At 45.9% G+C, this 72,089-nt stretch overlaps 1 protein-coding gene across 1 annotated transcript; it reads right to left on the reverse strand.

Moving 5' to 3' along the window:
- Positions 1-9,656: 9,656 nt before the first annotated feature.
- Positions 9,657-56,768, reverse strand: lrrn1 (leucine rich repeat neuronal 1). Its single transcript, XM_070895146.1, has 3 exons — positions 56,377-56,768; positions 19,985-20,046; positions 9,657-12,849 (listed from the first exon to the last, which is right to left on the reverse strand). The coding sequence occupies exon 3, from the start codon at positions 12,602-12,604 to the stop codon at positions 10,454-10,456; it is 2,151 nt and encodes a 716-aa protein (XP_070751247.1). The 5' UTR covers positions 12,605-12,849; positions 19,985-20,046; positions 56,377-56,768; the 3' UTR covers positions 9,657-10,453.
- Positions 56,769-72,089: the final 15,321 nt, after the last annotated feature.

Consider the following 72,089-nt stretch of genomic DNA (forward strand, 5'->3'; position numbering starts at 1 on the left):
TCTGGTGGGACTACAGGTTTTAAAATTGCCGTGTGTTTGGTAAACTCGAAATTAATCTGCTTGCTTGCTCCAGCACTAGACACAGATGACAAAATGTTTAAAGGTCTAATAGCGGGCGACTGAAGGTGACCAGATACTGAAAACATTCTGTTCTCCTACACAGGTACGCTGATGTTTGAAAATGGTCCAAATTAGCTGACATTTGTCTTTTCCCAAATAGATGTAAAATTACCCAACCTGACATTTTACGATACATAGGGCTCTATTTTCGCCACCATTGGGGATGCTTATTTGGCGTCCGCTGATTTCTTTTGAGCAATCGTGATTTTGCAATTTTCCTCAAAGTTTGTACTCTGGCAACGACTGTCAGCACCGGTTTTTTGTATGGCAGATTTTTTGGCGCAGGTCTGGTTGAAAACCGATTTCCGCTCCGTTTTTGGCCCTTTAACCGATTTTCAAACAACCATTTTTTTCAGGGCCTTAAATATCGATCAGGAAAACCCTACGTTAGGAAATGGGCGCTGAGTATATGAGTTTTCGGAGCTAGGGAAAAAGGCAATTTAAAACACAAATTCATGATTTTTGCAGCGGGAACTCGGAAAATAACTTGGAAAGTTAATTTTTCCCACAGAATGTTTGAGAATGGGCAAATCGCGACCCCACCCCAGCCCCGAATCTCTGCTCACGGGGCTCCAGGCATGGATCGGAGGAGTGCCGACCAGCCGACCGAAGGATTGCTCCCTCAGTCGGACACAAGCACAGGAGCTCGGCGCTTGGATTCCAACCCCTGCCCCCTGCCTGGTGGGGGGAGGGATGTGGGTGGAATCCAAGCACCGAGTTCCTGTGTTTGGGTCCGGCCGAGGGCGTCATCCTGCCGGCACGCCCTCCGAACTGTGCATCAGAGATGGCACAACACAGCAGCAAACATAGGCATTTCGGCACAAGCTGTAATTAAAGTGCCATAAATCTGTGCGTCACATCTCCATGGAGAAAGAGCTTAGTGTTGTGCATGCATGCAGACCAGGGTGTGGTCCGTTCTGCTAGCGCGTCACCCAGCAAAGGTATGTGTGCTGTGCTTCAGTAAGTCTCACAACAACAACAAAGTTAAGAATCATAATTATGGGTGCACATTGAACTATGCCTCATGTGGCATGTCATGTGGCAGTGAAGGAATATACCACCATCGCAGAAACCCGATCGCTCGGGCATTAATTGGGAGGAGGCCATACCCAGATCGAATCTACAGGGACAGGCGCTCATACCTACATCTGAGTGAGCCAGACTGCATTCGCAGGCTGCGATTTAGAATGGAGGTCATCGCCGAGATCTACCAGCTAGTCAGGGCAGACATACAGCCAAGAAGTAGCAAGAGGACTGCCCTACCTGTGGAAGTGAAGGTCACTGCAGCACTAGCCTTCTATGCTTCTGGCTCATTTCAAGCAGCAACTGGGGAAATGTGCTGCATCTCGCAGCATGCCACACATTGCTGCATTCAACAGGTGACTGCTGCACTGTATCCCAAAAGGGACTAGGTCATCACTTTCCCTCTGACCACGCAGGCAAAGCGAGACAGGGCTGTGGGGTTCTCCAGAATTGCTGACTTCCCCAAGGTACAGGGTGCGATCGACTGTACCCAAATCGCCTTGAGAGCACCTTTGGACGACTCCGAGGTTTATCGCAACAAGAAAGGGTTCCACTCCCTAAATGTGTGTGGCAGGATGCCAAATATCCAGGTAGCATCCATAATGCTTTCATCCTACACGAGAGCATTATATCTACTATGTTTCAGGAGCTGTCAGAAGGGCAGAGTTGGTTGTTCGGGGACAAAGGATATGGACTTGCTCCCTTACTTATGACCCCCCTACACAATGCCCACACTGAGCCAAAGCGTCGGTACAACATGTCGCACATGACACAGAGCAACATAGAGCAGACAACTGGCATACTGAAGCAGCATTTCTGATACCTGGACCACTCTGGAGGCTACCTGCAATATGCCCCTCACCACTCGGTCAGTTCACTGTCGTGTGCTGCATGCTGCACAACTTTGCCATCACGAGGGGCCGAGGATGAGGATGGGGAACCCGTGCCACCTCCTCAACCTGCAGGACGATAGCGGAGGAGAGGCCTCGTGCACCTATAGCTATAGCTAGAGACCTGCGTCAGCGGCGAATTCGTGATTGCTTTGCTGCCCGAAGGCTCAACGGCCCAACAGTGTTGACTGCACCTGTTTAATGTACATATGTACGTAACGTTGTGTTGCTTTATGTTGCTTTAATTCAAAAAAATAACGTGCAGGATTCTGTTTAAATTTTAAAAATTAGGTTTATTTGTACAGTTTTACTTAACTTTAATAAAAAAAGTATATCAAACTTTAAACTTGTCAATGAAGAAAACAAGTAGCAACAAACAAACAATCTCTAGCTGCAGCCATCTCTCCTCCCCCTTATTCAAAGGCCTTAGTGCTGTGTGCCCCTCTTGCTGCCTCTATCCCTACCCATTGTCTCAGATTTCTGCTTCCTCCCCTCGACCCCAGGGTTTTTTCTGCTTTCTGTGTGAAGGCGCATTAGTTGTTGTTGGAGTTGGACAAGGACAGACGTGGCAGACAGCATTGTGGAAGGCCGGGGTTCATCATCAGACTCTTCTTCAGCCTATGGATTAACCCGCGGCACACTGCCCGAGGTTGGTCTGGCGATTGGAAAGTGACTGTCAGCAGTTGATGCTACCAATTGCTGTTGGGCAATGACAGCCTGTGTGTGTCCACTTACTGCATCAGCTATCTCCGACATCCCCTCCCTATCTGCATCAGCTGCTATCTCCGACATCCCCTCCCTATCTGCATCAGCTGCCTCCGACATCCCCTCCCTAATCTGCATCAGCTATCTCCGACATCCCCTCCCTATCTGCATCAGCTGCTATCTCCGACATCCCCTCCCTATCTGCATCAGCAGCCTCCGACATCCCCTCCCTATCTGCATCAGCTGCCTCCGACATCCCCTCCCTATCTGCATCAGCTGCCTCCGACATCCCCTCCCTATCTGCATCAGCTGCCTCCGACATCCCCTCCCTATCTGCATCAGCTATCTCCGACATCCCCTCCCTATCTGCATCAGCTATCTCCGACATCCCCTCCCTATCTGCATCAGCTATCTCCGACATCCCCTCCCTATCTGCATCAGCTGCCTCCGACATCCCCTCCCTATCTGCATCAGCTATCTCCGACATCCCCTCCCTATCTGCATCAGCTGCCTCCGACATCCCCTCCCTAATCTGTCCCGACACTGCTCCCATTCCTCCAGATATTGTTGCTACTTTGACTGAAAGTCCCCCTAATTCTACCCTCACCCCACATGGTACCCTCAGCCTGACCTCAGTAGTGGGTAAAATGATGGAATCAATTATTAAGGATGTCATAGCAGCGCATTTGGAAAGAGGTGACGTGATAGGTCCAAGTCAGCATGGATTTGTGAAAGGGAAATCATGCTTGACAAATCTTCTGGAATTTTTTGAGGATGTTTCCAGTAAAGTGGACAAAGGAGAACCAGTTGATGTGGTATATTTGGACTTTCAGAAGGCTTTCGACAAGGTCCCACACAAGAGATTAATATGCAAAGTTAAAGCACATGGGATTGGGGGTAGTGTGCTGACGTGGATTGAGAACTGGTTGTCAGACAGGAAGCAAAGAGTAGGAGTAAATGGGTACTTTTCAGAATGGCAGGCAGTGACTAGTGGGGTACCGCAAGGTTCTGTGCTGAGGTCCCAGCTGTTTACATTGTACAATAATGATTTAGACGAGGGGATTAAATGTAGTATCTCCAAATTTGCGGATGACACTAAGTTGGGTGGCAGTGTGAGCTGCGAGGAGGATGCTATGAGGTTGCAGAGTGACTTGGATAGGTTAGGTGACTGGGCAAATGAATGGCAGATGAAGTATAATGTGGATAAATGTGAGGTTATCCACTTTGGTGGTAAAAACAGAGAGACAGACTATTATCTGAATGGTGACAGATTAGGAAAAGGGAAGGTGCAACGAGACCTGGGTGTCATGGTACATCAGTCATTGAAGGTTGGCATGCAGGTACAGCAGGCAGTTAAGAAAGCAAATGGCATGTTGGCCTTCATAGCGAGGGGATTTGAGTACAGGGGCAGGGAGGTGTTGCTACAGTTGTACAGGGCCTTGGTGAGGCCACACCTGGAGTATTGTGTACAGTTTTGGCCTCCTAACTTGAGGAAGGACATTCTTGCTATTGAGGGAGTGCAGCGAAGATTCACCAGACTGATTCCCGGGATGGTGGGACTGACCTATCAAGAAAGACTGGATCAACTGGGCTTGTATTCACTGGAGTTCAGAAGAATGAGAGGGGACCTCATAGAAACGTTAAAAATTCTGACAGGTTTAGACAGGTTAGATGCAGGAAGAATGTTCCCAATGTTGGGGAAGTCCAGAACCAGGGGTCACAGTCTAAGGATAAGGGGTAAGCCATTTAGGACCGAGATGAGGAGAAACTTCTTCACCCAGAGAGTGGTGAACCTGTGGAATTCTCTACCACAGAAAGTTGTTGAGGCCAATTCACTAAATATATTCAAAAGGGAGTTAGATGAAGTCCTTACTACTCGGGGGATCAAGGGGTATGGTGAGTAAGCGGGAATGGGGTACTGAAGTTTCATGTTCAGCCATGAACTCATTGAATGGCGGTGCAGGCTAGAAGGGCCGAATGGCCTGCTCCTGCACCTATTTTCTATGTTTCTATGGTAGCCAGGAGCGATCTGGTCAGTTCAATGCTCTCCCTACTCAGTCCCATGATCTGTCCTATGTCTCCTGCATTCTGCATTTCAGGTTGAGCTCTCGTTCCCACCCCCCTCGGCAGTCTCCCAGGTGTGGCTTGCTGCAACCCACTGGGACCCCAGCCTCAGACTGTACCCCATGAAATGTTGCATCGGGTGTATCGCTCAGCAAAGGGCTTGGCATCCTCCGAGGTTTCCTGGCTCCAGTTACAATGCAACCATCTCATTTTATTGGGTCTTCCTGCTGCCCTTCATTGTCCAGCTTATCCTCGTCCTGAAGTTGAAGAATATCTGGACTGACGGCTTACTGATCTTTTGCTTCTGTCTCTTTCTGATGTACAACATCTGCAAGACGTAACAGAGCAGATGTTTGGTTAGCAGCAGGGGAGGGGGCAGAGTGACATGAGTGCACAGCAGGGCTTACCCTCTCAGTAACCTGGGCCCAGCGTCCACATCAGTGGTTGATCTTCTCGCGAGATTTAACCACATCAGCGCTCCTCTGTTCCACGGCTGTTAGTTGCAACCTTCTTGGCGCACCGCTCCAGTTTTTGACCTCTCTCAGTTCATCAGTGACACTTTCCTCTGCAAAGATGAAAATAGAACTTTAAAAAGGAGAGGGTCCTTCTGCTGTGGTGACCACACACACATATTGCTCACATTTACAAATGTAGTTGCAGTGCTTAATAAAAATATTACTTCCAGTAACTGCTTGGCCAAGGTCCTGCCACTTTTTGATCTGTCATGGGTCATGGCCATTGCCTTGAACTCTTCTGCAACTTGGTTCCAAAGTTTTTCCAGTACAGAGGGTTTCAGTTTAATTTGTCCCATTCTCCCTTTGTTTTCAAGCAAATTCCAACTCCCCTCAGTTATGTCTACCAGGGGCTCAATTTCTTCTGCTAGAAATCTCTTGGCCCTTCCCGTTTCCCTCGGATCCATCTTTTGCAGCTAAAATGTAAATGTCCAGACCAGGAAGTTCCCTGTGGATGCGCGGACACACCAGTCATGTGGAAATAGGTATGTTTTATTTCCTCCCGGTGCATGCTCAAATGGCACACACTGAAGCTCCAGCCCCAGATTTAACTTCGGGTACCACAGTGCCAAAATTACATTTTACTTTGTGCCAAAAAAAGTGTACAATTTTTACCAAACAGGCAGAAAAAAATTAGTCGGTCGTACATCCTCCTGGGTGGCAAAAATCGGCAAAGAGGAATATAGAGCCCATGGTTTATTCAGTATGTGTCCATACTGGTCAGAGGAAAAATGCATGCAAATAAATCAAATCTAAATCCCAAAGGTATTCTGCAACATTGAGGAAATAGTCCAATGCCATTTTCATTAAAATATGAATTAATGTTGAGAGAGTACCTGGGGCAGTGTAGGACTGTGTCTGTCAGGGTTAAGTACCTGGAGAAAGGCAATACTGCCTAAAGTGCCAGAATTTCACAATCATGAAATGTAGGACCAAAGAAGACATAAAACACTTTTCCTTATTAATTTCCAACATTCATGTTTCTGTTTTGTCCAAATGATTTAATGGTACAATGAAGCCAGAAGGGGTTTATAAGTACCTTACCCTCATGGTACAGAAATCTGTAGATAAAAGGATAGGATGGGATGTATTTAATGTAAGTCAGCAAAAGAAGCTTTTATAAGGGTTCATCTTCAACCTAATTTTTTTAGAGAAAGGTACAATACAGGAGGAAGTCATTCAATGGAACGGGTACTGAAAGTTTCAATTATCAGAGGCAATGCTGCACATGAAAAAAACACCATATTCAGGAAAAAGCTTTTGGTACACTGGTTTGTTTTTAAAACAGAAATGCGAAGATGGAGAAGAGCTTGAAAAAACACGCACCATCTTTCTTCTGAGAATTTATATGCAAACAACATAAAGCATTTCAGTACGAATTGTGTCATGGTGTTGTGTTTGTGAACAAGAGAATTGTTAGATTTAAGTATCGATTATTCCATGGTAGCCACCCAATCATCCCTCAAAAATCGAGGAAGACCTGCTTCCACTCTAAAAAGAAGAGTTCAGGTGTCTGACACAGTAATTCCCATATTGGACTGTACACAGGTGGGACAGAGTGGTTGAGGGAAGGGGTGGGTGGGACTGGTTTGCTGCATGCTCCTTCCGCTGCCTGTGCTTGATTTCTGCATGCTCTAGGTGATGAGACTCGAGGTGCTCAGCGCCCTCCCGGATGCACTTCCTCCACTTAGGGTGGTCTTTGGCCAGGGACTCCCAGGTGTCGGTGGGGATGTGCACTTTATCAGGGAGGCTTTGAGGGTGTCCTTGTAACGTTTCCTCTGCCCACCTGGGACTCGCTTGCTGTGTAGGAGTGCTGAGTACAGCGCTTGCTTTGGGAGTCTCGTGTCGGGCATGTGGACAATGTGGCCTGCCCAGCAGAGCTGGTCGAGTGTGGTCAGTGCTTCAATGCTGGGGATGTTGGCCTGAGCAAGGACACTGATGTTGCAATGCTGTCGTCAACAAAGCTCAAATGCCAGCATACATCTGAAAAGCATGGGTTATAATTGGCAACAGGTTATTTTAAGGCTGCAGAACAAGTCATTCCTCAACGATAATACAATTTGAGGAGTTACAAAACTGAGCAGAATAACCAGGGGACATAGAAGTAGAAATGGCCAACGATGCTGTTATTGACATTAAATGTATGTACTTACATCAAGTTACTCTCTATTTTAACAAAGGCATCAACTACGGGGTTAAAATAACAGGATTGTCAGGAGTGTGGTAAGCAGTCGTGTGAACTTCTACTCATAATATCTTGCAATCATTGATCGGTTTATAGATTTATCAAATGACAATTTCATTCAAATGGCAAATATTATCCATCCAAACCAGGTAATGAAGCCACTTTACAAATACCGAATGTGAAACATAACGAATAGCTGACATTAATATTACAAAGTGTGAAAGAAACACATTAATATACACAATAGGCTAATTACCCTTAGTAAATAAATTAACCTTAGCTTCAGTGTCTCTTTTCCATTTGACGAGCGGATTTTCAATACTGTGCTGCACGTTCTGGCTGTTTCCACTCCAGCATGGAGTGTGGAAGATTCATTTCGGATCCCTTCTGGCCAGTGGGTTTGAAACTTTGACTGGTACAACAAATCAAACAACACTCCATGCATAAATCCAGTTAAATGGAGGAGAGAAATTTCCCAAAGTACAAGTTTTAATTTAAAGGTTGACAGTCAAATATGAAATACTTCACATGTCTGCCTCAAACATGAGTTTTCACAATGGAACAAATTATTTAGCGCCGTCAGGCCATCGACAATTTAAAACAAACCAATCTGCTCCAAGAAAAAGTTAAGTCACGGATAGAGTATGTGTCATTCCTAGCAAAATCATTTTGCAAGAAAGACTGAAAAAAAAAGTCAAAATATTAAAACTTTCACATTTAATAAAAATGTTTTTTTTTCCTACCAATTGATGTAAAGCGTTTCAGGACAGATAGGTTTCCTGTCTCGAGTCAAGTTGCCATTTCAAAATGTCTGTTGGCCCCCTCCCTTGAATGAAGTGAATGTCTCCAGAGAGAATCCAAATAAAACATTTTAATTCTCAAGACACAAGTCCTTCAGAACAAAGAAGTGACGATCACCTGGTAATATTGTAAATACCAAACATTTATTAAATCAAAGAATTTTAAAAACAGCACACTGACAATGATGCTGTACCAACATCAATACCTGGGATTTAAATCACAAAGATCTGGGAATGCTCTCATTGTTCTGTAAATACGAACACCAGTAACAGGAGTACCCGCTGGGTGCTGTCCAGTGCTGAAAAAGGAGGCAAAATATTTGGGGTCCTCGCAATCAGCGGTAAGATGGCCCATTGTTCTACTGAAGCTGAATGGTGGCATTTGTAAATGTATCCACCAACTCTAGAACTATTGAGAATAGCCTTTGGGCTGCACCATTTATTTGTAGGGAGGGGTTTAATAGTTGTGTATACGCACTTGTGAATATAGCTTACTGTGGCTAATGGCCCATTCAACTGCTTGTTGACTCATGAGAACAAACAAGCTCATTCATCAGTTCCAATTTTCTGCACGTTTAGCTGGGTCATTGGTTGCGTAGAGAGGGTTAGCTTAGGTAGGAGCCTGTTGATTGCCAAAACTGGGAAAACAAGAGTCAATGGCAGCAAACCGACAAAACTATTTTTTGCAGTCCTGAACATTGAAAAATGTATTAGTATTAATGTAAGATTAAATAAAGGTTAAACGCAGGCTGGCATTGCTACAGGCATCAAATAATTACACTTTCATTGGTTTCTATTTCATCCAGCGAGGACCAGGTTACAAACCCAAATGCCAGCAGGAAATGCGCCTCTAGAAAAGCAAGTTACAAAATTCCAGTCCTAGCCTTTGGGTGAAGAGGATGGCTAACTTTGCTATTGGGAAGACATCCCACTTAATTATCTTTTTGGCAACCGAGGTATCCCAAAACCTATTGGGTTCAAGCAGTGGCCAACCCTTGGACCTGTCACTCAAGAAGACAGTGCTATAAATATTAAAACCTACCCTCACCATTTTTATGCGCATTAAGAGATCGAAGATTACTTAACCTCAGTTCCAACTATTATGAAAATGATGCTTCATCAGAACAACAAGAGAGTCCTATTCCACAGTAACCTTTTTATCCACAATGATCTATTAAAGTTGCTAGGTGCCATACTCTACCAGTGATGCACTTCAATTTTCCTGCAATCAGGACGGAATTAGGGTCAAGCACCTCAATGTGTCAAATGTCACAATGAGATGTAGGAAATCTGCAGAGACAATAGGCATAGCTTCAAAGAAGAACACTTTAATCAGAGACTCCAAGCTCTATAAAAATCAAGATCAAAACTGTAATTTAATATAGTTTTGTCCTCGTTTTACACTATACTTTCACGATAAAATTCATAATTTTAAACTGTAGATACTAAATGCGGTTAAAGAGACATTCAGAAAATTCTGGCAGCTAAAGTCCCTCAATAAATCACCTAAAATATATAGTTATGTTGCAGATTTTAAAGCACGTTACTCTATTATTGTTTTTAATATTAACCACACATTTGTCTAAGGTAAATTGTAAAACTAGTTCAAGCAAAGAAGGCAAATAAAATTTACAAGTGTTTGGGCTTTCAAATTCCAAAAAGAGCAAATGATAGTTGATACAACAATACAGTTTAGTTAGCTAACAGCATTCAATAGAAGAATGAAAGGGTTCTAGTCCCATATGTCAGCTTCAAGATTCTAAAAAAAACTATAACATGGAAGTGGATCAGTGGCCAATAGTGAAGATAAAGAGCTTTTACTGAATGAGCACATCTCTGAAGGCTCATCATTGCTGTAACCACAGGAGGATTTACATGGTCATCGGTTTATATTGGGAGCTCTGCAGTGGAGAGAATGAAGTAATCAGCACAGCCACGGAGGCATTTTGCAAGATAAATGGAGCTGCCCTTTTTCTTTAATGTCCAACAAAGGCGATACGCTATACTAAAAGTCTTTGAAATATCCACCTGTCCTCACAGCTCTGCCACAAGTTAGCAAAGTCAAGATACAAAAAAGTTCCGAACTTTCACTTTTGCAGAAAAAAGCAAAAATAGTCTGTGCTCCCTTTAACTAGAAGCAAAATTCCTCCCGAGTTACCACACATAGTAGCTTCTCGATGTATCAACAGGTGTAGGCTTCACGTCAGAAGAGCCATCTTTTTCCTTCTCACTATCCCCTTCCCATAGATTTATAAGTGGTGGATAAAGCTCATTCAAGGGAATGGAGGAGGTTTTCTGCATGTATTTCTTCAGTGAATGGTGGTAGTTCTTCCGCTTGAGGCGTTTGGCAATGTAAACAGCTATTGAGGCAATGCTAATGATGGCAAACATTGACCCCATTACCGCTGCTAGAGCGGTGCTGGTTCCCTGGTCGGAAATGTCCAGTGAGAATGCCACACCCTTTGTAGTAACATTGACACATGATTTCTGAGTCTGCTGGTGGATGTTCGATACAGTAAGACAGACCTCATACTCTGTCGCAGGTTGAAGATGTGTCAGGTTATATTCATGGACATCAACGGGAACCCTTGCCGTGTATGTAATGTGAGGGTTATCAATCTTCATGGTGGCTGAAGACCACTTCAAATTGGAAGTCATGACATTGGAGTTCACTCTCCATGAAACCAAGATAGAGTGGGATTCGGATTGCTTGACGTATATTTTCAGTACCTGAGTTCCATCTAGGAGGGTTCCGTTAACTCGAATGGTTGCAACTCTTGTATCAGCTCCTTCCGAGTTCTGAGCAACACAAGTATATCGGCCAGAGTCCTCAATGCGAATGTGAGAAACTTCGAGAGTTCCCTCATTGCTCAGCTTATATTTGTCTGATAGGGTGTCTACTGTGATTTTACTGCCGAGTGGGGTCACCCAGTAGATTTCCGGTTCAGGCTCAGCCATAGCTCGACAATCTAAGGAAATCGTCATATCAACATCTACATTTAGGTGATTTGGAAAGGTGTCATGTGCAATCATTGGGAGACACTGTTCAGCCGTCTCCTGCAGGAGAACTTCTTTGACTTGTTGCCCTCGGTATTCTGGTGGCATAGCACAAAACATCGACTGCGGCTCCATAAACCGAATAGTTGTTCTGTTCGAGTTCATCCATTGAATAACACAGTCACACCTGATCGGGTTACTGTGAATGCTTACTTCACGTAGATTGGGGAGGTTATCCACAGTCTTTTGATATAGGGCATTTAATGCATTATTATTAAGCATCAAGCTTTCAAGGGAAGGAACTTCCCGAAATGCATAGCGATGGATGTATGACAATTTAGGGTTATTTGTAGCTTCCAATTTTGTAAGTTCAGGTAGATTATCCAGCGCATATCTATCAATAGAAACTAGCTCAACCATATTGTTAATACCTAGTTCTTTCAAGCGAAGCATGTTTCTGAAGTCACCTTCTTGAATTTTATGAACAGGGTTCTTGTTCAAATCAAGGAACTTCAAGGCTGGCACCTTCTGAAGTGCAAGCTGAGGCACTCGTCCCAGTTTATTATCATAGAATGAGAGACTTTCGAGACTATCCAATCCCACTAAAGCATTTCCAGGGATTTCCGTCAGTTCCATTCCTGCTAACACCAGGCTCCTCAGATTGTTGAGAGGTTTGAAGTTCATATCTAGGATGCCAATTACAGGGTTTTCTCCAATCATGAGAATCTCCAAGTTAGGTGTAGACTGAAACCAACGGCTGTCAATCACTCGTAGTTTGTTGGAATTTAGGTGAAGTCTCAACAAATTCCTTAAGCCAGAAAAGGCATTTGCAGATATGCTATTAATCTGGTTGTGATTTATGTACAGTTCTTGGAGATTGACGAGGTCCTGTAAGCAATAATCAGGCATGTCTGCTATCTGGTTCTCCTCTAGGTGCAGAGTGGTGAGCTGAGTAAGGTTGATGAGGCCTACATCTTGAATATTGGTAAAATTATTTTGAGAGAGGTCAAGCTCTGTGAGATTAAACATTTGCTCAAATTCATCAGTTGTCTTGCCAATATTGTTGCTCTGAAGCAAGAGCACCTGGGTGTCAGCAGAAAGATTGCTAGGAATTCTGGTCAACCGCAGATCATTGCAGTCCACAGTGACAGCTTCTCTGTATGTTGACTGTGGTGTGAACCATGGCCGGATTTCACAAACACACAACTGAGGGCATTCATTATGCTGCAGAGAGGCTTCAATTAGACCTATAGTCAGAAAACCTATCACTACATGACAAATGGATGAACAGATCCACTTTTTAGCCATATTCTTTTTTAATTTCCTAGAAACTAGTGACAAATGATCATCAAGGGATTTAATGCTTGAAGGAAGTGAACGGTTTTGTAGATGGCAATTCAGCAGCAAATCGTGCCCCGGGTTGGGTAGATATCTGGTGCTTTTGATGCTGGGTTTCCAATGTGCTGGAAATTATCCCAATCCTCAGTTCTTTAATTCCAGGTGCATGAGAAAAGCTTCAAGTTCTACCAAAAGTGTCTCAACACCAACAGCATCTGCAGGAAGACATGAAAGAAAATCAGACTTTAGCATCTTTTAGGAGTGTAGAATATAGATTTTGAGATTCTACAGCTTTACAAATATATACATACATTGTGGACAGGTATCAGGAACTTGGAAAAATAAAATCAACATATTAGAAATGGCAATAGTTTTTGCTGATTTCTGTATATTGATTCAATCCACTTGTAGCCTTAAATAGAAAGATTAAAAGTAGAATGACATTGTTAATTCTAGGTGATGATAGCTATGGAAATTGTAATATATAGATTTCATATTAATTTACAAAATATATAGGAAGTAAAATTTTCCATTTGTGTTTTTCTTCATTTATATGGCTATTTTTCTTGCAAACACAAGCTCGGCTTAATTTTTTCCGTGACATTTAGCTACTTCCTTTTTTCTTCTATCTTGCTTTTCAGAACCCTCCCCACCTCCGTAGTATTCACCGCCCAAGTGAGTAAACATGCAATCGGTTCCCATGTTTAAAACTGCACAGTTTGCTTGGCAGTGTGCAGGAGTAGCCCGAGGTGAATTGACCTAAATTTCAACACTTTGCCTTGTTGCCGCAAGCTTTAGCTCAGGGCAGCATTCTTCCATGTCTATGAAACAAACATTTTAAATAAATAAAGGAAAGCACTTCACATTTAAAATTAATTGAAATGAAATTTAATTAAATGTTTGACAAAAATTGTTTTTGTTGAAATGTTTTTCATATGTTTTAATAGGGGTAAAAATAAACTTACCTTAATGGACAGGGTTATAAAAATTATTGATAACGTTTTATTTTATTTTAAAAACTCTTATGTTGGTAAAAACTGGTCTTATACTTGCTTTTACCAAGTGTAAGAGTTTGAAGGACATTCGCTAGACAGGAGTTGGGCAAATAGCCCAAATCTTTGCCCGTGAAGACCATTCTCCCGGGGATGCGTTGGAACTGTCGAAAGACATTGACAGTTCTCAGCACATGCGCATTGCGCGCCAAGAACCAACACTATACGCACCCGTAGAGACCACGATTTTTGGCCCATAATCTAGGCTTGCCCTTCAATCCCATATTGAGGGAGCGCTCTGCTGCTAAGGTGCCATCTTTTGGATGAGGCAAGGCTGTGTCTTGGGTGGACATAAAAGATTCCATTGCAGTATTCAAAGATGATCAGGAGAGTTCTCCCAGTGTCTTGGCCAACATTCATCCCTCAAACATCACTAAAACAGATTATCTGATCATTATCACATTGCTGTTTGTGGGAGTTTACAGTGCGCAAGTTGGCTGCTGAGTTTCCTACATTACAACAATGACTACACTCCAAAAAGTACTTAATTGGCTGTAAAGCACGTTGAGATGTCCGGTGGTCATGAAAGGCTCTATATAAATGCAAGTCTCGCTTTCTTTTTATATTTAGTGGAATCAATACTTTTTCTGTTGGGCTGACTTGCCCTCCATTGCAAGGGCACATTTGAGGAATATACTTTCTTTCGATATTTAATTATTCTCACTCTTTCAACTTGAAATAAATTTAATCCCTAAATTTATTTATAAAACATTGCGCTTCAGAGAATGTAATGACCTTACAAGAGATTTACAACTGACAACTTGAAGTGAAGATCAATGGATTTTTGTCAGGCAAAGTATGCAATTAAAATGTACAACAAACCCAGAGTACAAAAAGGAAAACTAAGTAGTATCCATTCACACATCACGTGTAATGGGCCAGATTTTGCTGTCAGCCAACCAAAAAGTGCAGGGCCCTCTACAGGGCATCTGGGACCTAAGTGAACAGGGCAAGGAACCAAGGCTCTCCTTAACCAATTAGACTGAAGATAAAGCAAAATATTGCAGATGCTGGAATCTGAAATAAGAACAGAAAATGCTGGAAATACTCAGCGGGTCAGGCAGCGTCTGTGGAGAGAGAAACAGTTAATGTTTCAGGTCGCTGACCCTATCAGAAGAATTGTTAAGGTGCAGGGCAGTGTCTGAACCAGGAAGTGTCAGTCAGAATATTGAATTCAATGTCAAATCAGGTACAGAAAGTTGAAAAGAAATAGGGACAGAAAGATTGGATTGAGAGGGGAGATAAGGAAATATTAAATTAAAGTTTTTTTAAAAATCACCAATAATTAAAATCTGAAAGAATGCGACACCACACTTGTAAATGTTAATTCAGTGCTAGAGAGGTTGTTTGACAGTAATTAAGACTTCACATTATTAAAAGGATACTTGCACTGAAATGGACAAGCTAACGTTTTCTGGCGAGTTTAGTTTGTATTTATGAGGTACCATTCCATGTATTTCAATGCAGAGTCAGATGACGACACTCCGGTATACCACAGCTTCTGGAGGAGCAGGAATTTAGGATAGCACCTTCCTGATTTACGCTTTTAACTGCGCATGTGTGGTTGCTGGAAGTCGCTATCTGATTTCCACAAACAGTGAGCACGGTTAGCCTCACCATTATTTTAACTGCAATATTCGGACCAATAGTTCTCGAAATACCAAAAGAAAGTAATTTCCGTTAGTATGAAATACAGTGAGAACTACTAATGACAATTGAAATAATGTACAGTGTCATTGAATTGGAAATATTTCTGAGGAAACCGAGAATCCATCAGCGAAATGCACAGGGAAATCATAACAGAATAAGCTATACCATCCCAGTTAGAGAGTGGTTTTTTAAAGATGTATTGCAGACATTCAGCAATCAATATTACCTATCCCTTGTCAGCAGAAGCAGCATTCTACACACATGCCTACACAAAACAATAATCTCAACACTGAATTGGTTTGGTCTCAATAGAATTTGTTACCCCTATGATGAATGTCACTTCATCACCTTCTGGTTGGGTTTTTCCATGCCGGTTAAAGCTCATTTTCCTTTTTAACAGATATTATTATTTTATAGAAGATTCTGCATTATTGCATCTGCTTTACTGTAGCCTTGGGGCATTTCAAGCGGAGATGACTACATAACCAATGCACACCTAATTCCCACTTTGGAAACCATTATTATAATGATGCTATTCACATTTGAATTACAGATGGCAGGTCACACTTAACATATCAACAATGGTTCCACACCTCGAACAGGCAAGCTTAGAATTAGGTTGTCCTTGCTACCTATTTATTATTGGGCTGTTTAGTCTGGAGGTATGATGGTTGCCCCACAGTGGGGCTCTTAATATTAATTACTTATATATGCAAACTGTCCATGTTTCACAAGGAGGAGTAATGGTCAATCAATGGGTGGGTGGGCGTTTAATTGCGTTTTTTTTAAAAAGTTATATATCCAGTAGAACATCCAGTTGCTTGATTTGTTGGGTGTTTTTCTCATATTCAGTGCATTGGTGACATCACTTATCATCATCATAGGCAGTCCCTCGAAATCGAGGAAGACTTGCTTCCACTCTAAAAATGAATCCTTAGGTGGCTGAACAGTCCAATACGAGAAACACAGACCCGTCACAGATGGGACAGATAGTCATTGAGGGGAGGGGTGGGTGGGACTGGTTTGCCGCACGCTCCTTCCGCTGCCTGCGTTTAGTTTCTGCATGCTCTCGGTGATGAGACTCGAGGTGCTCAGCACCCTCCAGGATGCACTTCCTCCACTTAGGGCAGTCTTTGGCCAGGGACCCCCAGGTGTCGGTGGGGATGTTGCACTTTATCAGGGAGGCTTTGAGGGTGTCCTCGTAACATTTCCTCTGCCCACCTTTGGCTCGTTTGCCATGAAGGAGTTCCGAGTAGAGCACTTGCTTTGGGAGTCTCATGTCTGGCATGCGAACGATGTGGCCTGCCCAGCGGAGCTGATCGAGTGTGGTCAGTGCTTCAATGCTGGGGATGTTGGCCTGGTCGAGGACACTAACGTCGAGGACATTGGAGGCAATGGACATAAAAGTGAAAGACTTGTACTTATGTGGCACTAGTATGTCCCAAGGCGCTTTACAGCCAATGAAGTACTTTTGAAATGTAGGAAATGCAGCAGCTAATTTGCACAGAGCAAGATCCCAGAAACTGCAATGTGACAATGACTGGATAATCTGCTTTAGTGAGGTTGGTTGAGGGATAAATATTGGCCAGATCACTGGGGAGTACTCCCCTGCTCTTCTTCAAATATTGCTTTGGGATCTTTTACGTTCACCTTGGAGGGCAGACATGGTCGCAGTTTAATGTCTCATCCAAAAAATGGCACTCCAGCAGTACTGGCCTGAGGTGTTGGCCTCGATTTTCTGCTCAATCATTGGAGTGCGACTTGAATCGACAACTTTCTGACTGAGGTGTGGGCTACCCACTGAGCCACAGCGGACACCTAAATGTTATGCACTACATGGATAGCTGTGCAATTCATCTTGTGCTTTAGAAAGGATGATTAACTTAGCCTCTCCAAGAGCCCTGCTTATTTGCATTGAGCATCAGGCAGTAAATGACCCGAATATTTCCTCAGGGAAAGACTAAAAGCCGCCCTGCGTGCAACAACTTTGTAACATGAGCTTTAGTGTTTGGACCCAACTATGGCACTGGTTACTGTAAACACCGGCCTTTTGTCTCACTAATTGTAGGTCTCATTACCATTATGTTCTCAATCACAGGAGCACTTTGCAAACATTAGGCCGTTGTATTTCGTTGCAGCAGTAACAATACACACTTCTCCACATCCACATCAATATGCAAACCTTGTGTTAAAATAAATCATTGCTTGTGTAGCATGTCTGTAAAGATTCATTTAATAGGTTGAAGGGACAAGATGTGAAGTTGCCTCATTATTCTAAAGATCGAAGTGTTACTGTAAATAGGTGCCGGTCATATATTTATACAAAGAATGTTTGCACGTTCAAAATGGTTCTTCTGAAAAAATACCTAGTTATTAAAACTGCAGTTTAAAAAAAGTGTCTAAACATGTATGATATATGCCAATGAAGGGGGAAAGAGTTTCACTTCTATAGAATTATTTTTCTAACCCATTCTAAAAAAGCAAGAATTTGAGCAAGTAAACAAGCTGCCATGCCCTTCATAACTCAAATTGTGGAGAGACAGAACAACTGATTTTAGTGCTTCTCCCATCATCTTCAAATGCCACTTGTATAAATTGGCCAATTCTATCCCAATTGCTTATTAAAAATATTAGTTTGATTATCAAATTCAAAAGTAGTCAGGAGAAAAATTGTTTTTTTAACTTCCATCGTGATGGGTAAAAATCTCAAGAAGAAAGCTTAGAAAGCCAGTCAAATAGGCCAAGGAAGGAGGGATTGCATCCCTGCTGAGTGCTTAGATACTTAGATGGAAATCAGTTTAATTTTGCACATTACTACAGGTGTTAGTTATGATGCGCAGAGGCGGAGTTGAATAATTCTGAATTCATCTGGATTGCCTTGCAATTACAACAAAAATATGTTAAGATATTGCAGTTAGTGAGTAGTGAGCCCAAGCCTATAAGAGCTTTTACTTAAAAGTATTTGTTACTACGTTTGATGCAAAATTATTTCCAGGAAATGAACTTGAACTTTGCGGCCCACAACGATTGGATACAAGTACTGCTTGTTCTCGAATAATTTTAACCAATACTGGATCTATTTCTGTGCAAAGTGCTTTCAGTATTATAGTATTTACAGCACAGACTGGCCATTCTGCCGAACGATGCATTTATGAAGGGAAATCATGCTTGACAAATTTTCTGGAATTTTTTGAGGATGTAACTAGTAGAGTGGACAAGGGAGAACCAGTGGATGTGGTGTATTTGGACTTTCAAAAGGCTTTTGACAAGGTCCCACACAAGAGATTGGTGTGCAAAATCAAAGCACATGGTATTGGGGGTAATATACTGACGTGGATAGAGAACTGGTTGGCAGACAGAAAGCAGAGAGTCGGAATAAACGGGTCCTTTTCAGAATGGCAGGCAGTGACTAGTAGAGTGCCGCAGGGCTCAGTGCTGGGACCCCAGCTCTTTACAATGATTTGGATGAAGGAATTAAGTGTAATATCTCCAAGTTTGCAGATGACACTAAACTGGGTGGCAGTGTGAGCTGTGAGGGGGGATGCTAAGAGGCTGCAGGGTGACTAAGACAGGTTAGGTGAGTGGGCAAATACATGGCAGATGCAGTATAATGTGGATAAATGTGAGGTTATCCATTTTGGGGGCAAAAATGCAAAGACAGAATATTATCTGAATGGTGGCAGATTAGGAAAAGGGGAGGTGCAACGAGACCTGGGTGTCATGGTTCATCAGTCATTGAAAGTTGGCATGCAGGTACAGCAGGCGGTAAAGAAGGCAAATGGTATGTTGGCCTTCATAGCTAGGGGATTTGAGTATAGGAGCAGGGAGGTCTTACAGCAGTTGTACAGGGCCTTGGTGAGGTCTCACCTGGAATATTGTGTTCAGTTTTGGTCTCCTAATCTGAGGAAGGACATTCTTGCTATTGAGGGAGTGCAGCGAAGGTTCACCAGACTGATTCCCGGGATGGCTGGACTGACATATGAGGAGAGACTGGATCAACTGGGCCTGTATTCACTGGAATTTAGAAGGATGAGAGGGGATCTCATAGAAACATACAAGTTTCTGATGGGACTGGACAGGTTAGATGCGGGTAGATTGTTCCCGATGTTGGGGAAGTCCAGAACCAGGGGACACAGTCTAAGGATAAAGAGTAAGCCATTTAGGACTGAGATGAGGAGAAACTTCTTCACTCAGAGAGTTGTTAACCTGTGGAATTCCCTGCCGCAGAGAGTTGTTGATGCCAGTTCATTGGATATATTCAAGAGGGAGTTAGCTATGGCCCTTATGGCTAAAGGGATCAAGGGGTATGGAGAGAAAGCAGGAAAGGGGTACTGCGGGAATGATCAGCCATGAACTCATTGAATGGTGGTGCAGGCTCGAAGGGCCGAATGGCCTACTCCTGCACCTATTTTCGATGTTTCTATGATGGTCCAAGTTTGTGCTGGTGTTTATGCTCCACATTAGCCTCCACCCACCTTACTTAATCTCACCGCGTTTACATATTGAGCAACGACTGTACTGCCCTTATACCACCAGGGTGCAAAACAAACCATTGATCAGAACTTAGCAGCTACTTAAATATCATGCTTTTAAAATAATTTTATTGAGCTTTAAATTGGGACAGCTCATTCTGAATAAGAACACTTACTAACAATCTTGCTTGTAAAAACGCAGTCCAATAGAGTCGCAGTCTGGTGATCAGCCAAGAATCTGCCATTAAAATATAAAATAATTCAGTTAAAATAACAGTGGTAGTGGTACATTTCCAATATGGAGAAAATAAATAATATGACCGTGACAATGAGCTATTTGTGACAACGATCAGCAAGTAACTAGAAAGTTGTTTGCTCAGCTTGTGTGTGCAGGGATGCTTCAGCAGGTTTAGCCACACGCAGCTGGAACATTGCAGGATTGATCTCAGAGAGTGTATGGAGTTAGCTGATCCCAGCTGGGACAGTGGTAGAAATGCAATAATTGGCCTCAGTGGCCCAGGTGGCGGTGGAGAGAGAGGAGAGGAAATCAGGCAAGGTTCCTACCAGTGTTTACTATCCAGTAACTCAAGGTTTTAAGGGACATGGGGCAAAGGTGGGTCGTTGATCAGCAATGATCATTGAATGGTGGACCCGTGAGCCCACCACACACCCACAATGAATACAATGCTGACTAACTGCCAAGGCTCGCACAAAAATAATCTTCAACAAATCATTGACATCTCGAATGACAATTCTATCAAAAATAGAGTAGATTTTCTGTAAGTTAAAACAAATTGCCAAATAACAGATCGGTGAACTTTATAGTAACCATTTTCAGGTTGGAACAAGCCAATGGAATTTCCCCGACGTTGTCCCAATAATATACAATGAGCTCCCAGCCCATAGGAGATGTGGAACTGGGAGATCATCAAAAGGCGGAGAGTGGGGTGGAGGTGAGCCGGGGGCAGGGGGCGGGGGAATTGCATACAGCAGCTCTATAGCGCTGCTGGTTAAATTAAAGGGATGTGCTCAATTAAAAGGTAAGCGGTCATGAATAGGTGTCAAATGTTATCCGCTTTTAAAAGGGCAGTAAATACTTGAAATGGATATTTCAATCCTCGATAGCAGAGAGTGGCGAATTAGTGGTTGGTATGATAAATGGTGGCAGCAGGAAAAGTCGTCACTAAGCAGCATAGCACCTGAACCCTGTTTGAAGGCCGGTGAATTTTCTTTATATATGCGTTCATGGGATGTGGATGTCACTGGCAAGGCCGGCATTTATTGCCCATCCCTAATTGCCCTTGACGTGATGAACTGCCTTGAACCGCTGCAGTCCGTGAGACTTCTTAACTGCCTCTGAATTGGCAGCTGTAAAGAGTCGCCCACATCGCTGTGGGTTGGGAATCACATAGGCCAGACCAGGTAAGGACATTAGTGAACCAGATGGGTTTTTAATGACAATCCAGTAGTTCCACGGTCACCATGACTGTTACTCGCTTGTTATTGAAGATTTACTTAATGAATTGAATTTAAATTCCCCAGCTGCCGTGGTGGGATTTGAACTCTCGCCTTGGATCAGTAGAGCAGGCCTGCTGGCAGATTTCCTTCCCTAAAGGACATTGGTGAACATTAGGTGGGTTTTTACAACAATCCGGTAGTTTCACTGTCACCATTACATTTTTCTTTAAATTCCAGATAGTCCAGTAACAACCACTATACTGCTGTACCCCCCGGAAATGGAGCGACTGTTAAATAAGACAGGGTACCATGAGGATTGGTGTGTTGCAACCCTTCCCAGAAGACAGTATTGGTTGATGCCCGACAGAAGGCGGCAGTGAAACAAAATCGAGGAGGATGTGACCGAGCGGAAGTGACAGTGCCGTCCCAAAAGGTGCAGGTTAGCATCGGACGCCATTGCAACAGGAGCTTGTAGAGCATGTCTTCATGGTCCGCTAGATAGTTGCACCAGAGCCGCACATTGTTTATGGTTCTATGTATAGTGCCATAGAAAATAGGTGCAGGAATCGGCCATTCGCCCTTCGAGCCTGCACCACCATTCAATATGACCATGCAACTTCAGTACCCCATTCCTGCTTTCTCTCCATACCCCTTGATCCCTTTAGCCATATCTAACTCCCTTTTGACTATATCCAATGAACTGGCCTCAACAACTCTGTGGTGGAGAATTCCACAGGTTCACAACTCTGAGTGAAGAAGTTTCTCCTCATCTCGGTCCCAAATGCCATACCCCTTATCCTTAGACTGTGACCCCAGTTCTGGATTTCCTCAACATTCTTCCTGCATCTAACCTGTCCAATCCCATTAGAATTTTATATGTTTCTATGAGATCCCCTCTCATTCTTCTAAATTCCAGTGAATATCAGCCTAGTCGATCCAGTCTTTCCTCATATGTCAGTCCTGCCATCCCGGGAATCAGTCTGGTCAACCTTGGCTGCACTCCCTCAATAGCAAGAATGTCCTTCCTCAGATTAGGAGACAAAAACTGTACACAATATTCCAGGTGTGGCCTCACCAAGGCCCTGTACAACTGCAGTAAGACCTCCCTGCTCCTATACTCAAATGCCCTCGCTATGAAGGCCAACATACCATTTGCCTTCTTCATCGTCTGCTGTACCTGCATGCCAACTTTTAATGACTGATGTACCAAGACACCCAGGTCTCGTTGCACCTCCTATTTTACTAATCTTTCACCATTCTGATAATATTCTGCCTTCCTGTTTTTGCCACCGAAGTGGATAATCTCACATTTATCTACATTATACTGCATCTGCCATGTATTTGCTCACTCACCTAACCTGTCCAAGTCACCCTGCCACCACTGGGTGGCTGCCCTGGCATGCCTGCTTTCTTTCACCTTGTACAATGCCAGCCATGTAAAAGATTGGGGGCATTTACAAAAGCAATCCCCATCATTAAATTGAACAGTACTTGCCGACAGCTAGAGACCTCAGTAAGATGCCATGTAGCTCCCTGAACTAATATTTCATATTTCCTATTTTTTAAAAAAGTTTTTCACTGTTCTATTATTGTAAATGTGGAGATTGCAGCGAATTTTCCAGTAAATTGAGAGACAATATTTGGCCAGTTTAGGCTTTGCATAGACATCTTTTTGGAAAAAAAAGTTCCCCCCTCCCACAATTTTTTTTTTAAATTATGTGAAAGTAGGAAGTTTCAGGTCCATCCCAAAATGTGCATTCCCAGCTCAATCCTGGCCCAAGAACATGGGCGGGCTCCATTTCTATGCCTTACGATAGTTCATTGAAGCTCTGGCACATTTCCGGCAACAAACCTACAGAGTGGCTTAAATTACCCGCCACAAAACAATAGTGAACGATGTTAGATGGACCACAGTCCGATTTACCGGACGTCCAATGTGTGGATGGCTTCTTGCACCATGGGTCTCCGGATTGTAAAATCGATGCTGCGTACCGTTAATTGGGCAAGCTCCATGGAGAGGAAGCACATTACACTATAGGCTTCCCTGCAATCCTGAAAACATTGCTTTATTCTCTTCCGGAGCTTTAGGGCTGAATTTTGTTCCTTTTCTGTCCCACACTCAGTTGAGGAGTGACATTTATTTAATGAAGTTATACTGGAGAAAAGCAGAGTTGCAAAAAGGTCATGTAAATGGATTTTTTGACTGTTACATTAAAATCAGTCGTAATTTCAGATACAGGAACCTTCAATATTTCAAATGTACACTTGCTGTCATCGTCATGTGCAGCAATAGGCTTTGAAAGGAAAAAAAATGATTTCCTGAGGATTCACAACTGTCAAAGGAAACATTCACAGACTGTTCCAACGTCACAGCTCAGCCGATCACTGGCGATTCAGGTACACAAGGCACTGCGTGTTGCTCTGGCCCAGGTACACAAGGCACTGCGTGTTGCTCTGGCCCAGGTACACCGGCTGGGATGAAGTTGGCCTGTTGCTAACACAGCTGCATTAATGGCCCAACTACATTTAACAAATTGTGACATTTACGCTCTTTGTATTTTGAGGGCCGTTAATCTCCAGAGGCATTAACAGCAATTGAGGTTATATTTAAACAACGATAAATTATTTTGCAGTCTTTGAAGAAGCAGTGAAAGGGATTGCCTTCAATTTAGTCTGTCAGCCATTTCAGCACACGCTCGTTGAAAACATTCAAATATAGGTAAGGGTATAAACCAAGATATTCAGGCTAAAGATTAAATAATTGAACTCCTCCACTATTTATCGAAAAAAGTTAATAAGCCGTGACAGATATCTTGTCTTATTTCTTCCCAATGAAACGATTATTCAAAATTAATAGACCACCTACCAAAAGACTAATAGAAAATATGGGCATAAATCATGAAGATGTATGCTAAGACATTAAGAACTAGCAATTTCTAGAAAACCAATAGGACATTTCATTGGTTACATGTCATCATCATAGGCAGTCCCTCGGAATCGAGGAAGACTTGCTTCCACTCCCGAGGCGAGTCCTTAGGTGGCTGAACAGTCCAATACGAGAGCCACAGACCCTGTCACAGGTGGGACAGACAGTGGTTGAAGGAAAGGGTGGGTGGGGTGTCTGGTTTGCCGCACGCTCCTTCCGCTGCCTGCGCTTGGTTTCTGCATGCTTTCTGCGACGAGACTCGAGGTGCTCAGCGCCCTCCCGGGTGCACTTCCTCCACTTAGGGTGGTCTTAGGCCATGTACTCCCAGGTGTCAGTGGGGATGTTGCACTTTATCAGAGAGGCTTTGAGGGTGTCCTTGTAACGTTTCCTCTGTCCACCTTTGGCTCATTTGCTGTGATGGAGTTCCGAGTAGAGCACTTGGTTTGGGAGTCTCGTGTCTGGCATGCGGACAATGTGGCCCGCCCAGTGGAGCTGATCAAGTGTGGTCAGTGCTTCAATGCTGGGGACGTTGGCCTGGTCGAGGACGCCAGCGTTGGTGCGTCTGTCCTCCCAGGTTACAAGTAAGGAGTTGCCTGGAGCACATTGACCTCTGGTGCAATGTGTGGAATCCATTCTCCGGAACGTGCATAGCCTGTCCCTTTTATTGCTACAGTTTCACCTTCTGCAACACACTGCCGGAGAGCAGCATTGAGAAGGGCTCCTGGTGTGCTAGGAGGGTAGTCATATCACAGTGTAACTCACATGTCCTCCATCTGTTCACCAGCTATCTAGGATCCTCATTCAGCTTTCCTGCCAAGTGTACTAGATAGCAGTGGACAAATCTCTTGAGCCATCTGCTTCCTGTTATTGGTGCAATTAGCAGCAGTCCCACCTCAACAAAACCTGTAAACATGGTGCTCTTTCCAGATTATGAAGAATATAAAACAAGACATGATCACTTTTCACAAGTAAATCAAAAATAAAAGTTCATATAAAAGTATTCCAGGACATTAATTTATCTTCAGAAATTAAAATTTCAGCCCAAAATCTGATTTGTTTTCTCATTTTATTGAAGTTTAATTAAGGAAGACAACCATCTCAAGCACTGTTCATGGATTTAATGCAATTTATCCCGGTGGATGTAAACAATCATGTATTTCGAAGCAGAGCAGGGGAGTTATCCCTGTGTACTAGTCAATTTTTATCCATCAACAAGCATCACTAAAACAGATTACCTGGTCGTTATTACGTTTCTGTCATGGGAGCTTGCTGTGCGCAAATTGGCTACCGTGTTTCCTACATTACATTACAACAGTGACTACACTTCAAAAAGTACTTCATTGGCTGTAAAGCACTTTCAGCCATTCTCAGGTCATGAAAGGCGCTATATAAATGCAAGTTCTTTCTTTTCTCTCAATATAGAAGACAAGTTTTCTCTAAGTCCTTGAATACACAATGAATTCCAATGTGCATGTTTTGTTCTCAGAAATAAGAGTGAAATAACTTGCATTTATATAGCACCTTACACAGGATGACCCAAAGCACTTCATAGCCAATGAAGTACTTTTGAAGTGTAGTCAGTGTTGTAGGTAAACGGGACAGACAATATTTGCACAGCAAGTTTCCACATGCAGTAACCTTAACGTAGTGTAGATTTAGAAACACAGAAAATAGGTGCAGGAGCAGGCCATTCGGCCCTTCGAACCTACACCACCATTCAATATGATCATGGCTGATCATGCAACTTCAGTACCCCATTCCTGCTTTCTCTCCATACACCTTGATCCATTTAGCCGTAAGGGCCACATCTAACTTCCTTTTGAATATATCTAACGAACTGGCTTCAACAAAGTTCTGTGGTCGAGAATTCCACAGGTTCACAACTCTGAGTGAAGAAGTTTCTCCTCATCTCGGTCCTAAATGGCTTATCCCTTATCCTTAGACTCTGACCCCTGGTTCTGGACTTCCCCAACAGCGGCAACATTCTTCCTGCATCTAACCTGTCCAATCCCGTCAGAATTTTATATGTTTCTAAGAGATTCCATCTCATTCTTCAAAAATTCCAGTGAATAAAAGTCCAGTCGATCCAGTCTTTCTTCATATGTCAGTCCTGCCATCCTGGTGAACCTTCGCTGCACTTCCTCAATAGCAAGAATATCCTTCCTCAGATTAGGAGACCAAAACTGCACACAATACTCCAGGTGTGGCCTCACCAAGGCCCTGTACAACTGCAGCAAAACTTCCCTGCTCCGATACTCAAATCCTCTTGCTCTGAAGGCCAATATGCTATTTGCCTTCTTCACTACCTGTTGTACCTGCATGCCAACTTTCAATGACTGATGAACCATGACACACAGGTCTCATTGCACCTCCCCTTTGCCTAATCTGTCACCATTCAGATAATATTCTGCCTTCCTGTTTTTGCCACCAAAGTGGATAACACCACATTTATCTACATTATACTGCATCTGCCATGCATTTGCCCACTCACCTAACCTGTCCAAGTCACCCTGCAACGTCTTAGCATCCTCCTCACAGCTCACACTGCCACCCAGTTTAGTTTCATCTGCAAACTTGGAGATATTACACTCAATCCCTTTATCTAAGTCACTAATGTATATTGTAAATAGCTGGGGTCCCAGCACTGAACCTTGCAGTACCCCACTAGTCACTGCCTGACATTCTGGAAAACACCCGTTTATTCCTACTCTTAGCTTCCTTCTGCCAACCAGTTCTCTATCCACGTCCATACATTACCCCCAATACCATGTGTTTTGATTTTGCACACTAATCTCTTGTGGGACCTTGTCAAAAGCCTTGAAAGTCCAAATACACCACATCCACTGGTTCTCCCTTGTCCACTCTACTAGTTACATCCTCAAAAAATTATAGAAGATTTGTCAAGCATGATTTCCCCTTCATAAATCCATGCTGACTTGGACCGATCCTGTCACTGCTTTCCAAATGCACTGCTATTACATTTTAATAATTGATTCCAACATTTTCCCCACTACTGATGTCAGGCTAATCGGTCTATAATTCCCTGTTTTCTCTCTCCCTCCTTTTTAAAAAAAAGTGGGGTTACATTACTACCCTCCAATCCATAGGAACTGATCCAGAGTCTATTGAATGTTGGAAAATAACCACCAATGCGTCCACTATTTCTAGGGTCACTTCCTTAAGTACTCTGGGATGCAGACTATCAGGCCCTGGGATTTATCAGCCTTGAATCCCATCAATTTCCCAACACAATATCCTGACTAATAAGGATTTCCTTCAGTTTCACCTTCTCTCTAGACCCTCGGTCCCCTAGTATTTCCGGCAGGTTATGTTTGTCTCTTAGGTGAAGACAGAACCAAAGTAGTTGTTCAATTGGTCTGCCATTTTTTTGTTCCCCATTATAAATTCCGCTGATTCTGTCTGCAAAGGACCTACATTGGTCTTCACTAATCTTTTTCTCTTCACATATCTATAGAAGCTTTTGCAGTCAGTTTTTATGTTCCCTGCAAGCTCTCTCATATTCTAATTCCCCCTCTTAATTAAACCCTTTGTCCTCCTCTGCTGAATTCTAAATTTCTCCCAGTCCTCAGGTTTGCTACTTTTTCTGGCCAATTTATATGCCTCTTCCTTGGATTTAACACTGTCCTTAAGTTCCCAAGTTAGCCAAGGTTTCCGTTTTATTTTTATGCCAGACAGGGATGTACAATTGTTGAAGTTCATCCATGTGATCTTTAAATGTTTGCCGTTGCCTATCCACTGTCAACCCTTTAAGTATCACTCGCCAGTCTATTCTAGCCAATTCACGTCTCATACCATCGAAGTTACCTTTCTTTAAAGTTCTGGACCCTAGTCTCTGAATTAACTGTGTCACTCTCCAACTTAATGAAGAATTCTACCATATCATAGTCACTCTTCCCCAAGGGGCCTCGCACGACCAAATTGCTAATTAATCCTCTCATTACACAACACCCAGTCTAGGATGGCCTGCTCTCTACATATCGGTTTCGAAAACCATGCCTTATACACACCAGGAAATCCTTCTCCACCATATTGCTGCCAGTTTGGTTAGCCCAATCTATATGTAGATTAAAGTTACCCATGATAACTGCTGTACCTTTAGTGCACGCATCCCAAATTTCCTGTTAGATGCCATCCCCAACCTCCCTACCATTTAGTGGTCTGTACACAACTCCCACTTGCATTTTCTGCCCTTTGGTGTTCCGCAGCTCCACCCATACAGATTCCACATCATCCAAGCTAATGTCCTTCCTTACTATTGCATTCATCTCCTCTTTAACCAGCAGCTCTAACCCACCTCCTTTTCCTTTCTATCTATCCTTCCTGAATGTTGAATACCCCTGGATGTTGAGTTCCCAGCCTTGGTCACCCTGGAGCCATGTTTCCGTAATCCCAATTACATCATATCCGTTAACAGCTATCTGCGCAGGTAATTCATCCACCTTCTTATGAATGCTTCTCGCATTGAGACAGAGCCTTCAGGCTTGTTTTTTTTAAACACTTTGTCCTTTTAGATTTTTGTTGTAATGTGGCCCATTGATTTCTCTTCCCTGTATTTTTCCTCATCTTTCTACCTTTTGCTTCTACCCCCATTTTACTTCCCTCTGTTTCCCTGCATAGATTCCCATCCCCCTGCCATATTAGTTTAACCCCTCCCCAACAGCACTAGCAAACACTCCTCCGAGGACATTGGTTCCGGTCCTGCCCAGGTGCAGACCAACTGGTTTGCACTGGTCCCACATCTCCCAGAACCAGTTCCAATGTCCCAGGAATTTGAATCCCTCCCTCTTGCACCATTCCTCAAGCCACGTATTCACCTTAACTATCCTGCTATTTCTACTCTAACTAGCACGTGCTACTGGTAGCTATCCGGAGATTACGATCTTTGAGGTCCTACCTTTTAATTTAACTCCTAGCTTCCTAAATTCAGCTTGTAGGACTTCATCCAGTTTTTTTTACCTATATTGTTGGTACCTATATGCACCACGACAACTGGCTGTTCACCACCCACCCCCTCCAGAATGCCCTGCAGCCACTCCAAGACATCCTCAACCCTTGCACCAGGGAGGCAACATACCATCCTGGAGTATCGATTGCGGCCGCAGAAATGCCTATCTATTCTCCTGACAATAGAATCCCCTACCACTGTAGCTCTCCCATTCTTTCCTACCCTCCTGTGCAGCAGAGCCACCCATGGTGCCATGAACTTGGCTGCTGCTGTCTTCCCCTGATGAGCCATCTCCCCCAACAGTATCCAAAGCGGTGTATCTGTTTTGGAGGGAGATGGCCGCAGGGGACCCCTGCACTACCTGCCTTACTGCTCTGCCTGATGGTCCCCTATCTGCCAATGTAACCCTTACCTGCGGTGTGACCAACTCACTAAACATGCTATTCACGACATCCTCAGCATTGCGGATGCTCCAGAGTGAATCCATGTGCAGCTCCAGTGCCACAATGCGGTCTGACAGGAGCTGCAGCTGGATACACTTCCCGCACACATAGTAGTTAGGAACACTTAGGGTTAAATGTAGGCAAAGACACCTGGACTCCTTCAAATATAGTGTCATGAGCTCATGTCCACTGAAGAGGACAGATGGGGCCTGATTTTAACGTCCTATTCCAGAGACTTCAGCACAGAATCTCAGTGACCCCTCCAGTGCAGTATGGAGGGAGACTGATCCGTTAGACCCGACATCTTTTGGAGGAGACCTTAAACCAAGACCTCTACCATCAAAACCATCTCATTATAATGCATTCCTTTTATAAAAGATGGTTTTTTAAAAAAAAAATTACAAAGTTAATTCACATCAAGAGTTGGCTGAGTGCTACTGACAGTTTATTGTTAACTGAACTTGAACTTGTTCCCTTTCATCAAACTGTCAGCTCAACTTCAAGTTGCTACAATCTTGACATTGGATTAGAGTATTGGAGAGAGTATGAATCAAAGAAAAGGCTGCATCCTGCAATTTCAGTTTAACAGGTTGAAACAGATGGCATGCTTTAAAAAAATCTGATCTGGGAAAGATTTTCAGAAGCTGAACTACAACAAACAAAAAACAAGTCCAATGAAGTGAATCACTATGCCAATACAAAATGCCTGGAGGAACTTGTGCATGAGACACAAAAGGATAGTATGCAGGTACAGCAAGTGATCAGGAAGGCCAATGGTATCTTGGCCTTTATTGCAAAGGGGATGGAGTATAAAAGCAGGGAATTCTTGCTACAGTTATACAGGGTATTGGTGAGACCACACCTGGAATACTGCGTGCAGTTTTCGTTTCCATATTTATGAAAGGATATACTTGCTTTGGAGGCAGTTCAGAGAAGGTTCACTGGGTTGATTCTGGGGATGAGGGGGTTAACTTATGAGGAAAGGCTGAGTAGGTTGGGCCCCTACTCATTAGAATTCAGAAGAATGAGAGGTGATCTTATCAAAACCTTTAAGATTATGAGGGGGGCTTGACAAGTAGATGCAGAGAGAATGTTTCCATTGATGGGGGAGACTAGAACTAGATGGCATGATCTTAGAATAAGGGATCGCCCATTTAAAACAGAGATGGGGAGAAATTTCTCAGCTATGGAAGCAGGGACATTGAATAAATTTAAGACAGAGCTAGACAGTTTCTTAAACTATAAGAGAATAAGGGGTTCTGGGGAGCAGGCAGGGAAGTGGAGCCGAGTCCATGATCAGATCAGCCGTGATCTTATTGAATGGCAGAGCAGTCTCGAGGGGCCATATGGCCTACTCCTGCTCCTATTTATGTTCTTATGTTCAATACGTAGCTAGCAATTAGGCGGAAATACAAATTAAGGCTGTAGGTAATAGTGTATATTTGTAGACTATATAGTGAAGTATGGACTAAATAGTGGAAGAGAAATGGGATGATTATTGACCGCCACGTCAGACCCACAGCATATCCCGGCATCCCCAGCTCACCTGTGTCCCAATCCTCACCTCCTGCCTCCCTGATCTCTGCCACTGAATCGCATTCTCCTTCCTCCTCCCTCCACTCAATTATATCCCCGCTGAGCTCTGGCTCCATCCATTGCTAAACTACACTGGTACCATCCCAGGCTCTTCCATTCTACACAGGTCCCTGGCCTCCCTCTGCTCTAAACTGGCCATTATTTGCTGTGCCAAATTCAGGCGGGTCTCATTAGTGCAACACCCATTTAGCAGTTTTCACCCTTTGGCCTAAATAACCGCCTGTGTATCTATACAACATACTGAAAGTCAGCAGTAGCAAGACATGTCTACGTGTAGATCTCCTGTTCAAGGTTAGCAATTCTTGAACTTTCACGGAAAACCTGTATTTTCCTATAAAATGTGGCAACCAGGATGGTCAAGGGCGACAAGACAGAACTCCGTCTTGCAATTCCTATGTAACCAAAGCTCATCGTGTAGTTCTTTAAAATTTCATGGGATAGTGAAAGTTCCTGGCCATTAATGGTCAAGTCTGTGCCGATTGTGAATTTTCATTTGTAACACAGTTAGCAAGAGTCAAATTGTCGAAACCAGCTGCTTTGTAAAGTTAGGTGGCTTGATTTGTAGAGGAAGAGGCTGCTTTTAAAAGCACGCCCATGCCTTTGCTCGGTCTTGGGATTCCTCTGCTGCACAACCAGTCTGGAATCTGAAACAAAAACCGAGAATGCTGCAAATCTCAGTGGGTCATGCAGCACCCGTGGAGAGAAACAGAGTTAACGTTTCAGGTCGGCGACCCTTCGTCAGAACTGGCGAATGTCTGGAATCTATCCTCAGCTATTACACCAGCAATTGTGCGGCATGGCAGGACAAAGTGTCCCGATGTCCAACTGATTTTCCAGCCGGAGGGTTTGTACACAATTTTGGCAAGTTCCCCGGCATCTACTGGGAAGTCCACCTGGAGGAGAAGCGGAGATTGGCTGTGGCATAGCATGGCCAGCAGCTGGTACGCACGTGACAGCTTTACTTACGCTTTTTTTTGGCTCATTGAAATTTTGAAGGGCCTCTCCACTGACCATAGCAACACTGGGCAGCAGGGACAAAGATAGCCCTTGCTATGGCTCAACTAACAGCAAATACCTTGAAGTATTTGTGATTTTCATAGCATTTTAATATTCTGCCCACCATATCATCCCAGCCAGAAGATAGTCACACAGCCACGACTGACAACTCGGCATGTGGGTGAAACCATCCCTCTCTCGCAGTACTTCTTTGGAACAATGTGTGTTAGTCCATTAGAAATAAAAAGCACTAAATGCTGCAGCTGATTCTCAGGTGAATGTCCATCAAAATTCATCAAATTTGACTGTTTTCAATTAGAAAGCCGAGTGACTCAATGAAGCTCATGAAATATATCCAGTTAGTATCATTCTGGACACTTTCACTTCAAGAAGAAAAAAGCTGCAAAACCAGCAAATGAACAAAATGTGCCAGTCTGAATCACTGCGGGTAGATACAGTTCAAGTACAGATCAGCCATGGTCTCATTGAATGCTGGAACCTATTCAAGGGGCAGAATGGCCGACCACTGTCCCTACGTTGCTTCCTAATCTGACCAAGTCTTACCCATACCGACAGGGTGGGACAGGACCAATGCAGTGCCAGGAATACAAAACTGATGGGTGAAGATCAGACACATTAGCCAATCTCTCCCAACACGGTCACAGGAGGGGTTCAGAGCCCGCAGATCGCTGGCAAAGCAGTGTAAATGCCGACTTCCGCCAGTTCCCCAGGGGTTATGCTGAAGTCACGGCAGGTGATTGGGAGAATACCCATGGAAATTCAGGGCCCTGCTCCATGTCCAGCACGGTTTTAATTTCAATTTCAGATTTCTAGAATTTACAGATCCTTTTGAAATAATTTCCAACTGCGCAGAATTTAAGCTGTCATCAAATTTAATGTTGTCCTCATTATGTTCTCCTTGGTGTTAGAAATAATTTTTTAAAAATGTTTTTAAATCGAGCTTCACATATTTGTGGCCTGGAACTCTGTGTGAAAGATCTCAAACATTGAAAAGATCAACTTGAGGTTACTGGAATAAATTATTTTCAGACATTAGTGTGAATTACCAATTCACTAAATTAAAATCTCTTTTCATCCAATGAACCTTGCCATTTTAAATTGTTTACATTTCTAGCTGCTGCAAAAGTCATTTGTTTCCATAACTTTTTTTGGAGGTGATTGGGTGTCTCGTCTTATATCTAAATATTAAGATAGAAACAGAGGGGGGGGGGGGGGAAAGTACAATGAAATCTTCTGACCGGGGTAAAAAACATTAGTTAGTTAGTTATATACTTGTGTTCACACTCTCTTGGTTTGTTACAGGAGACTTGACAGGCATTAGGACCCTGCGGGAACTATTCACACTGCTGTACACAAGCTGGTTCATGCTGGTTTTGGGGAGCTGCTGTAAAAAGACAGTTAGTTACATTATTCCTGTTTCAGTCAGTCTGTTTATTTACATACCTCCCGCCGAGCCTCCTTTCCTCTCCACATCCGGGTACCCTCCAAATCCCGTGGCCTAGATGGATAAAAGCTTTTCGACGTACATCACAGCGAGTGGATTAGACGTGACAAGGTAACACCAGCTTGTCGTCGTGCAATACTTATCCACTGCCTCGGCACTGAAAGCCAACGCATCTTTGGCCAAATCGAAGACACGGAGTCCTACGACAAAGCGGTAAGCGCCCGAGAGAAATATTTGGGGCCAAAAAAAAGTATTGTGATGGAGATACACCAACTCCATCAAAGGGGGCAAGGGAATGGTAAACCAATCAAACAGTACATCATTTCATTAACTGAACTGGCCACTATGTGTAACTTGAGCACAGAGGAAATATTCAGGGATCAAATTATTGAGAAAACAACGATCCCCCACATTCAGGAACGCTTGCTAATGGAGGATGACAAATTGACATTGGACAAAGCAACTAATTTGGCCATTCAAATCGAATCAACGCTTTCCAATTCAAAAGCGATCAGATCCCCTGCTCCCCCTGTGCAGCAGACTGCAGCTACAGCCCATGTGCAAGGCGTTCGCCCAAAGCGGAAATCAGAGCGGAGACACAGGGCTAGTAATAAGCTACCCACAACGGATCGGGGGTCTAATTCCACTGCTTTAACTGTGGGGACAAATCACATTCAGCAAAGAGTCCTAACTGCCCTGCACCTGGGAAGAAATGCTCTGCATGTGGTAAAATGAACCATTCTGCTAGTATCTGTCGTTCATCGCAGCATATTCGACATGTGGACAACCCAGATAGTGATGAGCCCAGTATGGTTTACACCATTAGTGACATTTCACACATCGATTCAGACAAATTCAAGGACTGATGTGAACATTGAAGGCATGCCCATCTGCCTCATTGACCTTGGAGCCAAAGTCTCCATATTGAGCGAGGCTCTGTACAAAACCCACTACATGCACTGTCAATTTTGGAGTCGGAGTACGCATGTAGAGTGAAAGTTGCAGGCTGCAGTTGACCTACTTGTCGTATGTCGGGACAGATATGGCCCCAAGGACATAACATTGGAGAAGTTGTATGTCGAAGAGACAAAGATTCATGGGTGTTAAACTTTGAACCCAAGCTTGTCAAAGCTCATGACCCAACTGGCACACCTGTGTACACGGTGAACATTGACAAGTAGTATCCCTCAATCATCACAGGGTTTGGAGCAACAACAAAATTCTGCCATCGTCCCCACATTGACGCTCCATCAAACCGGTTATGCAGCAACTTCACTGTCTCCCATTCGCGGTTCATGACCAAGTATCCACAGAATTAACGCGACTCGAATCTCAGAGAATCATTGAGAGCATCGACCCCTCACCCTGGATCTCAAAATTAGTCATTGCTTGGCATAAAAATCCGTCTATGCATCGACCTGAAAGAGGTCAACAAGGCCATCATCACCGACAAGTACCCTCTTCCTACCATCGATGAACTGTCTTCAGAATTCCAAGGCTCAATAGTTTTCACGAAACGCGACATGCGCCGCAGTTACCTGCAAATACCCCTAGCGGAGGGCAGCAAACCGCTCACGACATTCACGACGCATGATGGCCTGTATCAGTATCGACGCATGCCTACGGACTATCTTCTGCACCAAGTGTATTTAAGATTGTCACTACTATGCTAGCAGGTATAGAGAAAGCCCTCAATCTACTGGACGATATCGTCATCCATGGATAGACAATGGAAGAACATGACCAGCAACTTCACGCAGTTATGGCTAGACTTGTTACACATAACATTACACTTAATGCCGATAAGTGCCCATTCGCTGCTGGAGAAATGAACCTTCTGGGCTACAGAGTCACAACACAAGGTGACAAGCCGACGCTCGACAACACTGGCGTTGGTAGCCTCCTGCATTCGCTGGATCGCGTCAAAGAATTTTCATCATTCCTCAGCACTTGCAACATCTATCTGAAGTTCGTCCTGCACTATACACACATTACAAGTTGCTGCGCAAGGACATCCCTTGGGAATGGACAGATTCCCAGGCTCAGGCATTCACCACGCTTAAGGAGAAAATCCCATCCCCTCCTATCCTCGCGCACTTTGACCCGAATGTCACTATGTACATCACCACGGATGCTTCAGGCACCGCCATGGGTGCTGTGCTCTCGCAATGGATTGACGGCCTGGAACGCCCAGTCGCCTTCACCTCTCGCACGCTCCCGCCTGCAGAACATAAATACTCTACAGGGGAACGCGAAGCACTCACTTGCATCTACGCATGTGAATGCTGGCACATCTACATCTATGGCAGGAAATTTATCCTCCGTACGGATCACCAAGCGCTAACTATGCTACTCGCTACAATTGGATCTGGGCACAGACACTATGAATCAGCCGATGGTCAGATCGCCTTCATCAGTATAACTTTGATGTTCAGTACATCGCTGGCAGTCGCAACCACGTAGCTGACATGCTCAGCCGCTTGACACCTGTTCCGGACTCTGGTGCTGACTTGTTCACAGATGACATGTCACGTCAATCATCACTCCGTCCATCAGAAACCTTGTCTCCTTCAATGAACTCAAAACCGAATCACAGAGTGATGCTACGCTCCAGCATGTGTGCCACTTCCTCCAGACTGAGTGGCCTCAGCAAATTCCGGAAGAGCTGAAAACATTCCACAGACTTTGCAATGAATTTTCCCTTTGGAACTATGGTTGCCTAGCTCATGGTGATGAAGCGACTTGAATTACTGCTCTAACAGCGCAATCTCTCATTGGCACATGGACACCCTGGCATTGTCTGCATGAAGCAGAGAAGCAGGGGAAAATGCTTGAAACTATCATCAAGGAAGAAATAGCGGGACATCTAGATAGGAATAGTGCAATCAAGCAGACGCAACATGGATTCATGAAAGGGAAATCATGTTTAACTAATTTACTGGAATTCTTTGAGGATATAACGAGCATGGTGGATAGAGGTGTACCGATGGATGTGGTGTATTTAGATTTTCAAAAGGCATTCGATAAGGTGCCACACAAAAGGTTACTGCAGAAGATAAAGGTACGTGGAGTCAGAGGAAATGTATTAGCATGGCTAGAGAATTGGCTGGGTAACAGAAAGCAGAGAGTCGGGATAAATGGGTCCTTTTCGGGTTGGAAATCAGTGGTTAGTGGTGTGCCACAGGGATCGGTGCTGTGACCACAACTGTTTACAATATACATAGATGACCTGGAAGAGGGGACAGAGTGTAGTGTAACAAAATTTGCAGATGACACAAAGATTAGTGGGAAAGTGGGTTGTGTAGAGGACACAGAGATGCTGCAAAGAGATTTAGATAGGTTAAGCGAATGGGCGAAGGTTTGGCAGATGGAATACAATGTCGGAAAATGTGAGGTCATCCACCTTGGGAAAAAAAACAGTAAACGGGAATATTATTTGAATGGGGAGAAATTACAACATGCTGCGGTGCAGAGGGACCTGGGGGTCCTTGTGCATGAATCCCAAAAAGTTAGTTTGCAGGTGCAGCAGGTAATCAGGAAGGCGAATGGAATGTTGGCTTTCATTGCGAGAGGGATGGAGTACAAAAGCAGGGAGGTCCTTCTGCAACTGTATAGGGTATTGGTGAGGCCGCACCTGGAGTACTGCGTGCAGTTTTGGTCACCTTACTTAAGGAAGGATATACTAGCTTTGGAGGGGGTACAGAGACGATTCAGTCGGCTGATTCCGGAGATGAGGGGGTTACCTTATGATGATAGATTGAGTAGACTGGGTCTTTACTCATTGGAGTTCAGAAGGATGAGGGGTGATCTTATAGAAACATTTAAAATAATGAAAGGGATAGACAAGATAGAGGCAGAGAGGTTGTTTCCACTGGTCGGGGAGACTAGAACTAGGGGGCACAGCCTCAAAATACGGGGGAGCCAATTTAAAACCGAGTTGAGAAGCAATTTCTTCTCCCAGAGGGTTGTGAATCTGTGGAATTCTCTGCCCAAGGAAGCAGTTGAGGCTAGCTCATTGAATGTATTCAAGTCACAGATAGATAGATTTTTAACCAATAAGGGAATTAAGGGTTATGGGGAGCGGGCGGGTAAGTGGAGCTGAGTCCACGGCCAGATCAGCCATGATCTTGTTGAATGGCGGAGCAGGCTCGCGGGGCTAGATGGCCGACTCCTGTTCCTAATTCTTATGTTCTTATGTTCTTATGTTGTGATTCAGTATGGTGACCTGGGATTGACACTCACATCGAAGAGTTGTCTCACACTGCGAAGGCCACGAACATCCGACCAGTGCCAATGAAGCCCATTCCATGGCCACAAAGACCATGGCAACAACTTGTCGGATATCTTCGGTCCAGTTGAAGCAGCTCCACAGCATCAGCGTTTGTTGTAGTACATGACCTGCATTCTAAATGGCCGGAAATCGCTACAACAATTTCAGTGACCTCATCAACGATCGTCACTATTCTGCAGCGTATGTTCACGAAGTGGGACCTCCCAGAGGTCATCATCACAGACAATGGACCACAGTGTGTCCGACCAGTTTGCAGATTTCCTCATTCATCATGCTATCGAGCATCGCCTTACTGCTCGGTACAATCCTCAAAGCAACGGAGGTGTTGCGTGGTTTAACCGCGACATCAAAGAGGGTTTGAAAGCCAACCTCGCGGCAGGCCAAACATTCGGCGAAGCGTTTCAAACCATTCTCCACACATACTGTTCAACAAAGCACTCGCTAACGGGGAAGACATCCACTGAGCTCATGATTGGATGGAATCTTCGCTGGCTACTGGACATTCTCAAACCCCCAGCCAAACCTAGCTCGAAGATGACCACACTCGCATCCCAGATTTCAGAGCACCAACGAAAAGCGAAGTCGTACACTGACACAAAACGACGCGCTCAAAAGCCCCAACTGAGGAACGGAGATTGGGTCAGAGTTAAGTGTCCAAACCGGAGTCATAATGTCGCATCTTCACTTTCACCTCCAAAACAGATCGGGCGAAAGTTCAGCCCTCACACCCATGAGCTCAATAATGGAACTCAATGGAACATTTGTAGACTGATCCCAACTCACAGGCCAACAGACCAGCAGGATGGAACAGAGGCATGTTCTGTTTCCCAACTTAAAAACCTCGATCAAACACCACACCGGTCTCAGCGCATCAGAACACGACCTGGCTATCTCAAGGATTTTGTTCATAGACTGTTTTCAAAAGGGTGGAAAATATGTTGTGTTCATACTCTGTTACAGGATACTAGACAGGCATTAGAACCCTGCGGGAGCTATTCTCACACTGCTATACACAAGCTGGTTCATGCTGGTTTTAGGACACCATTTTGAGGGAGTTGCTATAAAGGACACAGTAAGTTACCTCACTCCTGTTTCAGTTCGTCTGGTTATTTATGTACACAACAGTTGCCATTGTGGAGAGGGATTAGATTGACTTGAACAAATCAAGCTCGGTATAAATGCAACATAGGAATTGCTAGATGAAAAAAGACCAAGATTCATCCAGTTTGCCTTCGACCACTCTGGCAGTTGCAGGATACAACGATAATGGAGTTGTTGACCAATCTCCATCAATTAGTCTCCAAGATCAGGCAAGAGAAGCCCCAGTAGTGGAAAGATTTGGGAGTCATAGGCCCAAGCATGCTACACACGTGGTCAGGTCACAAATTATTCATGTCCCAAAGTGTTATTTTCAGAAGGATATTCATTTAAATGAATCAAGACTATTCAACCGCCTTCCTCGGGGGGTTGGTCCATAAATGTACCACTCGCTCAATGATATTGGGCTAGATTTTAAACAACCAAAAATGGGTGGGTTGGAGTCAGGTCATAGGTTGAAAAATGTTAAATCTCAAACCAGACTACAGTGTGCCCATTTCTGGGGTTAACGGAGGCCGGTCAAGGGGCAAGCAGCCAATCCGCTCCCAAGAACCGGAGTGGCAATTTAAATATTTTAATGTGACTGGCAGTCTCTGCTTGGACTGGTTTCCCAGGCCTCGGGAAACCCGGCAGCTGAAGAAAAGTGAGGACAGCCACAGAGAGAAGCCAAACGCTTTTACTGCACTGCTCGTCGGCCAGGACAAGCAGGAGTGTTTCTCCCCTGACCCCATCAGACCCCTCCCTGTACAAAGACCACCGGGGTCAGGGATCACACCACTCCCATATTGGACCCTACACCACCAGTCTGGAATTGGACCTCACCGGAGCCCCCTAGCAATCAGACACCACCGATGTTTGGGATCACCACCTCCCCCCTCAGGATCAGATCCCACCTCCTCTGGGGTCAGGGATCATATCTGGTCCTCCGGTTCCACTGTTCTGGACAAGGTGAACCAGCCAGTCATGGTCCACATTAAAAGTCCTTGGACAGCGACTAAATATTGGGATGGCTTAAATGCTGGTCATAAGCCTTTCAAAACAACAGCAATTTGTACATTACTCAACATTTATAATTCTCCACATCTCCCCACTCCCAATATACAGTGCATTGGTTTTGTTGTGTCCTTAGATGCTCTAACAATGACTCCATGAGGCAGTGTGTTGTACTTGAACTGTAGTGACCTTCGTCCTTTATTAGATAACACGAGAGTGAGGATCACACCTGGTGGCCTGCCTTTTTTACTAGGCCAGGCACACCTGTACAGGTAATCTATGAGTCTCCCACTGTTGTGCCCTCTGGTGACACACCTTGATACATGGGCATTGTTGGTACTATAAAAGATACATGACATCACTCCCCCCTGAACCCTCAGTGCAAATCGCCTCTGCATTAACTATGCTCTGGGCTTAGCTCTATGTGGATTCTGTCTGGCAGACCTCAGTGGGCCAGCTCAAGCGTGGGTGGGTAGTTGGTGCAGTAGTGTGCTGGTGGTTGTTGGTGTGTGTTTCTGACCACTTCATTCTCTCTTTCCCCTCCCCCCCTTCCCCCAGGGGCTCAAGTTCCGGGTTTTGCATGGTGTGTGTGTGTGTGTGGTTCCGTGGTGCAACAAGAGCGTTAGATGCCTTGTCGATGCGGTGACTGGTGCGTGAGGATGAGCTAGTTCCGGAGCTGCTGGGTGGTGTCCCTACAGTCTGGTGGTGGTTCAGTGCCCGGTGCTGGCAGTGGGAAGCCGGTTGGCTCGCCTAGCCTGCTCTTGGGACTGTTACCATGGTCCCTAGTGTCAGGCAGGTTCACAGATATCTGTGACCACCCCCCATCTTTTCTTTATGCCCTGGGTCCCAGCTGTTCCCTGAGGAGCGGTCATCTAGCAGTGCACAGGGAACCACTGACTTGCTGGCCTGAGATCCTGGCTGGTGCTTGTTTCCTTTGGGGGAACAGTGGTTGGTGACCCTACATCTAGGGATATGGCCTTGGTGCAGTCTGCGTCTTCAGGCTCGTGGCTGTTGGTGCCATCGGTTGCCTGAGAGATGGAGCATGGTACCCAGGGCATGGTATCACTACTGGTGCCTTTTCCCTGCGGAGGTCGCTTGCTTCTCATCTCGTGTGTGTTGGCTGCTTGTGGCCACACTTCGTGGTGCATGACTCTGGTCCCCGGGATGCAGGCTACAGCAGTGGATAGCTTGCTGGACCCATGTGCACCCGATGGGTGTCTGCCCGCTGCATTGGCTGCGTGCATCGCACAGATTTTCCTTACTTATGATGGACACTCTCGGGGTCCGAACACTATCGTGCGACTTTTCCTCGCTGGTTTCATGTATACAATTCCGATTATCAGTTACACATTTTATATAGTCCGTTACACTTTTAGACTCTAACTTACAATTCTTGTTACATTGTTTAATTGTGTGGAACTGTCCCTTTAATTGTAATGGGTTGCCGGCCTCCTTTGAGAGCCTTGCTTGCTTTATCCCAATCCGCTTCTCCATTTGGTGCCATGTGTTACTCCATCAGCGCTGCACCTCGTGGTCTGGCTGCGACCATCTTTGTCTTCAGCGCATCGCCTCGTGGTGCGGGCACCATCTTTTCTTTGTCCACGATGTCGACTGTGGCGATCCTCTTCTCCCCGGTTCTCCCTCCGCAGTTGGGAAAAATCGCTGCTGGATCCGACTTTCTCCCTCCTGAGTCCTGCCACTGGAGCCTGGAAGGTGCGTTCGGGTTGTCCCTGCTGGATCATCTCCACGCAGTCATGCTGAGCGGTCTGTGTCTCGGGTGCCATGCTAGTCTGCTCTCTGGTGCTGGTCCCACTCTCAGGTGGGGGCTTGCTTTGCCTCTGAGCGCAGGGGGCTTCAATCGCTGGAGGGGTGAAGTCTTCCCACTTCCACTGGATCTTCTCCATCCACCTTCTGCCGAGCAGCATTGGTCCATCACCTGCAACAATCCACAGAGGTAACTTGTGTACCGCATCATCATGGAGTACCTTTACATTCAAACTACCAACGACTGGGATGATTTCATTGGTGTACGTGAGCAGTTTTTCCTGAACCGGAGCCAACTCTGGTCGTTCAGCCGGATTGTCCCATAGCCTCTCAAAGGTTTCTTGATTCATCACTGACTGACTCGCCCCCGTGTTCACTTCCACGAAGACTGGACTTCCATCTTCAGCGGGCAGCACTCGGTGCAGCTAAACATGCTATATACCTCCCCGCGGAACTGGGCTGCCTCGCTATCCAACAATTCATAATCCATGCTAGTTACATGGCCATGTGCGGACTCATCGACACTGAGTCCTATTTCTCTTACACATTCACTGGAGGTGGCCCTTTGCACTGCAGCCTTTGCAAACAGTCTTTAAAACACCACTGGTGAGCTCTGATTCCCACCCCAACGCCAGCATGGTGCTACTCAATTAGCCCCCCCCTCGGCGGACTCCGAGGCCTGTTCTCTCTTCCGAGAGTATTCGCGCTCTACAGTCCAGCCTCTAAAAGGCGCCACTCTGTGCACAGTATCTGCCGGGTTTGAGTCCTGAGGGCGAGTCATCTGCCTAGAGCCATGGGTCGAGGTCATGAATGACTGGCTGAGAGATGGCCTTCTGCAGTGTGACTGTGGTATCCACCGACATTAGCTTGTGAAGAAGGCCCTCGTGGCCAATTCCAGTGACAAAAATGTCCCGCAGGGCTTAGTTAAGTTCGGTGCCAAACTCGCATGGTGCCGTCAGCCTCCTGAGGTCTGCCGCTTACTTCGCGACTTCCTGGCCTTCGGGCCGTCCGTGGGTATAGAACCGATGTCTGGCTGTGAGGATGCTCTCCTTGGGCTTGAGTTGCTCCTGGATCAGGGTTAGGAGCTCCTTGTACGACTTGGTCATTGTCTTCGCTGGTGCCAGCAAGTCCCCGCCGAGGCTAACAAATGGTTAGCAGGATAGCTCTGCACTTATCAGCCAATGTGGCCGGGCCATCTCCTGCCAGGTCATTTGCTGTGAAAATGTATTCTAGCCTCTCCACAAAGGCATCCCAATCATCAAAAATTCTGACGGGACTGGACAGTTTAGATGCAGGAAGAATGTTCCTGATGTTGGGGAAGTCCAGAACCAGGGGACACAGTCTAAGGATAAGGGGTAAGCCATTTAGGGCTGAGATGAGGAGAAATTTCTTCACTCAGAGAGTTGTTAACCTGTGGAATTCCCTACTGCTGAGAGTTGTTGATGCCAGTTCATTGGATATATTCAAGAGGGAGTTAGATATGGCTAGGGGTATCAAGGAGTGTGGAGAGAAAGCAGGAAAGGGGTACTGAGGGAATGATCAGCCATGATCTTATTGAATGGTGGTGCAGGCTTGAAGGGCTGAATGGCCTACTCCTGCACCTATTTTCTATGTTTCTATCACCATCGGCGAACTGCTGTAACGTACCAAGGGTAGCCATTTCCGCATGAAAGTTCGTATTCTCATCGCCAATTATGTCCTTAGATGCTCTGACAATGACTCCACAAGGCAGTGTGTTGTACTTGAACTGTAGTGACCATTGTCCTTTTTTAGATAACTCTAGAGTGAGGATCACACCTGGTGGCCTGCCTTTTATACTAGGCCAGGCACACCTGTACAGGTAACATACAAATCTCCCATTGCTGTGGCCTCTGGTGGCACAGCTGGTGATGGTACCAAACTGGCCATGTAAGATACATGACAAATTTACTGTTTTCAATCTACTTTGCAACATTCAATGTGTCCTCACCACAAGCCAACAGCCATGTTACTATGCAAAATATTTATTTCTGAGTACCATTTTGTAAATGAAGCCTGGGTGAAGTTCCAAGGTCTATAGTTCAAGAACAACAGCACCAAGTTTGAAAAATAATCGATTCAAAGACAAAGTAATTCAAGAGGTTCTGAATAGGGGACACCAAGCTGGAATTTAACATTTACTTTTCAATATGTAAACTAATTGAGCGAGTTATCCTTTACGTGGACAGAATCACAATAAGTACGGTCAGTAAACAGACTGAAAGTCATCTTGCAGTTGACTGTTTTACCCACCTTCGATTGATTACATGCTTAGAGATATTCAAGGGTACAAACGTAGATGCAAGTGCTGGTTGGAGATAGGGCTGCAGCACTGTGGCCCTGATTCTGCACACCACGTTCATATCTAGCAAAGGTCTGCACTGGTGACTAAACTTTGCAATTTCTGCACTCTCGTTTTCCAGGTTGACCGAGATTAGCTTTCCCCAATACCATTAGAAAGAGCTTAATGTACCGTCGCAACACAAGAGAACGTCCTTCATTAAGTTGTGTGTTCATCATTGCAGCAAGCTGAGTGGACAAAACGCTGCATGCTTGCAGTTCCCTGGTGTACATTGACTTTGAGGCCTGTAATCAAAAGGTGATGACCCATGTAAATTGTTGTATCTATACTATCCCAATAATGGAGCTACCTGTCAGAGATAGCCTGAAGTGCTACAAATACCGGAGGCGGGTGGAGAGAGAATACACAACATTCCGGTCCAATATTCGGCTGCCTCAGAGAATAGGATGTTTTAATATCGAGGCAGCAGTTCTTGCTGGGAATATAGCAGCCGAGCTATTTGTTGATGTGAGCTGGACACCAACAGTTTTTTCACCTCACCTGATTTGTAGCTTTGCTAGTTATTTCAGTGAACCAGACAAGCTGACCTCCTGTGGTGTTGCTCATTGGTAGCCTGGACGACAGTTGTAATATTTAATTGCTAAGCTTGCCAGTCCCTCCAAGTCCATTGCTTAGGTATCTGTACTTCCTGTGGGGCAGTGGTCTAAATAAGTCTGGGGCTTATTGAAGCTAATTATTGTTATTATTGGAAGTACCTGCAAGTTGGCAGCTGATTGCTCCCTCTCCTAGTCACCTCAGTAACCTCCCGAGATTAGTTCAAGGTTAACAAACAAACAGGAAATAACGGTTTTATGTTTTTTGTATGCTTTTGATTGTAATAAAACCTAAATCATAATTGATCAAACTCTGACACTCAAAATATTTATATAAATATAGATAGCATTCAGATAGATTTTTTTTAAATACAAAAATCGATAATGCTACCACCTGCTGCACTTTAAAAGCCACGCTCATCCCCTTTCAAACAAATGACTTGTTTGGACGCATGGATAGCGTCATGAGGATGAATTAAATGTTATTTGATCCCTTGATGGCAAACAGTGCAATGCTTTTAAACGACCACCCCACCATTTGGAAAGCAGTGACAGGATTGGTCCAAGTCAACATGGATTTATGAAAGGGAAATCATGCTTGACAAATCTTCTAGAATTTTTTGGAGGATGTAACTAGTAGAGTGGACAAGGGAGAACCAGTGGATGTGGTATATTTGGACTTTCAAGGAGGCCTTTGACAAGGTCCCACACAAAAGATTAGTGTGCAAAATTAAAGCACATGGTATTGGAGGTAATGTATTGACGTGGATAGAGAACTGGTTGGCAGACAGGAAGCAGAGAGTCAGGATAAATGGGTCCTTTTCAGAATGGCAGGCAGTCACTAGTGGGGTGCCGCAAGGTTCAGTGCTGGGACCCCAGCTATTTACAATATACACCAATGATTTAGATGAATGAATTGAATGTAATATCTCCAAGTTTGCAGATGACACTAAGCTGGGTGGTCGTGTGAGCTGTGAGGAGGATGCTAAGAGGCTGCAGGGTGACTTGCACAGGTTAGGTGAGTGGGCAACTGCATGGCAAATGCAGTATAATGTCGATAAATGTGAGGTTATCCACTTTGGTGGCAAAAACAGAAAGGCAGAATATTATCTGAATGATGAGAGATTAGGAAAAGGGGAGGTGCAACGATACCTGGTACACCAGTCATTGACTGTTGGCATGCAGGTACAGCAGATGGTGAAGGCGGCAAATGGCATGTTGGCCTTTGTAGCGAGAGGAATTTAGTATAGGAGCAGGGAGGTCTTACTACAGTTGTACAGGGCCTTGTGAGGCCACACCTTGAATATTGTGTTCAGTTTTGGTCTCCTAATCTGAGGAAGGACATTCTTGCTATTGAGGGAGAGCAGCGAAGGTTCACCAGACTGATTTCTGAGATGGCAGGACTGACATTAAGAAAGACTGGATCGACTAGGCTTATATTCACTGGAATTTAGAAGAATGAGGGGATTTCATAGAAACATGTAAAATTCTGACAGGATTGGACAGGTCCGATGTAGGAAGAATGTTCCCGATGTTGGGGAAGTTGAGAACCAGGGGTCACAATCGAAGGATAAGGGGTAGGCCATTTAGGACCGAGATGAGGAGAAACTTCTTCACTCAGAGAGTGGTGAACCTCTGGAATTCTATGTTTCTATCTTTCTACCATACCCCACCCATTTCCCCAGTTTAGGGCACAAGCGACTGACTAGGCTGCGGTTTTTTCACCAACTGAAGCCACTGCCGGTAATATTTTAGTCTGATGCATGGAGATGGGCACAGGGACACAAAGGGGCCAGAATTCCCCTGTCGTGTGCCTCGGTGGGGGGATGGGACGGGGTCACTACCGGCTCCCACGAATTTGCGTGGGAGGTGGCCAGAGGAGTGATGTAGCCGTGCCCCAGGCCACTGCGCTGGTGATGATATCACTATGTGTGGCAGCCCCTTTGTCCTCCGTGGCGGAAATGCTGGTGCCAGCCTCGCGGGTCACAAACCGGGTCGCACATCCATCGCAGGGCGAACGTTAAAGGGGGAGGTGCAGCGACATGGCGGGGTCCAGGCAGCGATCGTGCAGCCCGCCACACACCGTCTCGGGGTCGGGCTGCAGCCTCGGGCACCCCTCAGCCCTGGGGGCCCAGCGGAGGCCATCAAAGGGCCTGCAGAGCTCGCAGCGTCCTGCCCAAGTAACGGAAGGGAAGGTGCTTTGAAACGCATCAGCACTACGTGGAGAGGCTGCGTAGCGCCCCCGATCCCGCCCCAAGATGAAGTGGAGCGCGCGGCATTGCAGTAACCTGAACTTTGCTTCTGGGGCGGGACTTCTGCACCGGGCACAGACTGTCCGGCTCCAGAGAGGTTACCGCCCCCAACCGGGGCAATAGGGAATTTCGGCTCACAAAGTGATCTTTCAGTATGGCGCTATTATCTTGCATTTCTGATATTCTAATCGGTTACAGCATTGGCCCGGCATGGAATAGGCATGTTAATTATAATCCAATCATGGCCTTCTTTTGTAGATTGTGCGCACTATGCAGTTATATGAAGTGAACATCACTGCTCGTGTCCTCCTGTATGCCAGAGGTGAATGGATAGATGCTGACAATTGGTCCCTTCATTACCCCTCACCACCCAAAGGAAAGGTAGTTAACAATACATCCTGTGTGGAGTTAGCCAATTACAGCTAAGGTGGTGATGGGCAGTTGGCCTCAGCAACCTGCAGGTGCTGATTCACGACCGACATCCAATGAGCTCCTTCTGGAATCGGCGTACATGTATATTGGATGTGGATAGGTTAGTTTCGAGTGAACCTATTCTCACCCATTGCCTCCCACAGTTGAATAGTCTGCTGTCACTCACCGACACATGAAGGGGGCTACTTTGGGGAGGTATTGTATGGCAGCACTTGTGGAAGACATACCCCAGCATGGCTCAGATGCTTCATGAGAACCGAAGAAATATTGGAGGGGCAGCAAAAGCAAGTAAAAAAATGTTTGTTGTGAGGTGGGCACAAGAGGATTGTGCCACGTGAATGGGAGTAGCCATGTGTAAAACCTTTGTTGAAGAAGAGAGAGAAGGTAAAGTGGGTAGCTATCGAACAGTTAGAAACTGACAAGAAACAAAATGGAGTAAATGGATGTTGCTGGTATTGGAGAAGCATTGAAGTGGTGTACCTCAGGTCAGTTCTGGGTCCACTGATTCTCCAGTTATACATATGATTTGGATTTGGCGATAGAGAACACAATCTCAGTCTGCTGATGATACTATAGTAGTGGGTTTGGCAAACAGTGAGGAGGACGTCAGGAAGATAGATAGGTTAGCAGGATGGTAAGACAACCTGGTGTGGAAGATAATCGGTTTTGGGAGGAGAAGGAATAGCAATGTACACTCAGTGGGATGATGTTGAAGGGTGAAGAAAGTGATAGTGGGGTTCATATGCATAAGTTGCTGAAAATGTGAATGCACGTGGATAAAGCTATAAAGGCTAACCGGATTTTAGGTTTTATAAATAAAGGCAGAGTAGAAGGGATGATAAATTTGCACAACACATTTGTTAGGTGACAGAGTCTGTGTGCAATATTGCGGGACGGTCAGAGACAGGACATTAAAGCCAGAAACACATGCAGCATAGATTTATCAGGAAGATACCAGAATTTAGAAACCAGAGTCTTGAGCTATTAAGACTATTTCTACTTAAGCAGAGAAGGCAAAGAGGAAATTTAATAGCTTTAAAAAGTGGTGTGGTTTTAATAGAATGAATAGACAATGATTAGGGAGTCAGTGATGAGAAAGCTTCAATTCAAAATCATCAATTTAAAGAGATGAGAGAGATTGGGATAAATGTCTTTATGGCAGCCGATTGTCAGAGCATCAAACCCTTTGCCACAGGGAGTAGGAATCGAGGCAGAAAGGACTGCATCTGTTAAGGGAAAATTAGATAACTAATTGAAGTAGAGGAGGGTACATTGCTCCGGTGAGCCAGCAGGGTATTGGTATTTGTTTTAGATTGCTGTAGTACAGAGCCAGTACAGACATGGACCGAATGGTACCCTTCCGTGCTGTACAGTTCCATTGTACTGGGGGAGGGGGGGGATTTTCAGATCAGATTTTATGCCCATCACCAGCACAAAAGCGCCAGGGTTTCTGCTGCAGGCTATTTTCCAGTGCTAAAGTATTTAACTGCTGAACAATAAGAAAACTCAATGTCAATCGAAGGTCTTCTTACCAAGCAGTTAACTTTAGGCAGGAATCGCCGATCAGAAAGTGGAACGTGAAGTCTAGGCGGTGCAGAGGCCGGAATCCGCAAGGATAGGACGCGAGCCATTTATATCATCAGCTTCATGTTAAAGAATGAGGATGGAGTTTGCTGGAGTGGTGTAATTGCTCAGACTCCTAGCTCGGACCTGGAGCTGGATTTACCCGACCTGTGCCACACTCAGTTCTGTGACCCACCGTGGGAAGGGGTGTTAGAGGATAGTGGGTTATACTGACCACAGCAACAGAGAGCGGAACATTGCGTTACTGGATCTTGCACGGCTACTGCCCCGAACTGAAACTGATGGCTCAATTGTGCGTTTTATTCTCAATTAACCATAAAATCCAACGACAGACACGGCCCTGGCAAAGTTGCTGCATTGACTGAAGCGGAGGACGCTGCAATAGCAATTAGCAGCACCACAAACCCACAATCCCAATAAAACCACCTCCACTATTCGCCACAATCCCAATAAAACCTCCACTGTTCAGGGGCCCCGAGTCAGCGGACCATGAAATACTAGAGAATGAGTTGATAACAGTTTTGCTATAACTCTGAAGGGATAATGCAATCCTGATTCTGCTCTCTGCCCTGCCAAATCTCTGCCAATCTGATTTATGAAAATATCAGCTTTTAATGTTTATCCGCCGACAATCTATAATCGTTCCAGAGCAGAATGAGTAGCCACGGCCGGTAGCGTTACAAGATTAAGGCGTGCAGTTGCAGAATGTGGGGACAGAAGGGCTGGTCATTGATTGAGACACAAAAGGGTGAAAAGGTTAAATCAGGCAGAGAATAAGGGCAGCCGAGACAGCAATTGGGCTACTGGCACACCAAATTCAAGCAGTGAGGGAAAGAATATATATATCCCGCTACAGGGAGATTCGGGCTTTAGTTCTGCTGGAGTTTATGAAAAGGGAAAAAGTCTTACTGGACCAACCAGAAATTGCAGACTATCCTGTGTGTGTGTGTGTGTGTGTGGAGCTAAAAGCTAGCCACAATTTTTAAATGTGGCCTCCAATAATTTAATGAGATGTACAGTTTCCAGCATTTTAAACACATTTGAAATATATGTATCGGATGATGCATTGTGACGGTGAGGCAGAAAGCAGATTGAACCCACAGCTGGCACGGGATCACCAGGTGGGGAAGGACAGAATGTTCGACATTTTAAGCCAATATAATGTTCGAGGATTGAGGGGCCTGCAACCTGAAGGATCTCCGGATGGACACTGGTGCAGTTACATTGTTAAATGGCAGTGGGCCTGGGGTAGATCCAGGTACGCACCGAGAGCAGGTGTGGATGAGCTGCATGGGGTGCCCATGGGCATTGTGTCAGCGGTTGTTGTGCAATGTAAGCTCCAGGGACTGCCAGATAATCAGCAGGGGATATCACAATACACCAACCTTCTGCTTCCGTGCAGTTTATCACCAAACACCTGAGCTGGGCTGGGCTTACGCTGGCAACGCAATCACCTCGAGTCGGAAAGTTGTGGGTTCATACCCTGCTCCAGGACTGGTCCTAATCCAGTCCAGCTCAGCACAGCAGGAATGCTGCACGGTCAGAGGTGCTGCATGGGGGAATGGCATGGATCTGGGGTCTATCGCTGTGCACGGCAGCTCCAAGTGGATTTAAAAGATACCACAGCACTTTTCGAAAGGGCAGGAAGCACTGGCCACCATCCGAACCAGATTAGCTGGTGATTCATCTCTGGGATGGTTTGTGGGATTTTGGTGTGAAAACCGACTGGCTCGTTTTGCCAATTTTAACAACAGCAACTGCAGTTTAAAATCATTCATTGCACGCGAAGTGCTTGGAGACATTTGAGGGACATCATAAGGCATGAACAAAAGTCCTCTCCGCCCCACCCAATGGCATCATACTACTGGGGAGAATGATTGGTCCGTACCAGTCCAACAGTGCTACTGCTACATTGGTCAGGGTGAAGCCCATGTTGGATTTACTCTAGATGTCCAACGCAGGGCCGTGTACCCCACCAGCTGAGGCCCAGTTGCCACACTGTGTCTGAGGTACACGGAGGTCAGACCCCAACTCAACATGCACCAACACTGGACGGTGGAGAGCGTATGGCAGTCAGGGTGTGTAACCCAGCCTCAGTAACGGATTCATGGGAATGATTAGTGGGTGTGACTTGTGCCAGTCCTGGTCCGGAGTGTCATCCCTTGGTTCCTAGAAATGAGCTTTTAAGATCAGGAAATTCAAAGAAAGTTGATCTGCTCAGACAATGGTCGGATGCAATCCACTAGCGGCATGTGCTATTCCTGACCCTCATTTTACAACAAAACAAAAAGGAACAGCGCTGTATCCCCAAGATTTAAAATCACATTTTATTTTACACCAGTGAACAGTTGTTTACAAAATGCTCCCGAGATCAGCCCAGGCAGACAGATCGTTTATTCAGATTCATTGTGTATTCCGGAATTGGACAGGTAGATTATTGCAAAGAGGATTACTGAAACTCGAGCTGGAAAGAGTTCCAATAAGTATTAATAGCAAAGCAAGTGAATCTTCGTAATCGGTTCCTGATAGACAGGCTTTTATTGGTAATTAAAAAAAAAGGTAAATTATTAAAAAGATAAGGAAGCCCATTTTCTGCCAGGGCATGTGTACGCCACGGATTAGCGCAGTGCAACTTTCAATGGGATCAAGCGTCTGCATTTTACTGTGTCACCATGGAGCCCTATAAATGCCACCACTGTCCGGCTCGGGAACAACAGAGGAGACATCTGCACAGTGCACATGTCTGCCAGGACAAGCAGACACAGGACTGGGAGGCTTTGTTCACACTCACATTCAGTGCAGACACTGAAACAGCTTCTCTCTGGCTAATTAAAGCGCTCAATTAATGAAATGAACTGCACGGTATTTCAGATTAAAAAGTCAGTTGCAAAAACAATGTAACAAAAAAACTGAATGAGAACTGAAAGCGTTCAGACCCTGCGAGAAGAGGGTTTGAAGCCAAGGTGCAAGAGCAAGGAGAATTCAATCCCCTCATTCAACTGAACAGGCAATTCTAAAACAGTGCAATATTACTGAGCATTAAATCAAAGCAAAAATCTAGCAACTGCCAGATTGTGTAGTCTGTTCACGGAAATTCAAAACTAGTCATTTGCAGTGAAGCTTGTTTAGTAGCATAAAATAAGAGTTTTTTTGGTGGTCTGTAAAGAGAAATAACCCTATTTTCCACCAACTTCCTTTTCTCCCACAATCTACAGGCTTTTAAAGCAGAAGTTTGTGGTCATCCAACTATAATGAAGTTTTGTTCTTTTTATACTGGTTAGTATCCGGAGCTAGGGGCTTTTGCCCATCAGTTAGTTTACAAAAAATAAAACCATGCCTCCATAGTCTAACCAGATCATAGACCAGGTCGCCCTGATCTAAGCAGGAGACTGTCTGTGAGCAGGAGACTGGGTGGTGACACACCCTTGGATTCCCATTAGCATTGCTTTCAGCCAGTGCTGGAGAATGTTCCAAGAACACTCAGGATTGTCCTTCCCCCTATGAAAAGGTGGCTGGTATTCCTTAGTAGGGTCATTGGGATTAGAACTTGGCAGAATTGGGGGTGGAGATGGTTGACCGATGGTAACTTCCATTGGCAGTTCAATCTGCTTCCATCACCACCATCATCACGGGCGGTCCCTCGAGCGAGGATCACTTGCAGCCACCAGTTCACAGATGTTTTAATGAAGGACCTGATGTTCCAGTCCTGAACTCCAATCCAGGGGTGGAAGATGCCTATGCGTGGATTTTTTTTAACGTGTGGTGGCCGTTGCAAACCAGCCACCACATGGACTTGACAGAGCTAGGTCTTGGTCCAGTGACAAGGGTTAACCAGGATGACTGGAGACAGCTATCACTGCCAGATATGGAGTGTATGTTAATTTTTTTAACATCACGCATCCAAATACTTGCCTCGGTTATGGTCATAGTATGACTATAGTTAAGACTCATCACATTTTTGTAGTCTATTATACAATGTAATAACTGGCTTGTACTTCAAAAGGCCCTTATGGCACACTCCATGGTACAGTGATTACCCACTATATTAATCTTTTAACAGACTGCAAGAGTAACTCACTAAACTGACAGTTAGACAAGGGTACACAGGTTCAAAATGGTGGAAGGCACATTTAGTACCAATTCCTCGAAATTCACACTGAATAGACTGCTGGGTAGGGCATTGGAGGCTGAAACTCTGGAATTGCTGGATGTATGAGGGGGTGGGTGGGGACGGAGAGGGGACTATGCATTTTTCTGTTTGGTCAAATGACCTCCTTCAATCCGATCTGTCTTGTGACTATATAATCCACTCAAGCTTTGTGTTCACAGCACATGACCCCTGGATGGGGTTAAATTCTATTTAATATGCTCAGTGGGAAAATGAGCTCACTCTGCAACTTCCCAAAGCAAATGCTTCATGCAGTGCGGTAGATTTGTGCTCAGTTGTGGCAAATCGCTGGAGTGAGAGAGAGAGTCAGAGGCAAAATTAATTTGGCGCTACAGTTCGTATTTTATTGAGCATCAGGGGTAACCATAACATTGCAAAGTACTTCATGGAAAAGCCAACAGCCTCAGAGCCTAATATTATTAATATGTTAATCATACACCTCCATCCTGGGTGGAAATGGCTACGTACACTTCGTTCAAGTAATGGAGGCCTCCTCCTCCCCCTACCTACCCCCTGCTGAAACTTCACCGCACTAATGCGGAAAGCCGGCCAGAAGCAATTCAAATGGCCTCATTAATATTTATTCAGTACCATGAAAGAGCGTTGCAGAACGGCAAGTCAAAGTGAATTGGTGTCCTGTAGCACCCAAATAGTGCAGTGGCTCAGCATGCCATCAACGTAGTCACTGGAAAAGGCATTATAGCCTTGGGATACACTGGAGCCCCAAAGCAAGAACTTTTATCTCGTGTTGCTTTTTTGAACCACTTTGTTGGCATGGGGCAAGCGACTTTGGTATCACCAGCAGTAACATATCAGAATACTAATGTACAAGCCATGTTGACTTGGCAGGGTTTTACCTCTGTGTTGGATAGAAGAATTATTGATAAAGAATTGAGCAGTGCATGCTGCAGTGGATACAATACTGAGCTAGCTGGCACCGTGTCACCAAGTACATCATCATTGTGCATCCATGCTCTCAAGCTTGTGCAAATTGATGTCCCAAACCTATTCTCCAGACACAAGACGCGGGTCTGTAAGTAACTGATGGCAACAGAGACAGAGTCTAGTACCAATCATCTGAAATTCCTGCCCCATGGACAGCAACATGACAAGTGCACACACTGCAAATTTATTCATAGGGGGGGGGCGGGAAATCTAAAATGCAAGTTCTTAAAACCCACAGACTGGCAAAGAGTGGCGTGCACAAGGAATTTTTAGTGGGGTTATTATTTGGAAGTGGAATCTGGTTAAATTCCAGTGATTTGCTTTGAGCGCTGAAGATGATTCAGTCGACCGATAAAAAAAATTAAACAAAGCACTCAAATCAAAATATATTTAAGCTTCCATAGACTAGGATTTGACAATGTAAACATTCATTTGCATACCTTATCAATATTAACTGACAGTTAAGCGCTCACTGAAACTCAATGCGCTTCTTAAAACTCGCCACTATCAATAGGGAGAAACACCTTTCTTAAAATCGTCACAATTTACACAAAAAATGCAATGAAGCAACGCACGCCACTTCCTCTCAGGAACACGATTAACATGCAAGTACCTGCTTCCATTGCAAAAAAACTGCAGGCCCAAGTTCTGCATAGTTTTTAATACATTTACATATTCATAAATGCTAAAATATACAATAAATTGTGCTAATTAAATATCATTAGCAGTGGTGTCACCCTCATCCATACAAACACTGGGGATGAATTCCTCTGCTAGAATAGAAGCCCATGCTACCCCCAAAAACTGTTTATTGGCTCATCCGTCCACTGTTACGATGCTATTGTTGTGGTAAATGCTTTCAGAAACCATTCTGAATGATTGTTGGCACTGTCGATGAGATGACCCGTGTCATTCCTTGCCTGACTGTTAAGCACTTTTAGCAGCACTGCCAACATACAGTGACTTGTGAAATTAAATCAGGCAAACGCAAGGAATAATTCCACACGCTCTTCCAATCTTTTAGTTTCAAATTGAGGTCACAACAATTATTACATGAAGGAAAGTGCACTAGAGCATGTGCGCTCTCATTGAAACATCCACATTAAAACAAATTATAATGTACATTTTCCAGGAAGCTCAAAAGAGCAAGTAGTGCATTCTCAGCTTGATACATTGTTTGAAATCTTTCAGTAAAACCCCCTGATACTATTGCCCTGCAGAAAGTTACAGGCATCATCATACAGTACAACACGTTTCTACCACCTGCTTAACATTGTCATGTTAGAGGAGAAACGCTTTATAACAAAATAAATGTGTTTGAAAAAGAATCACAGGATCCAAACATGTGGACAAATAAATCAGAACTTCAGGGAGTGGCGTTCAGTGAAAGGGATACTGAAACTTGAGGTGGAAGGAGAGAGAGAAGGATATGTCCCAAAAGAGAATGGCAAATGGTCTGTAGAAGCAGCAATTTATTTTTCTTCTCCTCCCCCACTTTCGTTCCCAAAAAGAACCAGCTGCCGAGGGGATGGGGGCAAGCGAGCACAAAGTGAGGCACAGCAGCATTTGTATACTCGAAATACAGAGCACGACAGCTGCCGCTCGTCTGGTTTGCATACCTTTAGACCATCGCATTTGGCAGCTCAGACTCCTTTCAAACCACGAGAATGTTTGCATTCCCCCTGAATAATGCCTTCCAAGGAAAGTGAGGGAGGGAGGATTAGGCCCTTCACGTCAATGGTCTATTCATGGGCTTTATACCAGGTCTGAGACCCGGTCACAGCCTGAAGCAAAGACTGACAGCTAGTTAATGGCTAGATTCACACACGCTCTCTCTCTCTCACTCACAAACACACACACAAACTTGCCAGCAGCCTTTTGTCTGGGAGCCCTTGTATGATGCTGGGATGAGGTGCAGAGGGTGCTGCCTTTCTAGAGTGGGGCAGACGACAGACAGCAGTGAAGGTGAAGGACTCTAGCCAGCCCCTTCTAGAGCTTTAAGGTGACAGTGGACTATCCGATCCGAGAAACACAGGGCCCATGCTGAGCTTTACACTCTCCTCCTTTCAGGCCCATTGTCTCTCTCTAGATTCCTGCGTGTGAATAGAGGAAGGAAAGCTCCTTCCAGAATGCAAATCAGAGATTAGGGGACGCACATACCTCTGCTTAGCAAACAATCATTTCAGCTAAAAACTGTGCTCAAATTAATAACTGCTCGAGGAATTACACGTCTAACACAACAGCATTCAAGAGAGAGAAAACAATAGCAGAGCCTTACCCAAGTAAAGTGAAGTGTTGTATCCACTGCAGGTTATATACTGAGTGCAAACTGTGCTTGCACGGTGAATTGTTCCACAGCAGAGTGGTTTGTGCAGTCACTGTGAAGGACTCATTTAGTTAATTGCAAACCAGCAGTCTTTCTCTCTCCCTTCTCCCACTCTGTGTGTGTGTTTCTCTCTCTCTCTCTCTCTCTCCTTTCAGGCTTTCAGCAGGATTTCTTCCATCAGCTTCTGCGCCAAAAAATAAATAATCTAAAGATTCAAATTGTTGAATGGCATTTCTGTTGCCTGCAGAAATCTCTGCTGGCTGCAAAGAGCACACGAGGTTTCTCCCAGCTCCGAAGATGCTCTCGCTCTCTGTCTCTCTCGCTCTCTCTCCCCCCCAGCACAGGCTCCTTCCACTGCTTATGCTGGGGTTAGTAGCTGGGATTATAACACAGCAATCAGCTGACTGCCAGCGCTTGGTTGGTGGATGCTAGCTGCCTATCAAAGCACACTCAGACAAGCAGAAACCCATCTGCAAAGCTCGCTGTGGATACAAAAGCGAGGGGTCTGAATGGGGAGCAGTTGGCGTGAGAACACAGGGGGTGGTTTGGGGGAGAGTGGTGCCTCGAAGTGTTGGGTGATGATTTCCAGGCAACGTGGTGGTACAACGGAATGCTACAGCTCAGATCTATTGAGTTCTGTCTGAGGTCTCCCTCTCCTCTTTCTGTTCAAACTCCTAAATGTTGGACTGCTGACATCCAGAGGTTATTGGGAGGGAGCGAGGTAACTGGTTTAAACAGCCGCCCCAGTTTCTTTTACAGACTGCAGGGGAATAAAATGCTAACCTCAGATTCTTGCACTGCAGTGCAGAAATTCTTCTGTAGTCCTTTGGCCGAAAGTCGTTCCCAGTCTGAAAGGAGAAATGAGGGTCAGAATCCACGTTTCAATGATGCTGGATTCAATTATTAAAATGACAATTTCTGTGTGAAAGCTTTGTGCAAAAAATAGTGCATGTAACAAACAAAAGCTAATCCAGCAAACACACGTCAAGTCTGACCTCTTTAACAATGTGTCATTTATATCTGATTTGTCTTTTTCATCCCTCGGATGTTTTTTTTTTAATCGCAACATGAGTGAGAAAAGATATTTGTACCCCTGTTCTGCAGAATTTAAAATAGCCACAAACAATTCTTATGCTGAGGTTACAGATAAATATTGCTTAAGCTAAAAGATCTATGCCTGTTTTAATGGTCTTTGTAAGACTAGAGCAGCACGACAGTAATCATCAAACCAAGCTGGGTTTGTCACTGAACGTGGAAACCAACCAAATCTCTGGTTCCTCTAATTACTTTCTACCCCTCCATTTTCTTTCCATTTCCACACATGGCGACCAACGCTATTATTCATGTGAGTGGTGATTCATGACACTAGTCTCAGATCCAGCCCACTGCATCCATGAATATTATAAAGGTCAAGCAGGGCTTGATTGACTTAACAAAATATACATATGCATTTTTGAAATTTTACTTTTAGTATTTTAGTGCCTGTGTGTGTGTGCGTCTGTGTGCATGTGTTGTGTGTATGTGTGCGTGTCTGTGTGCGTTTTGTGTGTGTGTGTGTCTGTCTGTGTGCGCGTGTGCGTGGCTGTGTGCGTCTGTGTGTATGTGTCTGTGTGCGAGTGCTTTGTGTGTCTGTGAGTCTGTATGTCTCTGTGCGTGTGCGAGTGTGTGTGCATATGTGTGTGGTATGTGTCTGTGTGTGTGGTGTGTGTCTGTTTCTGTGTCTGTGCGAGTGCGTGTGGTGTATTTGTGTGCGTGTGTGCCTGCGTGTCTGTGTGCGTGGTGTGTCTGTGTGCGTGGTGCGCAATGTGTGGCTGAGGTCCAACAAAAAACCTGGGACCTAAAGAACAGGTGGTGGATGGAGAAAGCACAGGAGATACAGCAGCTGGCCCACAGCCATGATGTGCGAGGATTCTTCATCGCAGTCAAGGCCACCTAGGGGCCAAACACCCAAGGCCCCACCCCACTGCTGGCCAAGAACGGGGAAACACTCATCAAAGACACCGAAGCAGTCAGGGCCCGCTGGAAAGAGCACTTCGAAGATCTCCTCAATGGAGACTCTGCCTTTGACTCGAGTGTTCTTGCCTCAAGAGTAGGAATAAACGGGTCCTTTTCAGAATGGCAGGCAGTGACTACTGGGGTACTGCAAGGTTCAGTGCTGGGACCCCAGCTATTTACAATATACATTAATGATTTAGATGAATTAATTGAATGTAATATCTCCACGTTTGCAGATGACACTAAACTGGGTGGCAGTGTGAGCTTTGAGGAGGATACTAAGAGGCTGCAGGGTGACTTGGACAGGTTAGGTGAGTGGGCAAATGCATGGCAGATGCAGTATAATGTGGATAAATGTGAGGTTATCCACTTTGGCGGCAAAAACAGGAAGGCAGAAGATTATCTGAATGGCGGCAGATTAGGAAAAGGGGAGGTGCAACGAGACCTGGGTGTCATGGTACATCAGTCGTTTAAAATTGGGATGCAGGTACAGCAGGCGGTGAAGAAGGCAAATAGCATGTTGGCCTTCAGAGCTGGAGGAGTTGAGTATAGGAGCAGGGAGATCTTACTGCAGTTGTACAGGGCCTTGGTGAGGCCACACCTGGAATATTGTGCACAGTTTTGGTCTCCTAATCTGAGGAAGGGCATTCTTGCTATTGAGGGAGTACAGCGAAGGTTCACCAGACTGGTTCCCAGGATGGCAGGACTGATATATGAAGAAAGACTGGATCGACTAGGCTTATATTCACTGGAATTTAGAAGATTGAGAGGGGATCTCATAGAAACATATAAAATTCTGACGGGATTGGACAAGTTAGATGCAGGAAAAATGTTCCCGATGTTGGGGAAGTCCAGAACCAGGGGTCACAGTCTAAGGATAAGGGGCAAACCATTTAGGACCGAGATGAGGAGAAACTTTTTCACTCAGAGAATTGTGAACCTGTGGAGTTCTCTACCACAGAAAGTTGTTGAGGCCAATTTGTTAGATATATTCAAAAAGGAGTTAGATGTGGCCCTTACGGCTAAAGGGATCAAGGGGTATGGAAGAAAGCAGGAATGGGGTACTGAAGTTGCATGATCAGCCATGATCTTATTGAATGATGATGCAGGCTCAAAGGGTCGAATGGCCTACTCCTGCACCTATTTTCTATGATTCTATGTTTCCATCCCGCGGCATGCTACCCACCACCACCTCAGTGAGACCCCAACACTGCACGAGGTAGAAAAAGCCATAAAACAGCTTAAAAACAACAAGGCTACGGGAGCGGATGGAATCCCTGCTCAGGCATTGAAGTACAGCGGAGAGGCACTGCTAGCGCAGATACATGACCTCATCTCTCTCATCTGGAGGGAGGAGAGCATGCCGGGAGATCTCAGATATGCTGTAATCGTGACCATCTTTTAAAAAGGGAACAAGTCCGACTGCGGCAACTACAGAGGAATCTCCCTGTTATCAGCCACTGGGAAAGTCGTCGCTAGAGTCCTCCTCAACCGTCTTCTTCCCGTGGCCGAGGAACTCCTCCCGGAGTCACAGTGCGGATTTCGTTTCTTACATGATTTTTGCAGCGCGACAGCTACAGTTAAAATGCAGGGAGCAGCACCAGCCCTTATACATGGCCTTCTTCGACCTTACAAAGGCCTTTGACACTGTCAACCGTGAGGGTCTATGGAGCGTCCTCTCCGTTTCGGATGCCCCCAAAAGTTCGTCACCATACTCCGCCTGCTCCACGACGACATGCAGGCCGTGATCCTTACCAACGGATCCATCATAGACCCAATCCACGTCCGGACCGGGGTCAAACAGGGCTGCGTCATCGCCCCAAACTCACCACCATGCTCCACCTCACAGTCAACAAGCTCCCCACTGGAGTGGAACTAAACTACAGAACCAGTGGGAACCTGTTCAACCTTCGCCATCTCCAGGCCAGGTCCACCCCAATCTCTGTCGTCGAGCTACAGTAGGCGGATGACGCCTGCGTCTGCGCACATAAAGAGGCTGAACTCCAGGACATAGTCAACGTATTTACTGAGGCATACGAAAGCATGGACCTTACGCTAAACATCCGTAAGATAAAGGTCCTCCACCAGCCTGTCCTCACGGCACAGCACTGCTCCCCTGTCATCAAGATCCATGGCACGGCCCTGGATACTGTAGACTACTTCCTAAAATCTCAGGAGCCTCCTATCAACAAGAGCAGGCATCGATGACGAGATCCAATACCACCTCCAGTGCGCCAGTGCAGCCTTCGGTCGCCTGAGGAAAAGAGTGTTCGAAGACCAGGCCCTCAAATCCACCACCAAGCTCATGGTCTACAGGGCTGTAGTAATACCTGCCCTCCTGTATGGCTCAGAGACATGGACCATGTACAGTAGACACCTCAAGTCGCTGGAGAAATATCACCAACGATGTCTCCACAAGATCCTACAAATCCCCTGGGAGGACAGATGCACCAACGTTAGCGTCCTCGACCAGGCCAACATCCCCAGCATTGAAGCACTGACCACACTTGATCAGCTTCGCTGGGCAGGCCACATTGTCCGCATGCCAGACACGAGATTCCCAAAGCAAGTGCTCCACTCGGAACTCCTTCACAGCAAACAAGCCAAAGGTGGGCAGCGGAAACGTTACAAGAACACCCTCAAAGCCTTCCTGATAAAGTGCAACATCCCCACTGACACCTGGGAGTCCCTGGCCCAAGACGGCCCTGTGGAGGAAGTGCATCCGGGAGGGCACTGAGCACCTCGAGTCTCATTACCAAGAGCATGCAGAAAACAAGCGCAGGCAGCGGAAAGAACGTGTGGCAAACCAGTCCCACCCTCCCTCTCCCTCAACGACTATCTGTCCCACCTGTGACAGAGTCTGTGGCTCTCATATTGGACTGTTCAGCCACCAAAGAACTCACTTCAGGAGTGGAAGCAAGTCTTCCTCGATTCCGAGGGACTAACTATGATGATGATGTCTGTGTGCGTGTGCGATGTGTATACGTATGTAGAAAAATAGAAACATAGATAATAGGTGCAGGAATAGGCCATATTGAATGGTTAGGGTTATGCGTGGCTGATCATGCGTGGTGTGTTTGTCCCCGTGTGTCTGTATGCATGGTGTGTGTCTGTGTGCGTGTGTGGTGTGTGTCTGTTTCTGTGTCCGTGCATGTGTGCGTGGTGTATTTGTGTGTGTGTGTCTGTATGTGTGATGTGTCTGTGTGTAGTGTGTCCATGTGTGTGTGTGTGTGTGTGTGTATTTCTGTGCATGTGTGCGTGGTGTATTTGTGTGTATGTTGTCTGTATGTGTGGTGTGTCTGTGTGTGTGTGTGTGGTGTATTTCTGTGTGTGGTGTGTGTGTGTGTAGTGTGTCTATGTGTGTGGTGTGTGTGTGTGTAGTGTGTCCATGTGTGTGTGTGTGTGGTGTATTTGTGTGCATGTGTGGTGTGTGCGCGGTGTGTCCGTGAGCGTGTGCGTGTGTGTTGTGTGTCCGTGAGCGTGTGTGTGTGTGTGTGTGTGTGTGGTGTGTCCGTGAGCGTGTGTGTGTGTGTGTGTGGTGTGTCCGTGAGCGCGCGTGTGTGTGTGTGTGTGTGTGTGTGTGGTGTATCTGTGAGCGTGTGCGTGTGTGTGTGTGTGTGTGGTGTGTCCGTGTGCGTGTGTGTCTGTTTGTCTCTTTTGCCTTTTGGCTACCTTGAAGTCCTAAATCCAGATGCCGTTCTCCAATTCTCTGATATCCACAAGAATGATGATGTCTCTCCCCAGGTATGGGTTGATGACATTTCTCTTGGGCATTAGGCTCATTTTCAAAATTTATTTTCAAAAACTGTTCCAACACCACAGAACCACTTGGGGCATGAGCCAGGAGGGAAACAGAAACATATGCAGCTCCCATATGGTTCAGAGCAGGTTTGATGCAGAGTTGCTCTGTGCTTCCTATGGAGATACTCCTGGTTTAAAAGCCACCCGCTTTCCATGCAGAGACTTTAAGATTATTTTTTCATTAAAAGACATTTATGTTCTGTTTTCCACCTCCTCCCTTTTCACTGCAGGAATATGTTTAAAACATTCAACCATAAAGAGTATGCAGAGCCTGCCACTGAATTCTTAATTACATTTTACATTTATTTCCCCTAAATCTTTCAGTTTAATTTCACTTCTTTATACTGTCAGTTTTTGTTGCATTCTTGTTCTTCATCTTTTTATTTATTGCAATTAATAATAATCATCGAAATAAAATTATACGCAAAACAAACCTCACTTCAGAGTCAAATTCAGCAAGCTCATTATAACGTCATCTTCTGCACTCAGGCAATTAAAAAGCCTGAGATTGACTCAATTTTGGTGCATAATCTCTTCCTTGGGCCCCTGCCTCTCATAAAGATCTCATATTAGACTAATCGTCTCCTGAAACGCATCATGAAGGCAGCTCACAAAGCTATTGGTGGGAGCTGAGAAATTCATGCAAAATTCCCCCGATAATGTTCCAGATGAAGATCTTTCAGAACAGGTCAGGATCAGTGCCAGATTCTTGCCTGTGGTCATGGGTGAGAGCAGAGGGCACCATGTGCCTCTAGCAGCGTTTGGGCCTTCACCCCTCCAACGGCGATCGGGCCTCCCCTCCTCCTTCAGCGACGACTGGAGCTCTCCTTCCCCACTGGTGACCTTCTCCTCCTCCAGCACATGGTGAGCATCATGGCTGTGACCCCATTGACCTTCCACTCTGAACCCCGGTGGGCCACTGACCCTCCCAACGCCTGCCCCCAGCCAAGCCTCGGGCCACCGACCATCAATGGCGCTACTCAGCGCCGAGCCTGTGGCCAACATCTCACCGTAGGTAACTAGACCCATACAGCAGTGCCTGGTCTTCAGTCATCTTGGACCCCCTTGCAACTGGACCAAGACCTTGCTCAGCTAAGCCCGTGTGTTAGCTGGTGTGCAACGACTACCCCACGTTAAAAGAACTCACGCACGGGCATCTTTCACTCCTCTAACATGACGTTCGGGACCTGGAACGTTAGGACCCTCATGGGCAACCCCATGTGCCTGTCAGCAAGTGGGAGATTGAAGCCGAAAACTAGGGATTGGGCAGGCTGGATTGGGAGAAAGGGATTGAGTTGTGTCATCACTTGGTGCCACCTGTCAGCAAGAGCTCCATTTCTACAACTTCAATCCATGGACCTCGTTCCCCAGAGGACGGAGTCTTGATATCAAATGGGATTGTTGATGTCACAAACAGAGCGTATTGCCTGAGATAAACAGCAGAGGGTTGGATGATTACTATTGAGGTCAGTGGAACGGAAATTGGGCGGGGTGTATAATGGGCGGCTGATCCACTCCTGCCATTTTGCGTCCCCACTGAAGTTGCATTTAATGTCCCAGGTCTCTGGAGATATAAACATTGTTTCTGAAGCTCTAGCCACCTTCCACACATAGAACCGCACCGAGACACACTTGACGACTCTCGGATGCTAACCATATCTTCTATTTTGAAGTTTAATGGTTATTTGGAATAAATCAGGCAACCAAAATGTTAACCTCTTAATAAACAGAAGAATGGATTATAATACCTGCATAACAGACAAGGTATTTTCAACACCGAACAATAATGGGAAATTATATTTTCACCAGGCCCATCACACCAAGTGAAATGAAAGTAACACAAAGATCAAGGAATATTCCCTAACTGGTCCTCCATGAGACAACTTCCATCTCCTTTTGTCAGACCTAAATAGTTCACTCACAGCATCCACATTCACAAATGAACACGGCAAATTTGGCCTGTTGCTGAAAGAAATCAGACAGGTTCTGGCTATGCAAGTCACATCATGGGGGCAATGTACTGACGTAGATAGGGAACTGGTTGGCAGACAGGAAGCAGAGAGTCGGGATAAACGGGTCCTTTTCAGAATGGCAGACAGTGACTAGTGGAGTGCCACAGGGCTCAGTGCTGGGACCCCAGCTCTTTATAATATACATTAACGATTTGGATGAAGGAATCGAGTGTAATATCTCCAAGTTTGCAGATGCCACTAAACTTGGTGGCGGTGTGAGCTGTGAGGGGGACAGTAAGAGGCTGCAGGGTGACTTGGACAGGTTAGGTGAGTGGGCAAATGCATGGCAGATGCAGTATAATGTGGATAAATGTGAGGTTATCCACTTTGGTGGCTAAAACATGAAGGCAGAATATTATCTGAATGGTGACAGATTAGGAAAAGGGGAGGTGCAACGAGACCTGGGTGTCATGGTTTATCAGTCACTGAAAATGGGCACGCAGGTACAGCAGGCGGTAAAGAAGGCAAATGGTATGTTGGCCTTCATAGCTAGGGGATTTGAATATAGAAGCAGGGAGGTCTTACTGCAGTTGTACAGGGCCTTAGTGAGGCCTCACCTGGAATATTGTGTTCAGTTTTGGTCTCCTAGTCTGAGGAAGGATGTTCTTGCTATTGAGGGAGTGCAGCAAAAGTTCACCAGACTGATTCCAGGGATGGCTGGGCTGTCATATGAGGAGAGACTGGATCAACTGGGCCTTTATACATTGGAGTTTAGAAGGATGAGAGGGGATCTCATAGAAACGTATAAGATTCTGACGGAACTGGACAGGTTAGATGCGGGAAGAATGTTCCCGATGTTGGGGAAGTCCAGAACCAGGGGACATTGTCTTAGGATAAGGGGTAGGCCACCTAGGACTGAGATGAAGAGAAACTTCTTCAATCAGAGAGTTGTTAACCTGTGGAATTCCCTGCCGCAGAGAGTTGTTGATGCCAGTTCATTGGATATGTTCAAGAGGGAGTTAGATATGGCTCTTACGGTTAAGTGGATCAAGGGGTATGGAGAGAAAGCAGGAAAGGGGTACTGAGGGAATGATCAGCCATGATCTTATTGAATGGCAGTGCAGGCTCGAAGGGCCGAATGGCCTACTCCTGCACCTATTTTTCTATGTTTCTATGTTTCTATCATAACCCTTGTCCACTTCCCTTAGGTTGGACTCAGACTCAGAGGAATGAGGAAAACTTTCCTGAAGATGCACCATCTCTCAATCTTACCTATTCACGTACCAGCTGAGGAATGTGCATCCCGGACAACGTTGAGGGGAGTACACTGGGCGATCCAGAGACCATAATTGAGCTCGAGCAGGTGGAAGTAGCAAAAGAGAAAAGGGAATGAGCTATTCAGAATACAGGCTGTCCCTACTGAAGAGGACAGGGATATGGAGCTCAGGAATCAAGCTTTTAAAAGAAGAATGGTTTCTGAGTACGCGAGACTGCTGGAAACATCGGGCTGTCTGACCAAGAGCTTTCAGCACATCCACAACATTCCACAACCTGTGTGTGTGGGGTTTAATGCATAGCATCAATACTCTGCAATGTAATTTGGAGTGCAAGCTCACTCTAGAACCATCCGAAGCGGGGTCCCCATGACAGCCAGTAATACCAGTTATAACCTCTCTCAGGGATGCTCATATTACATTCATGCACGTCCTAGGCTCCAGTATCTCTGTATCTTGGACATGCCTGGAAATTGTATGAACTGGGCTTCAGTTAGATTAATACACCTTTTTTACTCTGCTCTCCTATAAATCAAGTGGCATGTTCAGGCAGAGCCCAGTAGCAGGAGCAGATGGGCAATGGGCTGTCTCTAAATAAGCAGAACGCTGTACACTTGTATCCTCCAAGGTCAGAGTCGGCCCCAGACACTTTCGTCAGGCATCAAGAGCAAATGCCAGGGTGGGAATAAAATAAGAATGTCGGGAAATAAAATAAGTTAGCAACTCAGTTGCATTGTGTGCCCAGAGTCCTGAACAACACCGTTGCCAAGTTCCCCATCATTAACCAAACACGTAACTGTCATATCAACATCGTGTCTTGCCGACAAATATCGGACAGAGGCTGAGTTCTCGATGATCAGTCGCTCACCTCCTGAACCCTCAAAGCCTCTCCACCATCTACAAAACCCAAATCAACAACAATAGTCTGCATTTATATAGCGCCTTTATTGTAGTAACATTTCCCAACGTGCTTCACAGGAGCGGTACAGTTACATTTCTTTGCAACATACATTACTAAACAGAACTTGCATTATACATGGCACTACACAGGTGTTTACAGATCATGGTGCTCTATGTATACAAAAAGTTTACAAGTACGGCCCGAGGGGGGTTTTGTACTGATTCCAGCCCCTGGGTTTACCGTGGCAGAAGGGCTTTAAACTGTGGCCCTTCCCCACCGTGCCTTTGCGGCGGCTGCACCAATTTTCAGTGCGTCCCTCAGCACGTAATCCTGGATCTTGGATTGCGCCAGTCTGCAACACACAGACGTGGGCATCTCCTTGTTCTGGAAGACCAGCAAGTTTCGGCAAGACCAAAGAGCGTCTTTGACCGAGTTGATGGCCCTCCAGCAGCAGGTGATGTCTGTCTCAGTGTGTGTCCCTGGGAACAGCCCGTAGAGCACAGAGTCCTGTGTTATGGAGCTGCTTGGGATGAACCTCGACAGCAACCACTGCATCTCCTTCCAGACCTGTCTTGCGAAGGCGCAATCCTGAAGGAGATGGGTGACAGTCTCGTCCGCCCCGCAGCCGACCCGGGGGCACCGTGCCGTGTCTCTGAAACCCCGGCTGTGCATGAAGGATCTGACGGGTAAGGCCCTCCTCACCGCCAACCAAGCTACATCTTGGTGCTTGTGTGAAAGCTCTGGCGATGAGACGTTCTGCCAAACGAGTTCAACAATCTGCTCGGGGAACCACCCAACAGGGTCCACCCTCTCCTTCTTTCGTAGGGCGTTCAGGACCTTACGTGCTGACCACTGCTTTATGGCCTTGTGGTCAAAGGGGTTTTTTGTGAACAACTTTTCCACGAAGGACAGGTGGGCAGGCATGGTCCAACTGGTGGGGGCATTTCACGGCAGCGTGGCCAGACCCATCCTTCTCAACACCGGGGACAGGTAGAACCTCAGCACATAGTGACACTTGGTGTTTGTGTACCGGGGGTCTGTGCATAGCTTGATGCAGCCGCACACAAAGGTGGCCATCAGGATGAGGGCCACGTTCAGAACGTCCTTTCCTCCACTGTCCAGAGGTTTGTACATCGTGTCTCTGCGGACACGGTCCATTTTGGATCTCCAGACAAAGTGGAAGACGGCTCGGGTGACTGTCACGGTGCAGGAGCGAGGGATGGGCCAGACCTGTGCCACGTGCAGCAACCCCGAGAGCACCTCACTCCTGATGACCAGGTTCTTTCCTGCCATGGAGAGGAAGCGCAGCTTCCACATCCCAGTTTTTGCTTCACTTTAGCGATACGCTCTTCCCAGTTTTTGGCGCACGCCCCGTCCGTTCCGAACTATATTCCCAACACCTTCAGGTAATCTGGTTTAACGGTGAAGGGAATAAAGGATCGGTCGGCCCAGTTGCCGAAGAGCATGGCCTCGCTCTTGCTGCGATTGACCTTTGCTCCCGAGGCCAGTTCAAACTGGTCGCAGATTGCGAGCAATCTGCGGACCGACTGCGGATCCGAGCAAAAGACGGCGACGTCGTCCATGTACAGGGAGGTCTTGACCTGAGCGCCTCCGCTGCCTGGGATCGTCACCCCTCTAATGCCCGCATCCCTCCTGATGGACTCGGCAAAGGGCTCGATACAACACACAAACCAGAGAGACGAGAGAGGACAGCCTTGCCTGACTCCAGATCTGATCGGAAAGCTTTCAGTTTCCCACCCGTTGATTAGAACTGCACTACTGATGTCTGTGTAGAGCAGTTGGATCCAATTGCGGATACCCTCCCCAAACCCCATCTTGGAGAGCACGTCCATCAGGTATGTGTGCGATATCCTGTCAAAGGCCTTCTCCTGGTCTAAGCTGATTAAGCAGGTGTCCACCCTCCTGTCCCGTACGTAGGCGATCGTATCCCTGAGTAGCGCGAGGCTATCAGAGATCTTCCTGCCGGGGACAGCGCAGGTCTGGTCCGGGTGAATCACCAGCTCAAGAGCAGGCTTGACCCTGTTGGCGATGACCTTTGACAGGATCTTGTAGTCCACATTGAGCAGCGAAATGGGCTGCCAGTTTTTGATTTCCTCCCTCTCCCCCTTCTGCTTGTAGATGAGGGTGATGATGCCTTTCCTCACCGATTCTGACATGCTGCCGGCCAGAAGCATACCCCCGTACACTTCCAGCAGGTCTGGGCCTATCCAGTCCCACAGAGCCGAGTACAACTCGACTGGTAAGCCGTCGCTTCCGGGAGTTTTATTCGTCTCGAAGGACCGGACGGCCTTTGTCAGCTCGTCCAGAGTTAGCGGGTGGACCAGACTCTCCCGCTCGCTGTCGTCTAAGACCTCCGACATAGACGACAGGAAAGACTGGGAGGCTGCGCGGTCTGTGGGCTTGACGTCGTACAGCCCGGCATAGAAGGATTTGCTGATCCTCAGCATGTCAGGCTGCGAAGACGTCACAGAACCAACCGTCTTCTTCCTTTCGGCTGGTGGTCACAGAGTTCCCCCTGTGTATCTTTTGGAAGAAGAAGCGCGAACACGTCTCATCCTGCTCGACGGAGCGGACTCTGGAGCGGAAGATGATCTGGGAGGACTCTGAGGCAAAGAGCGAGGCTTGCTGGCCCTTCACCTCTTCGAGTTCCTCCGCGACGTCGACCCCCATCGACTGCAGCAGGAGCAGGTTTTGCATATTCGTCTGGAGTTGGGACAATTCCCTCTGTCTCCCTCTCGCCTGCTGAACACTTTAAGGATGAAGAACCTCTTGATGTTTGTCTTGATTGTTTCCCACCAGTGCATGGGGGAATCGCAGAGGGGTTTTACAGTTCTCCAACCTTTGTAATCCCTCCTGAGTTCCTCAACGTTTTCCGGAGTCAACAGTTTCACGTTCAGCTTCCATATCCCTCTGCCAACTTTCTGGTTTTCCTGTGGGCGACAGTTGGCCAGTAGGAGGCAGTGGTCAGAGAAGAACACCGGCGTGACGTCGGTGGATCTGACCTTGAGCGTGTGGGACACAAACAGGAAGTCTATTCTGGAATGGACGGACCCGTCTGGTCTCGACCAGGTGTATCTGAGCGGTGCTCCGTCTGCAGGGTTGCTGAAGACGTCGCACAGCTTGGCATCTTTTACCGGATCCATCAGGAGTCTGGACGTGGTGTCCAGTTTGCCGTCGGCTCTGCTGGATCGTCCAGCCACATCGATGCTGCAGTTGAAGTCACCGCCCAGAATGACCGGCCTGGACGTTGCCAGTAGCAGTGGGAGTTGCTGGAAGAGGGCCAGCCGCTCGTTCTTGAGAGCTGGGGCAAAAACATTTATTAACCTAAGAGGGGAATTTTTGTACATTACGTCTGCTACGAGGAGGCGGCCGCCCACCACCTCCTTAACTTCGGTGATGGTGAAGTGGCCTCCCCGCAGCAGAATGCCCAGGCCTGAGGACCGGCAATCGTTGCCTCCGGACCAGATGGATGGTCCATGGGCCCACCATCGTGCCCACTGCCGGTAACTGCTGGAGTGCGGTAGACCTGCAAGAACAGCAGGTCTGCTTTGACCTTGGCGAGGTACCCCAAGGTGGAAACACATTGCGTAGTGGATTTCACGCTACACACGTTAATAGATTTAATTTTTAAATCCATTTTAAAGTTACTGGTTACAGTTCAAAATATTACGTTACAAATAAACCGTCCTTTAAGTCGGAGACCTGCCTAGTGGCCAGTTCCTGCATACATAGATTAACACTATAAAAGTCTACTTCACCTCGGCTGGGATATGGGTCATCTTCTGCCGTGGGGGTAATTCGACCAGGGGACTGGTGTCGTGTTGTCAGATAGTCCGATATGTCCTCTGTGCTGTCCTCGCCTGGTGTTGGTGATTCCCTCTTTCCATCACTCACAATGTTCTCGAGCTGGTGTGCTTCGGTCGCTGTGTTGCTCCCGGTATTCCGGAGGTAGGGTGCGCTGGGCACCTCGCTGCTCCCGGGTTCCCAGAGCGGGGCTGCACTGGTCGCTTCACTGCTCCCGGTCGCCTGGGGCTGTGGGTTGGCATATTGCCTCTTGTTCTGGTGGTGGTAGTGAGGGGCTTTGTCTCACCTTTTGTCATCAGACGAGCTGCTGTCACTGCTGTCTGTCATTGCCGTTAGCCGCCTCTTCCCTTTCGTTTCAGCAGGGGCCCTTGCTCGCCTCTTTTCTTTTCACTTGCAGCCTTTTTCTTGACGGTCTCCCATCCCGCTTCATCATCTGCTGCCTCCTCGTTCATGGACTCAGTGCGCTGGGGGAGAGCTTCACTGCTGGGTGCTGCTGTCTCGCAGCTCGCCGTAGCAGGCTTCTCTTCCTCCCTGACGAGCTGCAAGACACCAACACCCAGCAGTGAAGCTCTCCCCCAGCGCACTGAGTCCACGGGGGCGGTTGCTTCTTTGCCCAGCGTGTTGTTCGGGGGGAGGGTGTAGGTCTCCTCTGGAGTGTTGTGTTCCTCAGCTTCCTCCTCCTCTGGTGCAATGTTCTTTGCCGCCTGCGCATAGCTGAAGTTGCGTTTGGGGCAATTCTTGTAGACCACAGAGGTTGCAGCACTTGGTCTCCTTACAGTCCTTTGTCTGGTGGCCTTGGTTCTTGCAGTTTCGGCAGATGAGAGTTTTGCAGCTTGCCGCCACATGGCCTGCCTTTCCGCAGGTGCGGCACACGTTGGGTTGGCCAGCGTACACCATGTAGCCCCGACTTCCTCCGATGGCGAAGCTGAAGGGGGGTTGCAGGATGGTTCCGCTGGCGTCCACTCTCATGGTGACCTGGATCTGGCACTTGCTGATCCAAATCCCGTGCAAGTCTTTCAGGTCGATGCTGTTTCCTGCCTCATCGACATACCTGGCGAGGAAAGTCAGCACATCAATGACTGGGATGTGGGGGTTGTACATCTTCACTGTGATAGTGCGTCTTCTCTGCGACGGGAGGGTGAACAGTGGCTCCCAAGTCAGCACTGACCGCAATGGTTCACTCGCCTCCTTCAATCCCTTCAGGAACTTCAGGCATAGGGTGACATTTCTCAAGGTTACATCAAAGTCACCTTTCTTCGGGATGTCCTGCAAAGTGATGACATCCGCGACTTTCATGCCTCAGGTTTCAAGCAGGATTTTCTTCATGAAGAGGTCGCGGTTGATCATTGTCTGTCCTTCCACTTTCTTTACTCGGATGGTGTTTCGGACGCCCTGGTTCGCCGCTCGGTTGCCGCCATCCGGGTTGCAGATTCCTCCTTTCGGCTTGTGTTTTGGCCGAAGCCTTCAAACTTTCGTGGTGCCAGTCCGGCACCTTGGCAGACATCCTGGTCTGCCCAATGGTCGGCCGACATGTAGATTTCTTCTTCTCTCCAATTGGTGCTTGGCATGAGCCGAAAGGCCAGACCCAGCCAAACTGGAAAGACCAGTTTCTGCAATGAGTCAATTAGTGTATGAATGTCCAATCAACACTGGATAGGGACGCTGATCATGCAAGAGGAAACTTATATTGGTTTCAGGAAGTCGTGATGCTGCTGAGCCGCTCTGTGCACGGAGCTGCCATTCCACCACACTTGCACCTGTTTTGGGCGCAAGTCGAATTTCTCGGCCAATGTCCTTAATTTCTATTCTTTTTCAACCCGATGAAAACCTGCCATTTCAGATTGTCAACCCCAATTTCTCCCGAGAGGCAAGACTTCTCTGCCCGGCGCAAAGTTTCGCCCCTTGTGAGTGTTACTG

The sequence above is a fragment of the Pristiophorus japonicus genome, chromosome 12 (genome assembly GCF_044704955.1).
Source record: "Pristiophorus japonicus isolate sPriJap1 chromosome 12, sPriJap1.hap1, whole genome shotgun sequence".
In the NCBI taxonomy this organism is placed as follows: domain Eukaryota; kingdom Metazoa; phylum Chordata; class Chondrichthyes; family Pristiophoridae; genus Pristiophorus; species Pristiophorus japonicus.

Bases quoted from the DNA above. Each gene is read 5' to 3' on its own strand.
- lrrn1 (XM_070895146.1), bottom strand. From the start codon at position 12,604: ATGGCTAAAAAGTGGATCTGTTCATCCATTTGTCATGTAGTGATAGGT.